Source organism: Notolepis coatsorum, assembly GCF_963971535.1.
Source record: "Notolepis coatsorum genome assembly, chromosome: 2".
NCBI classification, from domain to species: Eukaryota; Metazoa; Chordata; class Actinopteri; order Aulopiformes; family Paralepididae; genus Notolepis; species Notolepis coatsorum.
Window position 1 is genome coordinate 106,867,788 of NC_140166.1, and position 72,089 is coordinate 106,939,876.

Genomic DNA, 72,089 nt, shown 5'->3' on the forward strand with positions numbered 1-72,089 from the left:
AAGGTGCAGTATGCATAAGGTAGTGTTATTGTCCTACTTGGGTTCCTATTAGTTCTAGGTCGATGTCTGGCAGCAGTCGCTGCCCACTGTTGTGGAGCCTGATGGCCACTGGTATGAAGGACTGTCCGAGGCGGTTAGTTGAGTGTCGGGGGGGTATGAGTCTGTGGCTTCCTTGTCACCTTCACCTAATATGTTTTGATCTGGTCAGGTGCGCTGTCACCTAAAATGTTTTGATCTGATCAGGTGCGCTGTCACCTAATATGATTTCATCTGGTCAGGTGCGCTGTCACCTAATATGTTTTCATCTGGTCAGGTCCGCTGTCACCTAATGTTAATATGTTTTCATCTGTGTCCACTGACCACTGACACACAGTGGGGGATGTTTTAAAAATATTATTTAATATATAATATAATATAATAATTTGTGCTTCACCTAAAAATTTGGTCAGCAGCCTCCACTGATGTGGCATCATGTAAATGTAGCCTATTGGCTGTCAACAAAGTACATAGCAAACCAAATCGCTGGTTTTCCTTTGACGGGAAGATTTGTACCGGAAGAGTACACTCCCTTTTGAACTAAGGGGACTCCGCGCGTAGGACATACAGTACACACATGATCTACTCTGCAGGTCACCCAAAGTAGCTTTCAGCATTTCCTTCAGGGCTTGGAGCGTGGCCCCATTGACTTTGCATTAGTTTGGTGTCTAACTAGCCGGAGATGCAGAGAAAGGACTCTACTGATCGACAACATTGTTGTTAAGTAGGAAATAGAGTTAGAGGTCCAAATTCTGAACTTGAGACTGTATTTTGGAATCATCCACCACCAGCGTCCTGTGTCCAGTGAATGTAAAGGTTTCTGCTGCGATACAGTACATACCTAGATTAGATTACACTGAATTGTGCAGTCACAGCATACCCACATGCTGCTAACCACCTTCTCAACTAGCGCTACACTACTGGTGTAACACAAGTAGCCATGTTGGCAGCCCGGAGCATCCACAGGGTTAAATTAAGACCAGCAACACTTGGGCTGCGTATGAAGACCTGCCTGGTTGTATTGAGACAAATGGCTTTTTAATGGCCTTCAGGGATCGCTGCTATCTCCTGCTCCATCTACAGGGGGCTGGTCCTGGCTATTTGTCTCCGACTGGACTGAACGCCACACTGGGTGGCAACTGGGTTAGGCGGCCTACCGCTGCTGCTGGGACTACCGACTTGGTGCCTCGCTAAGGGGTAATTCCACCCAAAAATGGAATTCACATTTAGAATCATATAGCTATAGCAAACAAATGGTGGGTTGGCACTCATAATGATGACTGGAACACAAGTTTGTTTTAAAGGAACAATCAGAATAAATTCGATTCGATTAAAATATATTGTCATTATACAGCACAAGTACAGTACAACAAAATATATTTTGGCATCCAACCAGAGGGCAAATGTAGCAGTAAAGTGCAACAGCAATATACAATGTACAGTTGGTTAAACTGGGTACAACATATACAAATTAGCAATAAAAAATCACAACCAGAACCAAATTATACTATAATAACCAAAATGATCCTTTAACATGTTGCAGAATATTAAGACATCCAATATTGTGACTTAAGTAAGTAAAATATTGTATCACCATCACTACAGCATGCACATCAAACAATATAAAGTAGAATATACTGTACATACCACACTCCATACATTTAGTACCACAATAGCCATGATATAGCATGACCTCACATATGTTATTACTTAAAGGTAGATGCTGTAATACCGTCAAACAGCGACCTCCGGCAAAAGAGCCCTGTCTGGTATTGCACTTTATTTACATACTTCGTTTTGGTCTGATGTAGGGTTGGAGTTGAGTGGGGATAGAGGATGGGCTGCTATGGCTGGCCACACCTCAGCTCACAAAAAAAGGTCTGGAGAGATTCATAGTGAAATACATTACTAAACTTTTCTTACTAAAAGTGTACTATCACATCAAAAGTACAATTTCAATATACTGTATTTAAGTACATCATAAGTACAACTTTCAATACACTAAGTACAATGTAAGTGGCTTAAATGTAATACAACTTTAGTATACCTTCTGAATACATAAAAGGTATACTTAAGTATACAAAGTATTTGTCACAATCCGCCTGTTCAGCCTGTCCACGTCCCCCCGCCAATTCAGAGACCCTTCCCTGCACCCCCCTTTCCCTCAGCCTCTCTTGGACAGCTCCCTACTCATCCTGCTCCCATCCCTAAGCCTGTGCCGCCATCTAGTGGACTTCTCCCGCTACTGCCGCTGTTGGTGGCTATTTATGTTTGTATTCTCAATATGTCCTTAATGTGTAATGTATTCTCCGTCATGTTGTTCATGTTACTGACTCTGTTTCCTGGTCTGGTCTAGTGTGTTGTCTCTTGTATGTGTATGTATTGTTATTCAATCCTGTCATGTAATTGGTGTCACTTTGTTTGTCAGCTTGTGTCTCTGCCCATGTGTGTCTCGTTGTTAATTAGTCCCCCTATATATGCTGTGCTTCCCTGTCACTCCCCTGTCGGTTCGTTATCAATGTTGACATTGTTTCCTGTATCCTGTATCCTGTAAACCTGTCTTTGTGTACCTGATTGCTGCCTTGTAACTTACAAGTAAAGCCTTTTCGTTGAACTACACCCCGTCGTGTCCTGCCTGTCTCTCTCTCTCGTCCTGTCCTGCATTTTGGGTCCACACCGCCAGCGAACCGTAACAGTATTACTTTCAGAAAATGTACTTAAAGGTCTTGACCACTAGTTGCTGAAATTGGCGCTGTAGAGCAGAGTAGGGGGAAAGCCCCCCCCCCCCGAAAAATTTGTATCACGTGTTTTTACAGCATGTGCACGAGGACACACAAGCACGCCATGAGCACGAGTGTGATGTAGAACACAAAAGGAGTGCTTGAAATTGATTGGTCTGTACGCTCTTCCTTCTATATAACAAGCTAACTGCCTGTCAATCAATGGAGTCAATGGAGAGACTCATTATTACTGTGCCAAAACCGAAAGTAAAATTTAACACAGATGGATCTATGACTGTCTATGTGGGTGTAAATGTGAATATAAACAACAGGGTGCTGTTTACAAGAAAACTCTTGTTGGGCACCTTTAATAAAAAAAATATTTTTAATAATTTTTTACTTTGGCCTTTTAGCCTTTCTACTGTCTCACCACAGAGAAAAAACAGCCTTCTCACCTTAAAACAACCTTCTCACCTTACCACTATTTCGTTTTAGGGTGGATTGTCCCTTTATGGTACCAACATAGTGTTGAAGGAGTCCACTCTTTAGTTTTCCTCATTAGGAAGAAAGACTGGGAGGGCTGTTGTTAGCCCACTTTCATCCGACGATGGGTGTTTGGTGTTGTCATGGGGAAAACTCCAAGGTCGTCTGTCAGCGCGAGGACAGGGATTTCATACAGCAAACAGACAGCATTCAGGCACTTGACCTTTAAACTTGGCTTAATCAGTGCATGATTGGTGGAATGTTATGTATGGCAACTATTAGTTTTGGATCAAAACTATACTAGTAAAATCAATACTTACATAATAGATTAAATCACAGATTGATCGTCAGAAACATCTGCTTTTGTTTAATTTAGCTTTTAGCTGATGTAAGTTATTGTTGTTGTTGTTGTTGTTGTTGTTGTTGTTGTTGTTGTAATAGCGAAGTAGCAGTAGTAATAGTAATAGTAATAATAGAAGTAGTAGTACTAATAGTAGTGGTAATAATAGTATTAGTAGTAGCAGTAGTAATAGTAGTAGTACTAGTAGTAGTAATCAGGGGTGCAGTCGTAATATGGGCGGAGGCCAAACGGTATCCTATTATTATGCAAAGTCTAGGCACTTATCACCTAGACTTTGCATAATAATAGGATGCGCGCACTTCGAAGCCCAAACGCCGTTTGACCGCAGTTGCCCAGCACTGCACCACTGGTAGTAGTAGTAGTAGTAGTAGTAGTAGTAGTAGTAGTAGTAGTAGTAGTAGTAGTAGTAGTAGTAGTAGTAGTAGTAGTAGTAGTAATAATAATAATACTAGTAATAGTAGCAGTAGTAGTAGCAGCAGTAGTAGTTGTAGTAGTAGTAGTAATAGTAGTAGTAGCAGTAGTAGTAGTAATAGTAATAGTAGTAGTAGTAGTAATAATAATAATACTAGTAATAGTAGCAGTAGTAGCAGCAGCAGTAGTAATAGTAGTAGTAATAATAGTAATAGTAATAGTAGTAGTATTAGTAGTAGTAGTAGTAGTAGTATGAATGAATGAATGAATGAAAACTTTATTTAACAGATTGCAGAATGGGTACAATACAGTACGGCTCAATACATACAATTGTTAAGGGGATGCAGACCTGAGAAAGACGTTTGTCTTGTTTCCATCAGGGTCCCCCATTTAGTAGTAGTAGTAATAGTAGTAGTAATAATAGTAGTAGTAATAGTAGTAGTAGCAGTAGTAGTAGTAGTAGTTGTGGTAGTAGTAGTAGTAGTTGTGGTAGTAGTAGTAGCAGTAAATAGTAGTAGTAGTAGTAGTAGTAGTAGTAGTAGTAGTAGTAGTAGTAGTAGTAGTAGTAGTAGTAGTTGTTGTGGTAGTAGTAGTAGCAGTAAATAGTAGTAGTAGTAGCAGTAGTAGTAGTAATAGTAGTAGTAGCAGCAGCATTACTACTAGTAATAGTAGTCAGGGCCGCCTCAGGGGGTGTGCGAGCAGTGCGGTCGCACAGGGCCTCGCGGGAAGGGGGGCCTCGCAAAAAAAAAAAAAAAAAAAAAATTATTAATTTTTTTTATTATTATTATTTTTTTTTTTTTTTTTTTTTTTGCGAGGCCCCCCTTCCCGCGAGGCCCTTTTTCATCACAGATGTGTCTGACTTGTTCCTGGGTCTGCAGTCCTGCAGCTGCAGACATACTCACTATTGGAGCTCAGCCTCTGGGGTTCTGCAGCAGCATTGGTTTCAACGAAGGGAGTGGTTTTACTTACATCATGTGTAGACAGTGTAGTACGCCGGCAGCGTGAGTCGGCTGCGTTTGACATTTTCGCCCGTGCAGCTTTTGACTATGCTTAGTTATGCCCAATAGCCAAGACGAAGAAAGAGGTCGGTCATTATCAGTCGGTCGGTCAGCAAGGAACGTTGACGAAAGGCCTCTCGCTAACGGGACAAATGGCCAGAGCCTTTCATGGTATAGCCATGTCGGCTAGTAGCTAGCTTAGCTAAATGCTAACTAGCGTTAGCTAACCTAGCGAGGCGAGGCGAGTGGATGTCTTTTCAAAAGAAGGAGAAAAGAACTTGTGAGCAGATAAATCTGTTAGGCAGCAATACGCCGAAATTACACCGTGGGGCCAAGAAAGTCTCCTTCCACGTTGATACTGCGTTATGGTGAGTCAACTTATGATTATATACCCGCCGTGGACCTGAGTCACCTGACCCTATCTCTCTTTCTCTCTCTGGAGCCAAACTGGTCGACTAGCTAATACTACTAGTAGCTAACTGTGTGAGCTAACTGTTAGCCAGTTAGCTGTTTAGCGTCAGCTGGGAACGTTCGTTTGATGCTATCAGTTAGCCTTGAGAATAGCAGGCCCTTTGACAGAAGATGTAGTCGGGCCTGCACCATGACAAGGCTCTGGCCATAGCTTCTTTTTGTCCCGCCAGCGAGAGGCCTTTCGTCAACGTGGAGACCTGTGCGGCCTTTCGCCCTGCGTTCATCGTGCAGGTAACTTGGATTAATGAAAATGTCATGATGACATTACCCCACTCTTCCTTCCTTCCCCTCCCGAATGTTTTGTTAATAACGATGTTTTTTTCCAGGCAAAACATATGCTACTTCACAACATTTGGAGATACGACATGTGCTGTGTGTGAATGGTCGTTTGTGTAGCTTGGGTAGCGTTGGGCCGTTGGCCAAAGCTGTGTGTCACGTGGCCTGGTGTCACAGTACCTGGCTAGCCTATTTAGCTGATGTCGGCCATTGGCTCCTTGCTGCTTTGGTTTCTCTGTTGACCCTCTTCTTGTTGGATTTAAGTGTTGATCTTTGTCCTTTTGAATCTCTCATACATGCTATAGTCTCTCTCTAACACACACACACACATGACAAACACACATGTTCTCTCTCTCTCTCTCTCTCTCTTTCTAACACACACAGTCTGCCTATGGCGGCCTTTCTCGATGGCTAGGCTGTGCTCAAGGATCTTCAGTCACAGTGCTCAGGTATTCTGCCACTGTGTACTCTCTGTTTAGGGCCAAATAGCATTTCAATTTCTTTCCAATGTGTCTCTCTCTCTCTCTCTCTCTGTACACTGTATATTGACTGTAGAACGGGAGCTCTCTCTCGCTCTCTCTTTTGCTATATGTTGACTGTATCATGCCCCGCCTCGGGCAGCGCTATTATTGAAGAATATGTTGACTATATAAAAAAAAAAAAAAAAAAAAATATATATATATATATAATTTTTTTTTTTTTTTTTACCTTGGGGGGGGGGGGGGGGGGGGGGGGGGCCTCGCGTTAAATCTCGCACAGGGCCTCGCATTTCTCCCAGGCGGCCCTGATAGTAGTAGTAGTAGTAGTAGTAGTAGTAGTAGTAGTAGTAGTAGTAGTAGTAATAGTAGCAGCAGCAGCAGTAGCAGCAGTAGTAGTAGTAGTAGTAGTAGTAGTAGTAGTAGTAGTAGTAGTAGTAGTAGTAGTAGTAGTAGTAGTAGTAGTAGTAGTAGTAGTAGTAGTAATAGTAGTAGTAGCAATAGTAATAGTAGTAGTAGTATTAGTATTAGTAGTAGTCATAGTAATATAGTAGTATTACATATTATGTTCAGTTTAAAAAAAAAACTATGAGAAAATGTTGTCATTTCTCGCACTGGTAGATAGCTGTACAATACAGGGACAGGAGGTACTGTAAGCATGACCAACAAAACAACAACAGTGTCTCCTCACCTCATGTGATCTTTAAGGATGTGGTCCAGTAAGGACTAAACAAATATGTCAGACCAAGCGGATGATGATTATTACCCTCCATGATCTGCGGTTTCTATGCTGCACTATCTGAAAGACGAGCCTTGTTTGCTCTGGCAGAACACTGACGTTACTGCTTGATGTTTGCATTAGTCTGACAGGTCCAATGCATCCTCCCCAGGCAGCGCTGATCTGAGGCCAACACAACTGTATGGCTGCTGCTGTTAGTGTGAAAACCTTGTAACTTGTATACTACACAAAAAAATTACACAATCCGGCTTGTTAAAGGGCAAGTTCAGAATTTTAGACCCCTATGCATAGTACTACATTCCTACATATGCATTAAAGTTGGGGTAGGCAATTTCAGAGAAATTGGTTTATAAATCCAGAGTGAGCTCATGTAGTCAGCCAGACAAGAGCAAGATCAGTATCACTTTTCAAGCCAATTACCTGTATGCATGCTCAACAAATGTTTTCCACAGACTCCCAGAAATGAATAAACAATATCTCCCAGTCTATGATCGGCAGGCGTTTTTGCACAGTGTCTTTCTAGTTTTCAATGAGGAATAATATTATAAAATATATAATAATAATAATAATAATAATAATAATAATAATAATAATAATAATAATAATATAGGAATATAGGAATATAGGAATAATATAAAATATTATGATGGTGGCGACCCCGCCACTTAGTAGGCCAAAAGGCTGGAATTGATCGATCACAGACAGTCACAGAACTGGATTCTTTTCTCGGAGCATTTGATTTATTGGTTGTTGGAATGTGAATAGAATTTCACCAATTATGAGCAAAATGCCTCTAAATAAATGGCCTACCCCACCTTTAATTCAAACGTGATGTTGTCGATAGGTAGAGTCCTATCTCACCACAATCCATGCTGTTCTTCATACTGGATAAAGCAGCTGGTTCAGCATGTCCTCCAGGGCTTGTACAGACTGGAGCGTGGCCTCATTACCTTACATGTGTTTTGTGGTCAGCTAGCCAGAGCTGTGGGTGTCCAGTATGAAAAGGACCGATCGACACTATCATTGGTAAGGAGGAAATAGGACTAGCAGTCCAGAATTCAGAATTCTTACCCTTTAAAGAAACACGCCAACATTTTGGGAAATTAGCTTATCATCTTCTCCAGAGAGAGACAAGAAGATAGATACCAGTTTCCTCTCTGTGCGTTCAGTAGAAAGCTACAGTATCTGGCTGCACGTTAGCCTAGCTTAGCACAATGAATGGAAGCGGACAGTGCCGGTTAGCCTTCGGGAGAGGTGCAATGCCTAGGCTAACCGGCACTGGTCGCTTCCATTCATGGATCATGGATTGTTTGGATCCATGATGTTATACTTTAAGTAAAGATACAGAATAAGTCCCAGACCTAAATCGCTTTAACTCTCAAATAAAACTCACTCGCTTACTCACACTCATTCAAGTTGAATGTTTTTGTTTAGTTTCTTGAATTGGAAGTATACATGGCTATCAACACATTGACTATGACTGAAAGCCACACATAACACATTACACCATAAATAAAAAAAATAAAAATATTTGAATCATTTATGTTTTGGGGAGACACAAGGTTTTCCATCGCCGGGTAGCATAAGTGATGATGATAGGTGGCAGACTCCTGCACAGTGAGACGGCCCTATCTCTTACCGTTTGTCTGTGTGTGTGTGTGTGTGTGTGTGTGTGTGTGTGTGTGTGTGTGTGTGTGTGTGTGTGTGTGTGTGTGTGTGTGTGTGTGTGTGTGTGTGTGTGTGTGTGTGTGTGTGTGTGTGTGTGTGTGTGTGTGTGTGTGTGTGTGTGTGTGTGTGTGTGTGTGTGTGTGTGTGTGTGTGTGTGTGTGTGTGTGTGTGTGTGTGTGTGCGCGCGCGCGCGCGTGTGTGTGTGAGAGAGAGAACGAGTGAGGGCTTCTCGCGGCGTCCTGATCTAAGACGATCTGACATGTGACATAACCGTAACAGACACACCACAGGGGTGGATAGTGCATGAGAACAGCCGGAAGCCATCGAGCAGAGCCACCGTACCCGCCTCACCCACCACCCCCTCCTCTGTTTGCGGTCTGCCTTCCTCCCCACAAAGCAACGTGGTGATTCACCCACCCAACAGCCCCGGCCACATCAATATTTCACCTGACCGACACCGAGATGACAAAGACGAGGCGAGATGAGAGGTGGCCTTGTCCTGACGGCCTCCTCCATTGGCCAGTATGAGGGCTGAGGTTAAACTGCAGTTTCATGTTACCATGCTCACCGTGACAACCTATTAGGACATTTTCTGTGTCAGAATTAATAAATTATAATAAGTTACCTGCTGCGGGTTTAAGGAGAAGGGGAATTGGAAGAGGTGAGTAGGGGGATGGTATACCAGAGGCTTATATCATGGTGTGTATGTGTGTGTATATTGCCGTGTGCGCACGAGTGTATATTGTGGTGTGCGTGTGTATATCATGGTGTGTGTGTGTATTGTGGTGTGTGTGTGTGTGTATATATCGTGGTATGTGTGTGTGTGTGTACAGTATATCTTAGTGTGCATGTGTGTGTGTGTGTGTGTATCGTGATGTGCGTGTGTATCGTGGTGTGTGTGTGTGTGTGTGTGAACAGTATATATCGTGGTGTGTGTGTGTGTGTGAACAGTATATGATGGTGTGCGTGTGTGTGTGTGTGTGTATCGTGATGTGTGTGTGCGTGTGTATCATGATGTGTGTGTGTGTGTATCATGGTGTGTGTAATATGTATCGTGATGTGTGTGTGCGTGTGTATCATGATGTGTGTGTGTGTGTATCATGGTGTGTGTAATATGTATCGTGGTGTGTGTGTGTGCGTGTGTATCATGATGTGTGTGTGTGTATCATGGTGTGTGTAATATGTATCGTGGTGTGTGTAATATGTATCGTGGTGTGTGTGTGCGTGTGTATCATGATGTGTGTGTGTGTGTATCATGGTGTGTGTAATATGTATCATGGTGTGTGTAATATGTATCGTGATGTGTGTGTGCGTGTGTATCATGATGTGTGTGTGTGTGTATCATGGTGTGTGTAATATGTATCGTGGTGTGTGGTGCGTGTGTATCATGATGTGTGTGTGTGTGTATCATGGTGTGTGTAATATGTATCGTGGGTGTGTGCGCATGTGTGTGTGTGTTAGTGTGTATATCGAGTGTCTGAGTATTGTGGTGTGTGTATATATCGTGGTGTGTGTGTATATCGTGGTGTGTGTGTATTGTGGTGTGTGTGTGTGGGTATTGTGGTGTGTGTGTATAATATCGTGGTGTGTATTATAGTGTATGTGTGTATCGTGGTGTGTACGTGTATATCGTGGTGTGTGTATATTGTGGTGTGTGTGTATATTGTGGTGTGTGTGTGTGGTGTGTGTGTATATTGTGGTGTGTGTGTGGTGTGTGTGTATATCGTGGTGTGTGTATATTGTGGTGTGTGTTTGTGTGTGTATATTGTGGTGTGTGTGTGGTGTGTGTGTATATTTGTGGTGTGTGAGTATATTGTAGTGTGTGTGTGTATATTGTGGTGTGTATTATAGTGTATGTGTGTATCGTGGTGTGTACGTGTATATCGTGGTGTGTGTATATTGTGGTGTGTGTGTATATTGTAGTGTGTGTGTGTATATTGTGGTGTGTGAGTATATTGTAGTGTGTGTGTGTATATCGTGGTGTGTATTATAGTGTATGTGTGTATCGTGGTGTGTACGTGTATATCGTGGTGTGTGTATATTGTGGTGTGTGTGTATATTGTGGTGTGTGTGTGGTGTGTGTGTATATTGTGGTGTGTGTGTGGTGTGTGTGTATATCGTGGTGTGTGTATATTGTGGTGTGTGTCTGTGTGTGTGTGGTGTGTGTGTATATTGTGGTGTGTGTGTATATTGTGGTGTGTGAGTATATTGTAGTGTGCGTATGTGTGTGGTGTGTGTGTATATTGTGGTGTGTGTGTATATTGTGGTGTGTGTGTGTGTGTGCCAGATCCTCTTATATTGCAGTACAGTTGTAGCTACGGCCGATTTACCACTGCCAAGATGTTGTGCAGGAGGGGACTGTGCGGGAGAGAGAGAGAGAGAGAGAGAGAGAGAGAGAGAGAGAGAGAGAGAGAGAGAGAGAGAGAGAGAGAGAGAGAGAGAGAGAGAGAGAGAGAGAGAGAGAGAGAGGGGTAAAACGAAAGAGAGAGCTCGGAGGGAGAGCTACAGCAGAGAGAGAGAGCGACTCAGAGAGAGAGCGGCTCAGAGAGAGAGCGACTCAGAGAGAGAGAGCGGCTCAGAGAGAGAGAGCGACTCAGAGAGAGAGAGCGGCTCAGAGAGAGAGAGCGGCTCAGAGAGAGAGAGAGCGACTCAGAGAGAGAGAGCAACTCAGAGAGAGAGAGCGACTCAGAGAGAGAGAGCGACTCAGAGAGAGAGAGCAACTCAGAGAGAGAGAGCGACTCAGAGAGAGAGAGCGGCTCAGAGAGAGAGCGACTCAGAGAGAGAGAGCGGCTCAGAGAGAGAGAGCGACTCAGAGAGAGAGAGCGACTCAGAGAGAGAGAGCGACTCAGAGAGAGAGAGCGACTCAGAGAGAGAGAGCGACTCAGAGAGAGAGAGCGACTCAGAGAGAGAGAGAGGCTCAGAGAGAGAGAGCGACTCAGAGAGAGAGAGCGACTCAGAGAGAGAGAGCGGCTCAGAGAGAGAGAGCGACTCAGAGAGAGAGCGACTCAGAGAGAGAGAGAGGCTCAGAGAGAGAGAGCGACTCAGAGGGAGAGCAGCTCAGAGAGAGAGAGCGGCTCAGATAGAGAGAGCGACTCAGAGGGAGAGCAGCTCAGAGAGAGAGAGCGGCTCAGATAGAGAGAGCAACTCAGAGAGAGAGAGCGGCTCAGAGAGAGAGAGAGCGACTCAGAGAGAGAGAGCGACTCAGAGAGAGAGAGCGACTCAGAGAGAGAGAGCGACTCAGAGAGAGAGAGCTACAGCAGAGAGAGAGAGCGACTCAGAGAGAGAGAGCGACTCAGAGAGAGAGAGCTACAGCAGAGAGAGAGAGCGACTCAGAGAGAGAGAGCGACTCAGAGAGAGAGAGCTACAGCAGAGAGAGAGAGCGACTCAGGCTACGTTTAGACGGAGAGAGTCTGAACAGAAACCGCAAAAGTCGTCTTACGGTCTCACTTTTAATGTTGCGTTTAGACTAGCGTTTTGGGATGGAATTCTGCGTGCAGACGACGCTGTAACGACTCGAGACGACGGAGCCCCACTGTCACACGATTGGCGCATATGTCACATGACGTGCTGTGAAGACCCGCCCTACTCTGCCTCTGATTCGCAGACTGTGGGTGGGGAATGTGATTGGACCAAAGCAGAGTCACTCACAGACAGTGGGTCCAGTACTAATAGTTGTGATAGCCGCGGGACAGATTCTTGTGTATTTAAAAGTACTGCCAATGTAGCCTTCAGGTGATCGCCATGGATAGAATCAGACATGCTTTGTTTACGCTTCTAGGCTACTGGCGCATGCCTGTGATGTAAGCAGTACGCGCGACGAGAGCCTTGACAACCCTTTCGTCATAGTTTTATGCGGTTTGACAGTTTAGATGATAGCGCAAAGGTTTATCGTTTCTAGGAATTCCCCCTTGGAAGGTGGTGTAACTTTTTTACGGTTTCACCCCGTAAAAACGCTGTTTCCGTATAAACGAAAGGCACATCCGAAAAAATATTTTTGCGGATTCACCTGCTAGCGTTTCCGTCTAAACAGGGCCTCAGAGAGAGAGAGCGACTCAGAGGGAGAGCTACAGCAGAGAGAGAGAGCGACTCAGAGAGAGAGAGCGACTCAGAGAGAGAGATCGACTCAGAGGGAGAGAGCGACTCAGAGAGAGAGAGCGACTCAGAGGGAGAGATAGACTCAGAGAGAGAGATAGACTCAGAGAGAGAGAGCGACTCAGAGGGAGAGATAGACTCAGAGAGAGAGATAGACTCAGAGAGAGAGAGCGACTCAGAGAGAGAGAGCGACTCAGAGGGAGAGCTACAGCAGAGAGAGAGAGCGACTCAGAGAGAGAGATAGACTCAGAGAGAGAGCGACTCAGAGAGAGAGAGCGGCTCAGAGAGAGAGAGCGACTCAGAGAGAGAGAGCGACTCAGAGGGAGAGAGCGACTCAGAGAGAGAGAGCGACTCAGAGAGAGAGATAGACTCAGAGAGAGAGAGCGGCTCAGAGAGAGAGAGCGACTCAGAGAGAGAGAGCGACTCAGAGAGAGAGAGCGACTCAGAGAGAGAGATAGACTCAGAGAGAGAGAGCGACTCAGAGAGAGAGAGCGACTCAGAGAGAGAGATAGACTCAGAGAGAGAGAGCGACTCAGAGAGAGAGCGATTCAGAGAGAGAGAGCGACTCAGAGAGAGAGAGCGACTCAGAGGGAGAGAGCGACTCAGAGAGAGAGAGCGACTCAGAGAGAGAGCGACTTAGAGAGAGAGCGACTTAGAGAGAGAGCGACTCAGAGAGAGAGAGCGACTCAGAGAGAGAGAGAGCGACTCAGAGAGAGAGAGCGACTCAGAGAGAGAGAGCGACTCAGAGAGAGAGAGCGACTCAGAGAGAGAGAGCGACTCAGAGAGAGAGCTACAGCAGAGAGAGAGCGACTCAGAGAGAGAGAGCGACTCAGAGAGAGAGAGCGACTCAGAGAGAGAGAGAGACTCAGAGAGAGAGACTCAGAGAGAGAGAGCGACTCAGAGAGAGAGAGCGACTCAGAGGGAGAGAGTGACTCAGAGAGAGAGAGCGACTCAGAGAGAGAGCGACTCAGAGAGAGAGAGCGACTCAGAGAGAGAGAGCGACTCAGAGGGAGAGCAGCTCAGAGAGAGAGAGCGGCTCAGATAGAGAGAGCAACTCAGAGAGAGAGAGAGCGGCTCAGAAAGAGAGAGAGCGACTCAGAGAGAGAGAGAGCGACTCAGAGAGAGAGAGCGACTCAGGGAGAGCTTGCTGAGTTTAGTGGTTAAAGGGGCCTATGCCTTGTAGAGCAGGTGGAGGGAAAGTACTGTAGATTACTGTGACGCCTCCGTTGGCGCCTGTGGCAGGGCGAAAGGCAGGCATGCTAAGAGGCGTGAAAAGGCATTACGTTGAAGATAGGACCTGCCCAAGGGCTGTTGACTGCTGGATAATTGGCTGGAGAGGTGAAACACAGCTCTCTTTCACAGCTGGGTTGGCCGAAGTTTTCCTTCTCACTCACTCACTCACTCACTCACTCACTCACTCACTCACTCACTCACTCACTCACTCACTCACTCACTCACTCACTCACTCACTCACTCACTCACTCACTCACTCACTCACTCACTCACTCACTCACTCACTCACTCACTCATTCTGTTTTCCCTTTTTTTTCCCTCAATATTTGTTTATTACTTCTCACTATGTCTCTTTCTCAGTTTTCTCTCTTTCTGCCACTCACTCGCTCTGTCTCTCTGTCACTGTGTCCACTGTGATTAAAATGTATTGTCACCATACAGCACCTTTAGCTATATAGTGGAATAGACTGTATTCATATTCCATATTTATATTATACCATCTAGTTGCACGCTTCTGGCCACCTCCCGCAACGTGCGCGTGCACACACACACACACACACACACACACACACACACACACACACACACACACACACACACACACACACACACACACACACACACACACACACACACACACACACACACACACACACACACACACACACACACACACACACACATTTACATTTACATTTAGTCATTTAGCTGATGCTTTTATCCAAAGCGACTTACAAGTTCTGTACGACAGTTCTGTACGACAGAGGAAGGATACAACTCTATCAGCTGAGTAACAATATTCATCAAAGTGTTGCGTGTTACAGTGTAGGTTAGTGTATTAGGGCAAGTGCATGACAGTAAGGTTAGTTAGGGTTAGATTATTATTATTATTATTATTATTATTATTATTATTATTATTATTATTATTATTATTATTATTATTATTATTATTATTATTATTATTTTTTTTTTTTTTTTTTTTTTTTTTTTTTTTTTTTTTTTATTATTATTATTTTTTTCAGATAATGGTTGAAGAAGTGCGTCTTTAGTCGACGGCGAAAGATTGGACGGGATTCGGCTATCCTAACTGGGGTGGGTAGTTCATTCCACCATTGTGGGGCAAGGACTGAGAATAGGCGGCTTCTCTTTGATGACCCTCCCGGAGCTTGGATAGGTCTAAGGCGGCCAGAAGATGCAGAGCGTAGGGGTCTTGAGGGTGTGTATTTAGAGACCATTGACCGGCGGGAGCGGTTCCTTTTGCCGCACGGTATGCTAGGTCGAGGGCCTTGAAGCGGATACGTGCAGCAATGGGGAGCCAGTCCAGCAGGTCCCTAAGAAGTGGGGTGACATGGGCCGACTTCGGTAGGTTTGAGATCAGGCGGGCCGCTGCGTTCTGAATGAGTTGAAGAGGCTTGGTGGCAGTGGCCGGGAGGCCAGCTAGCAGTGCGTTGCAGTAGTCGAGGCGGGAGATGACTGTTGATTGGACGAGGAGTTGGGTGGCTTCTTTTGTCAGGAAGGGGCGGATCCTTCTGACGTTGCTCAGGAGGAATCGGCAGGTTCTGGTTGTCGCTGCGATGTGAGCAGAGAAGTTCAACTGGTCGTCGAGGACAACACCAAGGTTCTTGGCGGTCGGGGATGCAGTCACAGCTGCATTCTCGACTGTGATGGAGAGGTCGGTCAGGGGGGAGGATTTGGCCGGCAGCTGGAGCAATTCTGTTTTGCTTAGGTTCAGTTTGAGGTGGTTGGTCGTCATCCAGGCAGAGAGGAAGAGTTGAGTATCATCGGCATAACAATGATATGAGAAGCCATGAGATGTGATAATGTTACCCAGTGATTTAGTGTAGAGGGAGAAGAGAAGGGGTCCTAGGACAGAGCCCTGGGGGACACCCGTGTGCAGCGGGCGGGTGGCCGACAGAGTCCCTCTCCATGACCAGGGGCGTAATTTGCGGGGGGGTCCCCGGAAAATGTCCGCCGCATGATTTCAGAATCCAGTATTTGTCCCCCCCATGTTTTTACCCCCAAACCGCTGCAAGTGCGCGGCCTGGCGGCCAGCACTGTGACTCGCTAGTCGCTACTACACAGTGCCGGGACTGCAGATTTACCCTACTCTTGGAATTCATTGCCAGCTCCTCAAAGTCATACATAGGGGCGCTGTCTCGATAATGCAGTGTTATTAAAGCAGCGTGTAGCCGACGCATGAACCAGTTGGAAGCGTCAACGCGGAACTGGAAATCCGTTGGTAAAGAAATAGCGGCCTGGAATAATTTTTGGGAATATATCTGCGGTTTCCCTGGCGGAATGGCGAACAAGCCATCCTGGACCCCCGACAGGTAAGGTAAGCGATTTTAGATGTATCACTTTAAGTGTGCGGCTGTTGTCCGAATACTAGTGAATATTGAAAAATAAAGGCATGACATTTAGAGACGTCCCCATCGTAGCATTCTGGTGCTGAGATATGGGTCTATCTGTGCGGGGGGCGCAACAGCAACAGGTGGGGTAGGCTGGGCAGAGATGTATGCATCAAAACGATTACATTGTTTGTCTCGCATACATTCGATTTATAATGCGAGCACCTGCATTACAATCAAATGACTGATCTGTTATGTGTTATGGACCCGAGTCTCGAGAGGCACTTTATAATAGAAAAAAGACAGTGCAAACATGTATATGTCGCTTACAGTTTATTATGCCTATGCAGCTCGTTTATTTTGACAGAGTTAAAAAAAATTCACTAGTATCATTATATTAAATTAGCGAACGTGCAGCTGGACAAGCCCTGGCTCCACGATGACCACTTCTTACAAGAGGCGCCACCGCCTGGGAAAATGCGTATTGCACACCTGGTATTAGAAAAAAAACATTTGGAAGGGGGGGCGCCCCCCCTACCCCCCCCCCCTGCGACGTCACTGACCATGCCCCCTAATATGTCCCCCCCACCGCTAGGAACAAAGTTCCGCGCCTGTCCATGACACTTGGTAGGATCGGTCATTGAGGTATGATGTCAGCCATGTCAGCGCATATCCAGCCACTCCCATTCCTGCGAGGGCCACGAGGAGGATCTGATGGTTGACTGTGTCGAAGGCTGCAGATAGATCTAGGAGAATCAGGACAGAGGAGAGGCCTTTCGCTTTTGCTAAGTGAAGTGCCTCTTTGACCGCAATGAGGGCCGTTTCTGTGGAGTGGCCAGTCCGGAAGCCAGACTGATTAGGGTCTAGGAGGTCATTCTGTAAGAGATAAGCAGTAACACACACACACACACACACACACACACACACACACACACACACACACACACACACACACACACACACACACACACACACACACACACACACACACACACACACACACACACACACACACACACACACACACACACACACACACACACACACATGTATACAGTACGTGCAACAAAGTGAATCGTTCCAGCAAAGTAAGCTTTGTCAAGACTGAACGACGCTTGTCAAGAGCCAATCGCGCAATAGGTTGGGAAATACTGGTTGACTCTGCAAATAGATCTGGAGTCTGAATATCTCCGCATTAAAGCCTGGCTGGCAGTGTGCATAGTACAGTGCATGCTCTAAGTCAGACTGGATGGCACATCTCTCCGCATAGTACAGTGCGTGCTCCAAGTCAGACTTGGTGACTCTCTCTCTCTCTCTCTCTCTCTCTCTCTCTCTCTCTCTCTCTCTCTCTCTCTCTCTCTCTCTCTCTCTCTCTCTCTCTCTCTACCAAATCCATTCTGAGGCAACGGACACAGTGCGCGCGACGCGGGTCAAAGTCAGTTGTTTATTTATTTATTTTTACTGTTTGCATACGAGTTGGTCCGCACATTTTCTTGATAACAATCTAGTGGTCCGCATAAACAAGAACCACTGTTCTAACAGCAATATATCATCAATTTCAGAAGCAGAACGCACGCAATACGTTATAATTAGGGATGTCCGATATTATCGGCCTACCGATATTATCGGCCTACCAATATTATCGGCCTACCAATATTATCGGCCGATATCGGCATTCAAATGTGATATCGGAAAATATCGGTATCGGTTTAAAAAATATATATATATTTTTTTTTACATTTCTATAACCTTTATTTACCCAGGCAGGCAAGTAAGAACAAATTCTGATTTTATTTATTGTCAAAGGTATGCATAATGTTGTGTTAATTCCACAACAAGAGATATGTAATGTTAATTACCTGAAATTATTCCATTTTTTGGGGGGGCGAGGAGAGGCGAGCAGGGTATGTGATTCGACACAAACCACCATTGACCTCATTTTGACCTCTGACAAATCCATGATCTCCAATAAAGGGGTGATAGCATGCGGGTTAAGTGATCATTATATGATTTTCTGTACCCGCAAAAAGCTAAAACAGAAGGCCGGCTGTCACAAAACAGTCACATCTAGAGACCTCAAAACTTACTCTAGAGAGGCCTTTAACCTAGAACTGGGGAGCTTGGACTGGTCAGATGAACTCAGTGGTACACAGGTTGAAGAAACATGGCTTGGATTCAAAACCAAATTCACAACAATACTCAACAACATGGCACCACTAAGAACCACCAGGGTTAAAAATCGCGCTGAGCCATGGATGCACACTGAAATACTGGCCGCTATGAAAACCAGAGACAAAAAATGCTCTGAACTTCATAAAAGTCAGACAAAGCTTTCCAAAAGCTCAAACAGTGAACTCCAAGCTCACGTGGTTGAACTAAAAATTCAAAGAAACAGACTAAGAAAGGACGTAAACACCATGATCAAAACCGCAAAAAAAGATTTCATCAATGACAAAACTGAGGAAAACAAAAACAAACCATGTGAACTTTGGAAATTACTCAATAATCAACTAGGCTGCAGTAAAAAACTTAAAACCAGATTCTCAAACATAAACATAAAGACGGACAACACGCTCATCACAGACAAGCTGGATGTAGCCAATTACTTAAACATCTTCTTCACAAACATAGCCACAACACTGGTAAACAAACTACCCTCCCACTCAGGGCATTATGGGGTAGAACACATAGTAGCATACTACAAAAACGTAGGGGTCCACAAAGACGACTTCAAACTTGAAATGGTAACAACCGATGAGGTATTCAAAAGATTTAGCGCCCTCCAACCTAAGAAGGCCACTGGCCATGACAACATCCCCTCCAAATTCCTCAGAGACTCAGCAGCTGCATCACCCCAGTCATCACACACATAATAAACCTCTCTATAAAACAGAGACACGTCCCCAAGGACTTCAAAATTGCGAGAGTGACCCCTCTGCACAAAAAGGGCAGCAAATTAGACCTTGGCAACTACCGCCCTGTTTCTAATCTTACCTCCATCTCGAAAGTCATGGAGAAAATAGTCTACGAACAGGTCGAAAAGTACCTGGCGGAAAAAAATCTAATCTACGAATTCCAATCTGGCTTCAGAACGTCCCACTCCACTGACACATGCCTCCTCTATTTGAACGACCACATCAAACAAGAGGTGGACGCGGGCAAATACTGTGGCATGGTCATGCTGGACCTACAAAAGGCCTTCGACACTGTCAATCACTCCATTCTGATTGACAAGCTAAAAGCAATTGGTTTTGATAGTTTATCAGTGAGCTGGATGCAATCCTACCTGGAGGGGAGAGAACAGATGGTAGAGGTAAACGGTACTCTATCCCCCCCCCCTCACAGTGAGCTGTGGTGTTCCACAAGGAAGCATACTAGGACCGCTACTGTTCCTAATTTATGCAAATGACATGTCGTCAGCCTGTGACTGCAACTTGCTCCTGTTTGCGGACGACTCAGCCCTGCTGGTCTCTGACAAGAACAAGTTGCAGGTTGAAAAAACCCTCAGCTTGGAACTAGACAAAATCTGCATATGGCTCGCTGATAACAAACTATCATTACACATGGGCAAAACAGAGTCCATTCTCTTCGGTTCAAATAACAAACTCAGCAAGACCGACGGCTTCTCAGTTACAGAGGGTGACAATATTGTCACAAGGAAAGACTAAATGACCTACCTGGGTTCCATCCTAGAGGCAAATCTTTCCTGTGACAAAATGGCATCCAATGCAATAAAAAAAGTCAACCAACAAACTAGATTCTTGTACCGGATCTCCTCTCTGGTAAACAAGAATACCCTGAAGACTCTGGCAGGAGCACTCATTCAAGGGTACTACGACTATGCTTGCACCTCATGGTACCAAAGCACCTCAAAGGCGCTAAAAACAAGATTACAAACATCACAAAACAAACTGGTCAGACTACTACTTGACCTTACCCCCAGAACCCACCTCACCCCTGCCCACTTTGACAACCTAGGATGGCTTAGAGTAGAAGACAGAGTACAGCAAGTTGCAATGGGCCTGGTCTACAAGATACACTATACAACTAAGGTACCCATGTACATGTCGAAATACTTCCCAAATGTCAGTGAATACCACAACCACTACACCAGAGGAAGCTCAACAAATCATGTTAAACCCAGATTCGGCTCAAACAAGGGACTAAACACGTTTCGCAATAATGCCACATCAATGTGGAACGCCCTACCCAAAGCTGTAAAGGAATGTGAATCCCTACCCACATTCAAAACCGCTCTTAAAGAGCACCTACGGGAGGCTGCAATTCGAAACTGGCCACCGTAAATGCCCAAACTCCCCACCACCTGCTAATAGACACTCTCCTCCCCACCGCATGTACAGTCTCCTCCCCACCGTATGTATATTTCTCCCCCACCCACCCACCCCCTTCTAATGTACATTCCCCTCCCCATCATATGTATATACTCTGTCAGGATCTATGGGTAACAGTGCTGTATATTTGAATACCGTTTATGTCACAAATGTATCAGTACTAAATACCTGTATGTCCCTATGCCATAAATGTCATGTATGTTGTGTATGTCATAAATGTCGATATGAATTGAAAATGGGGGACCCTGATGTAAACAAGACGAAAGTCTTTCTCTGGTCTGCATCCCCTTAACAATTGTATGTATTGAGCTGTACTGTACTGTACCCATTCTGCAATCTGTTAATAAAGTTTTCATTCATTCATTCATTCATACACTGGTGTCAACCGTGTCACAGCAGCTGCAACACGTATCACTTTGATTGGGGCCGCACCCCTCGGCTCCTCTGTTTGGGAGGGGCTGGTGGTTGAGTACACAGCGCTCGTCTCTTCAGAATATACCCGGAAAAAGGTGTACTGTATCCCCGCTGGAAATATTACCAATAACTAGTGCTTACTAACATTAGCGTCTCGGCTATTTCTGACCAAATGAGTCAATTATTTGTCTACACCAGGACATTAGCTTATTCACAAGGACTTTGCGCTGGTTTCCCACGCTGGACTATGGGGTCGAAAACGTATATAAATATAAAAAATATGCCGTTTTGTGAATTTTTTTGTCATAAAAAGGCAGTTACTATCAAACAAACAGGAATATAAGTGGTTAAAATTCGGAAATATTTGTAATCTTTTATAGATATCTTGAGGTTAGGCTCTTAGTGGTAATCGTGGATTTTAAAAATATTATATGACCTTGAACTTGATGCACACTTTCGTGCTCTAAGCACTATGAGCTCATCATGTAGTAAGAAGGCACAGCTGAATGAAGAATGCCACTGATTCTTAAATTGAAGGCAAGTTCTCGTAAACCTGAATTTGCATAACACCCTGCCAGCTCCTTATAAGAGCATGCAACCACAGGACCAGGCAACGTGAAAGCTATTTGTGACTGATCAAAATGAGATTAGATTAGATTAAAATGTATTGTCATTAAACAGCACAAGTACAGTACAATGAAAATACGTTTGGCATCTAACCAGAATACAAATGTAACAGTAAAGTGCAATAGTAACATACAATGCACAGGTGCTTAAACTGGGTATAAAATATATAAATACTTATGAGTAATAGTGCTCATCAGATGTATGGAATATTAATATGTACAGTGATACACGTATAAAGACCCTATAGTAGTAAGTAGTATAACAGTTTTTGATGGGTATAAAACATAGTTTTTGATGGGTATAACACAGTTTTTGATGGGTATACCACCGTTTTTGATGGGTATAACACACAGTTTTTGATGGGTATAACAGACCGTTTTTGATGGGTATAACAGACAGTTTTTGATGGGTATAACACAGTTTTTGATGGGTATAACACAGTTTTTGATGGGTATTGAAAGATTACAGTGTTCTTCAGACTCTAATCAGCTCGTCACCTGCTCCTCCGTGACTTTCCTCTGCGTTGTGTTTGTCATCAATACTTGGTTATCTCCCATTGGCTGTCACACACTGTATCAACCCTGTCCATGCAATCCGTCTCATAAAGAATTCAACACTGGCAATGTGATCTACTTCCTTAGATTGTGATGTTTATTTTCATAAACATAGCCTCGTACAAGATGTAAACAATTCTGAAATGTCCTTGAACAGTCTTTGAAGAAAAACTAAATTGATTATTCTACCGTCTCTTCTGCTTTTAGTCCAATGGTGGTTGAGGCCTTGTCGTTAGCCAAAAACCCTTCCCTGTTAGCCGAAGCTAGCCACGAGGGGAGGAGGGATCGTTTCAAAGTCTCTGTTAACGCGTCTGCTCGTCTCCGCCTTGTGTCTTAGTCTAAACTTACACCGGAAGAAACTCACAGCTCATAGCGTCTTTTCCCTAGCAACGGGGGCCCGCCCCCTTTTCTCGTTACTAAGTGACACGATACCATGGCAACGGCAGTCTGGTCATCTTTGATCCAAATCACTATAGTAACGGTGATTACCGCACCTCTTACCCAAAACAAACTGTGGCTTGGTAATGCACTTTCTCAAGATCGAGTAACCTTGACGCTGTGGCTATCAGCTGTTGATGTCACCAGCACAGCCCAAATCCTCATCTGCTGCTATTTGTCTGCTGCTAACACACACAACTGATACTGTCCTCTTAAAACTAATATTTATATAGGTTATAAACCAAATGCAAATCATCTATTTCCTTCAGTATAATGCACAGTTTTTGATGGGTATAACACAATTTTTTGATGGGTATAACACACAGTTTTTGATGGGTATAACACACAGTTTTTGTTGCCAATATTCCATAGTGCATCGTTAAGTCAGATGAAGATACAGAATTCAGACTTATATGAAGCTGGCAGGTGTGTAAAAGGTTGTTTGTACAGGAGACCTATAGGTACCCTTGCTTCTGGATGATAAGCAGCTCTCTGTTCTTAGACCCTCCTCTCAGGGTGAGTGTATTGGCAGAGCTGCTATATCCATACAAGGACTCACATGCCATACAGTACCCTGGTATAGTTCAGCCATGCTACAGTAGCATCACTTTATTTTTATTTTTTTACATGAGATATCGATGTAGACAGGGCCGGACTGGGGAAATAATTCATACCGGGAGATATAGTGCGAAATATAGCCCCAGTCAGGCCACTTTTTAAGCGGGGGGTCTGGGGGTCCCCCACCAGGAATTTTTTTGTTACAAAGACTTAATTTCCTGCATTCTGGTGAATTTTAGTGCATGTGAATCACAAACTAATGAGCCAACAATTGCTTAGTACAATGTACTGTTATGAACCTCAAATAAAACTGTTGTGGCACTAGCAATGCTACTCTCTCCACCTTCAAAAAGAAAAAAGCAAGAGCACAACATATTTGTCTATTTACTATTATAATACAGTTAACCACTCTCTCCACCTATTCAAACAGAGCAAGAGCACAATACCATATTCACTTTACTGATGCACTACCCATCAACAGTTAAAATAGCCCTTACACAAACATTAAATAACAGACCTTTCATTATTACAAAACTACCTGGCTCACTGCCTGGCTGTTACAGTATTCTGCAGAGTGCCATCTGCCATTCCATTCGCCGCCTCCACTGTCAATCAGTTGTATCGCCTGGTCCCGCCTCCACCAATCACAAGCGGCAGCACGGCTCCATTGTGTGTGTGTGATCCGAGGGAGAGAGTCAGATAGTTCTCCAACTCTGTCGCAGACAGTGAAATCCTGGTTGTTCCCCACCCACCTAGGTTATCTAACTATCGCGCCGCGCCGCTGCCACAACTAGAAACAATGGCCTGGCAAAAAAAAAAAAAAATTATATTTTTTTTTTTTTTTTTTTTTTATCTGTGCAGGCCAGGCCACCGGGAAAACTCCCGGTGCTCCCGATGGCCAGTCCGGGCCTGGATGTAGATATCGATATTGAGTGTTTTTAGAAATAACTGGTTGATTTCCGCATGTTATTTATTTATTGTCATTTTGCAATGCTTTGTCAATAGTTTGGCTTTATCCTGAAGAGTTATGCTTTATATGAATGCTGATGAAAGGGTAGTAGAGGAGAGAAATAGCATTTTTTTCTTTTGGAGAGTTAGCCTTGTTAACATTAACAAGATGTCCTGTATGTGGCCTGCTCTATCACTTTCAGTCACATTGATATCCAGAATCAATGTAATTTTGTCCACAATTGAGAATGAGAGTTTTACAGTATGGTACCTTTATTGTTTCTATGACATCAAGACCCCCTAAATACCCTTTTATCAAATATGTAACTTTGAAGATGTAAAACTCTGCTCCCGTTTCCAAACTTTCTATTCTATTAAGTTGAAATCCTGTCAAAGCTCTCAAAACAATAAAGGGGTTAGTCATTTAGTGGTGTCTCCACAATTCTCATTCTCTGCTGCAGGGAGGTGGATCAGGAGAGACTCAAGGGACATTCTGCAGGTGAAAGTACTTGACTAGGTGAAGGTAACTGAATGCAACGACAGGTCGCCAAACTTGCAGCCAAAATGGCATCATTGTAAAAGGGCCTATTATGAACTTTGAATACAGGTGTCAAGTCAGGGGGGGGGGGGGTACATTGCTTTCTGGGTAACATAGTCATTATGCATAGCAAGAGAAATGGCTACGGTTTCTTTGAAGCCCCGTATAGCTCAGGAATGATTTGTAGAAGTGATGGCTTATTTTAAATGTGTCAACTTTCATAGGTGTACTGGCGTGCCAGCTTTGCCACCTTTGCCAGCCTGGCTTATTTTATTTTAGATTTACAATACACATGAGCTAAATGTTACACACACGCAGGGCGAGATACAGTATGCTGCATTGCATAAAGCTTTGTGTCGCAATTATGGGAAGTCAATTAATTAACTATGGTCAATAAAACATTTGAAACGTATTGAAGGCTACATGGAATCTTCTTTGATGCACACACACGACACAATAGCCTCAGTCACTATACAAACAAACAGAAAACAGAAATCAGATTTCGAGCAGAGCAACATTTATATGAAAGCACAACAGAACAGGACAGCGTGACCCCACACCAGCAAATAATAATAAATCAGAACATAATAACTTATAATAATAAATCAGAAAATAATAATACATTATTTGGCTTATGGCATTAAGTCCAGCTGTCCAAAATCCAATAACAAAGAACTTTAACGTATAGGCTAATAATAAATTATAATCGACCTTTCAGGGCATAATGCCTATTTGGCCAACGTTGCCTCTCTCTCTTGAACTATTTACATTAGTCATTTAATTCCTTTAGAATTGAAATGCGTCGTGGAGGAGAAGAATGGAGTCCACCGTAGATAATAATAATAATAATAACTTTATTTGTATAGCACTTTTCATACAGAGGTTGCAGTTCAAAGTGCTTCACAACAGTAAAAAATACAGGCATAAGCGAGCATAAAAAGATAGACGGGTAGAATCACAGTGTTTCACATTAGGATCTAGCATCCCAATAGGCTCTCCGCTTACAGTTTTCAGTAACACAAATAGTAAAAATAGTTTAAAATGATTCAGTTTAAAAATAGTCAAAAAATTATAAAATAGAACGGACATAAAAAATACAGGCATGAGCGAGCATAGCAAGATATGGCAAATCACAGTGTTTCACATTAGGATCTAGCATCCTAATAGGCTCTCTATTCAGTAATACTCCTGTAGTTCATGAACAAATAATCACAGTGTTTCACATTTGGATCTAGCAAATAATAAGAATAAAATGATTCAGTTTAAAAATAGTCATAAATAATCAGTGTTTCACATTTGGATCTAGCAAATAATAAGAATAGTTTAAAATGATTCAGTTTAAAAATAGTCATCAGTAAGAAGTAAAAAGTGCAATAACCGACACATGAATTTGATAGGCAGTGTAAAAGAGTAGGCAGGGTAAGAATAAATACAAGTTGTGTCAGGATATCCCTGATGTTTCCTCTTGCCACTAGGTGGTAGCAGATATCTATCAGTGAAATGCCTGAGCAAAGAGATAGGTTTTAAGCTGTCTTTTAAAGATGTCTAGCGAGTTGGCTTCCCTGATGTTTTGGGGTAGTTTGTTCCATAGTTTTGGGGCATAGTTGATAAAGGCTGCATTACCGATCCTCTTTTGACTGCTTCTGGGAGCCTCTAGTAGTCCAGCAGCTGATGATCGCAGTGTTCTTGCTGGTGTGTAATTTATTAGAGTGTTGGCGATGTAGCTAGGTCCCTGTCCATTTAGAGCTTTGTATGTAAGGAGAAGGACCTTAAAGTCAATTCTAAATGTTACAGGAAGCCAGTGTAAAGCGGCTAGGACTGGACTAATGTGCTCTCTCCTTTTGGTTCTAGTTAGCAGTCGGGCTGCAGAGTTTTGGATTAGCTGAAGCCTCTCTGTGGTTTTCTTAGGGAGACCTGTGAAAAGTGCATTACAGTAGTCTAACCGGCTAGATATGAATGCATGAATTAGCTTCTCAGCATCGTTCTGATTAATAAATGGTCGTACTTTTGCTATATTTCTGAGATGGAAGAACGATGTTTTCGTCACTTTGCTAATATGAGAATTGAAGTTCAGTTCTGAATCTATGATAACCCCAAGACTAGTGACCTCAGATTTGATCCAAGGGGTTAGTCCCCCCAGGTTCTTTATTAATGTTTCTTTTTTAGTTTTGGAGCCGATAATTAGAATTTCAGTTTTGTTCTCGTTTAGTTTCAGGAAGTTCTTACTCATCCATTTATTTATTGCCAGTAAGCAGTCTGTAATGGAGCTAATCGCTGTATCATTTGGTTCAGCAGATATGTACAGTTGTGTATCATCCGCATAGCTATGGAAATCTACATTATGTTCTCTGATGATATCACCCAGCGGTAACATGTAAAGGGAGAAGAGTAAAGGACCTAAGCAACTCCCTTGTGCAACTCCATAGTTGTTGTCGTATATATCAGACATGTGATCTCCTAGTTTAACATAGAATTTCCTCCCTCTGATGTATGTTTTAAACCAGCCCAGCACATGGTCTGAGAAACCGACATGGTTTTCAAGACGATCGATTAGAATATCGTGATCGATTGTATCAAATGCTGCACTGAGATCTAACAGGATAAGGATGGAGATCTTATTCTCGTCAGAGTTTAGTCTGAGGTCACTGATTATTTTGGTGAGGGCAGTTTCAGTGCTGTGATATTTTCTGAATCCTGACTGAAATTCTTCTAAGATGTTGTTTTCTTCAAGAAAGGAATTTATTTGAACTGAAACTATCTTTTCAAGTACTTTACTAATGAATGGTAGGTTGGATATTGGACGATAATTTGCCATTTCATTACTATCCAAGTTTTTTTAGTAATGGCTTTACAACTGCTGTTTTAAAGGCATCTGGGAAAATACCAGTCCTAAGGGAAGTGTTTATGATATCTAGCACAGGGCTTGAAACACTATTAAATACCCGTTTGAAGAAAGCTGTAGGTATAGGGTCAATGTCTGAGGTGGAGGAGTTACATTCTGAGACAGTTTTGCAGAGTACATCTAATGTGATGCATGTGAAACTTCTCATGGTTACATTGCACGGTTTGCCGCAATCAACTTTATTTCCATCATGAGTAATGCTGGCCCTGATCAAGGTTATTTTGTTGTTAAAGAATAGTGCAAGTTCTTCACACTTAACCGTTGATGACTGAGGAGGTGTAGGGGCAGTGTTGAGTAGTACATTAATAGTGGAAAAGAGGATTCTGGAGTTTCCAGCATTTTCTGTAATGATTTTAGAGAAGTAATCTTTCCTTGCTAAGCGGATGGTTTTATTATAAGCAGTTAAAGCATCTTTGTATATATCACAGCATATGGTGGTTTTTATTTTTCTCCATTTTCGCTCCGCTGCACGACATTTCCTTTTTTCTTTGTTGACCGTATTATAGTTTAACCAGGGCGAGGCTCTAGTTTTCTTCTTTTTCGTTTTTAATGGGGCGACAGAATTTAATATAGATGATGAGATTTTCTACCATTTCATTTAGAGAGCTGTCATGATTGTGTGGTTCATGTAGTCTGATAAGATCAATGAACTTTGATTCAGCTTTGTCGTTTAGGAGCCTCTTTTTAACTATGATTTATTTTTTTGTTTTAGTAAGGGTTATTTGAGTATCAAAAAATATACAGTGATGGTCGGAGAGAGGTAATTCAGTTATTGAGATATTTGTTATGCTTAGCCCAGTTGTTGTTATAACTAAGTCTAGTGTATTCCCAAGCCGGTGAGTTGCATTTGTTATATGCTGTATTAGGTCAAAGCTATCCAGTAGATTTTTTAGTTCCATAGTTTTGGAGTCTGTTTTCTTATTAAAATGGATGTTCAGGTCTCCATTTAGGATCACCTTATCATATCCGGTAACACATAGTGAGATCAGTTCAGAGAGCTCCTGTATAAATATTGGTGAGTGTCTAGGCAGGCGGTATATTGTGACAATAATAGTTGATTCTGTTTTTAGTTCAATGGCAAGATATTCCATTGACATGAACTCGCCTAGTTCTGTGATTCTAAACAAGAGTTTTGAGGAGAAGATTGCTGCAACTCCTCCGCCCCTTTTATTTTTTCTGGGTATTTGAAAAAAGTTATAGTCTGGTGGACAAGCTTCTATCATTATTGATGTAGCTGTGTCATTATTTAGCCATGTCTCTACTAGGCAGATGCAATCTAAGTTATTTTCTTTAATCAGATCATTTACTAAGAATGTTTTATTATTCAGTGATCTGACATTTAGGAAAGCTAATTTTATTTGTTGGACTTCTTTAGAGGAGGTCTGCTTTGGTTTGACCGTGATGGCCCTGAGGTTAATAGCAGGTAAACGCATTGGTGGCGTATATTTTTCACCATGCCATTGGCTAGTTATGATTACTTGTATGTTTTTAGAGATGGCATGGTAATTGTGCTATACTGTACCGTACTGACTGCACTGTGCTTTCGGGGACATTTGATCAGACGAGATGGCCTTGTGTGATATGGGGGGGGGGGGACGGGACGGGACGTCTTGTGCTGTACTTCGTGGTGAGATTGTGTCCTTCATGACTATCTCTCGTGCTGGTGTGAGCTTAATATTCTTGGAGGCCATCAAGGCATGACGCATGTTTGCTGATAGGAGCTTTGAACCTAAGCGATTTGGGAAGAAGCCATTTCTTTGAAAACGTTCTGGGTTATTCCAGAAAACATTGAAGTTGTCAATGAATTTCAGGCCGTGTACGAGACATGCAGCCCCTAACCATGAATTAAAATTTAGGAGTCGACTGAATGCTTCCTGTCCTCTGCGAAAGCATGCAATTGGTCCACTGATGGACACATCAGTGTTTGTGTACACAGACTGATGTTTGTCTAGTGTGTTCATTAAACGTGTGAAATCGTCTTTCAAAGTCTCTGTGCCAGTCTTCTTTCGCAGGATGTCAAACGATCCAGAGTGAATGACAATTTTTGTTATTCCTGGTCTGATTAGTGTTGGAAGTTTTTCGGCTAGCTCTTTCACAGTTGTATTGTCTAGACAGATATTTTCTGTGTTTGCCATCTCCACATACCTTGTTATGGAATCTCCAATCAGTATGCAGTCTATTTTCTGTGTGAGGTTAGCATTTTTCTTTCCAACAGTTTTGGGGCCGTTTGTTTTTGGGCTAGGCCTAGTCTGCCGGTTCTTTCCACAGTCCTGTGGCCTTGGTGAAGCCTCGTTAGCCTTCATGTTAACGCTGGTCCCGTACCTTCGGCGTTGGCTACCGCGACGTTCTCGGCGCATGATAGTCTCTTCGCTGTTAGCCGTTCGCTCGGTCTGGGTCGTGTTTGCCAGCCGTGTCGCTAGTGGCTCTGTTTTCCTCGTCGTCTCGTCGTTAGCGTGTGCTTCGCTAGCATTAGCGTGAGCTCCGGCATGCCAGCTGTTTGCTTCGCTAGTGTTAGCGTGAGCTCCGGTATTCTTGCTATTAGCGGCGTTAGCGTGAGCTCCGTTACGCTCGCTGTTTTCTTCGTTAGCGTTGTTAGCTACGCTTCTATGTCTCTTTGCCTTGGGTGTTGATATGCGTGTTTCCGAGAGTAGGTTGAAACTATTTCCTGGCGGTACCGGGGGTGAGGTCCTGGATCGTTTATTTCTCCTTTTATCCTTGTCGGTGATCCACTGCTTTGGTCTAGCTCCTTGGTTGTGCCAAGGACCGTCTTTTGGGTGGTGCTGTTCTGTAGTTACTAGCATAGGCCAGTTCTCAATCATGGTATTGTTGGCTATATTTGTAGTAGCTTCATAAATAGAGTCAATGAGTTGCTCATCCTGCTGTATTTGGTACAGGGTAGAAACCCGAGCCTCCAGCTCTACAATCCTCTTTCTCATCTCCAAGCAATTAGTACATTCTGTGGGAGAGCCGAGTCCCGGCATCTTCCTTTATTTCTTTTCAGGTTAGGCTAAGCTGAAGCTAAGCTAGGTACTTAGCTGGTGGTGGTGGTGGTGATGATGATGATGATGGTGGTGGTGGTGGTGATGGTGGTGGTGGTGGTGGTGATGGTGGCACGGGGCAGTTCCGTTGCCCTGGAGCTGTGCTATTACTCACACTGTCGTCTTCCGTCTCGTTAAAACTCAAAATAACAAGGAAAACCTTCCTCGTCTTTCATAAATATCCTTGCCTTCCGACATAGTCCTTTGTGTGTAGCTGATAAGACGGCTCGCTATTCCTCCCACGGAGAATCTTGCTACTCCTTTCGACTGTGGTAAAAAATCTGAATAGATAAGAAGATTCACAGTTCTGGAGAAGTACCATAGGAATTGGGAGTTAACGTACAGAGTAATTAAAGTTGAAAGGGCTGTAATAAATCATTATAATAGCGATAGGCAAAAGCAGCGGAGCGGAGCGACAGTAAAAGCAGCTTGCTTTGCTGAAGCAGGAAGACGGAAGAATGGCTTCAGCGTGGTTCTCCTTTTATCCACTACTCTCCCCGCGGCACTGAAGTTTCTCTCGACACAAAGCCCTCTCCGGCAACTGATTGAAAGGGCCTGATATCCCGACAACAGAATTTAACACATTTATCCAATACAGCAGGTTTAACTTTTATTGGCACTGCTGCTGGAAGGAAGGAAGGCTGTCAGTGGCAACTGTTGTGACTGGCTAGCATTCAAACGGCTGCAGCCACCGCGGTCAACGTGTCGCAAGAGGGAGGATGTGCCCGTCTTTTTGCTGTAAAATTGCGCTGCACTCCCTACACTGCACACTTCCAATAGGCTCCTTAGTTGTACTACTTACAATCAGGTCGAAGTTCTTCCACAAACTAGACTTCCCAGTCACATTAGCGACTTTTAGAAGCTCCCCCTTAGCTAGTTTCTGCTTCAATTCTTCCATGGCTACGTCCTTCAGCAGCCAGCACTGTTCTACTCTCCTCGAGTTCATTATTACATCGTCACGGCGCAAAATAGAAACTGAAACAAAAAAAAAAAAAAAAGGAGGGGGCTTCCCGGCCCGGCAGAGCCCGAATTATTTATTTAAAAAAAAAAACCTACCCAGCTCGAACCCGTCGGGCCGGGTAGGGCCCCGTCGGGCTAGGGCAGGGTTGCAGTGCACAGAGTCCACAGGCAACGTGAAAGCTATTTGTGACTGATCAAAATGAGATTAGATTAAAATGTATTGTCATTAAACAGCACAAGTACAGTACAATGAAAATACGTTTGGCATCTAACCAGAATACAAATGTAACAGTAAAGTGCAATAGTAACATACAATGCACAGGTGCTTAAACTGGGTATAAAATATATAAAAACTACAAAGTAATAGTACTCATCAGATGTATGTAATATTAATATGTACAGTGATACATATATAAAGACCCTATAGTAGTAATTAGTATAACAGTTTTTGATGGGTATAACACACAGTTTTTGATGGGTATAACACACATATTTTGATGGAAATAACACAGTTTTTGATGGGTATAACACCGTTTTTGATGGGTATAACACACAGTTCTTGATGGTTATAACACCGTTGTTGATCGGTATAACACACAGTTTTTGATGGGTATAACAGACCGTTTTTGATGGGTATAACAGACCGTTTTTGATGGGTATAACACAGTTTTTGATGGGTATAACACAGTTTTTGATGGGTATTGAAAGATTACAGTGTTCTTCAGCCTCTAATCAGCTCGTCACCTGCTCCTCCGTGACTTTCCTCTGCGTTGTGTTTGTCATCAATACTTGGTTATCTCCCATTGGCTGTCACACACTGTATCAACCCCGTCCATGCAATCATCTCATAAAGAATTCGACACTGGGACCGTGATCTACTTCCTTAGATTGTGATGTTTATTTTCATAAACATAGCCTCGTACTAGATGTAAACAATTCTGAAATGTCCTTGAACAGCCTTTGAAGAAAAACTTAATTGATTATTCTACCGTCTCTTCTGCTTTTAGTCCAATGGTGGTTGAGGCCTCGTCGTTAGCCAAAAACCCTTCCCTGTTAGCCGAACCTAGCGATGTCGTGGCATTCCCTTCCTCCCCCCCCCCCCCCCCCACGAGGGGAGGAGGGATCGTTTCAAAGTCTCTGTCAACTCGTCTGCTCGTCTCCGCCTCGTGTCTTAGTCTAAACTTACACCGGAAGAAACTCACAGCTCATAGCGTCTTTTCCCTAGCAACGGGGGCCCGCCCCCTTTTCTCATTACTAAGTGACACGATACCATGGCAATGGCAGTCTGGTCATCTTTGACCCAAATCACTATAGCAACGGTGATTACCGCACCTCTTACCCAAAACAAACTGTGGCTTGGTAATGCACTTTCTCAAGATCGAGTAACCTTGACGCTGTGGCTATCAGCTGTTGATGTCACCAGCACAGCCCAAATCCTCATCTGCTGCTATTTGTCTGCTGCTAACACACACGACTGATACTGTCCTCTTAAAACTAATATCTATATAGGTTATAAACCAAATTCAAATCATCGATTTCCTTCTGTGAGGTTTCTGTCCTTGCTCTCTCACTCGTTCTGTTCCTTTAACCACCCTTGCTCTGTTTTCATTTGTTTTTCTGTTAATTATTTCAATTCCCTCATTCACACGCTTCTCCCCAGTGACGTCATCAGAGACGTCGCTGATTGGTTCCCTCAGGACCGCACGCTTTTCAATCACATTCCCCAGCTGTCACTGCCTTTCAATCAATCGATCCCTTATTATTTATACCCCGTTTCTCCACTCTAAGTTTGTTGGATCGTCTTGATTTTTCTCTGGTTGCATTTCCCCGTGTTGCTGCTGCTGCTGCTTTTTGCTCCTTGTGCTATCTCCAGGAATTTCCAAGAAGCCTTCCCTTGGACACCTGTTCCCGTGGCGCGCCCTCGCTCCGCTGTTTGTTCCAGCACCATTACGCATTACGTCTGGGTGAGTTTTTATTGACTGTCTTGATCTATTCCGTTTTTCGTGTGTAACTATTACACTGAAGACTACCACCTTTGTCAGACAGTCACTCACCCAGCTTTTCTATTTTTGCTTGTTCCCTTATGGGATAATATTTTTGGGACCTTCCATCTCCCTCTGTGTGTTGCTCACACCGAAGATATTATTTCACTATTGGATTGTTTTGGACTTCACTAACTGTGTGTATATTACACGAAGATATTCACTGGGACTGTGTTTGGATTTTTGCTAACGGTGTGTACATTACACAAAGATATTCACTGGGACTGTGTTTGGAGTTTTGCTCACTGTGTGTATTACACGAAGAGATTCACTTGGGCTGTTTTGGAATTGTGCTCACTGTGTTTAAATTACACGAAGAATTGTTCACCCTGTTCTCCTGCTCGTTCAAACTGCACTGTGTTGACTCGTTCCCTCTCTCCCTCTCTCGGTCTCGCAACACATCTGAGATTCTGCCGAGAGAATTCTGCAGAGCGGTTCAGACGTCAACACCTGCTATCCCCAAGACTACCATCACGGGAGAAGCTGCAGAGCAGCAGAACTTTGCCCCTTGTCCTATGTACCTGTCTTGTTGACTTGCCTTTCCTGTACTCTTTATATTTAGTATCAAATAAACAAGCCCTCGTATTTGGCAACTCTGAATTCCTACTCTCTTGTGTCGTGCGTTTGGGGTCGGTATCAAACCATAACATTACGATCCAACCAATATGACGACCCCAGCCGACACAGAGAGGGTCAGAACCGCACTTGCAATTCAAGTCGAGTTGACCAGGGATCACGGTCTCCAATTAGAGCGGGCTGCGGCTGCGGTGCAGAACCTCAGGGATCAGGTCCTGCCTATGCAGGGTTCAATGGCCGCTATGGCGGGACAACAGTCCGAGATTCTCGCTCAGCTTCACTCGCTGGGCGACACCGTTAATACCTTTAATCTCTCACACCCTTCAGGAACATTCCCCGCAGCCCCAGCAGATCTCGCATCTCGGGAACCCCGTCTCTCCGTCCCACGGCTGTTCGACGGTAATCCCGAGGAGTGTGCCACATTCATCATGCAATGTGAGTTGGTTTTCCGTCATCAACCAAGCCGTTTTTCTGCTCATGGGTCCCAAGTGGCTTATATAACAAACCTACTTTCAGGCCATGCTGCCCAGTGGGTCACTTCCTCCTGGGCAATGGAAGCAGATTTTTTGTTTTCCTACCCAGACTTCGTGGCGGAGCTCCGCAGAGTGTTCCACCATCCAGCCCGAGGTCTGGACCCTGGAGCCCGGTTGGGGACCTTCCGACAGGGGAGCGGCAGGGTGACGGACTATGTCATGGAGTTTCGACTGGCGGCGGTGGAGAGTGGATGGAACGAACCTGCTCTTCGCCTAACCTTCTTGAGGGGGCTCAGTGACGCAGTCCAGGACCAGCTCGCTACCCGGGAGTTGCCCGACTCCCTCGAGGAGCTGTTTAGCCTTGTCATCCGTATTGACGGACGCCTCCTGGAGAGAAGGCGCGAGAGGACCCGACTGTTACCTCCTGAAGCACCCCGGACTCCTGGACGCCCCGTCCCCAACACTACTGGTGGTAACAGGCTTCCCCGTCCGGTTCGCGAGGAGGAACCCATGCAGCTGGGACGCTCTCATCTGAGCCAGGCGGAGCGTGAGGCAAGGCTCAGGTCCGGTCTCTGCCTCTACTGCGGAGGTGCGGGACACCGTATCGCCGACTGCCCTACCCGGCCAAAAGATCAGGCTCACCGAGACCCCGGGAGATCCTGGTGAGCCGTTTTTCCCATTCCCAGCGCCGCGCACCACCTGACCATCTGATGAGCGTCACCCTGGCCTGGGGGGACCAACGTGCCACGGTGGAGGCCCTCATCGACTCTGGGGCAGACGAGAACTTCCTCGACTTCGAGTTTGCCACCCGAGCCAACATACCTCTTGAGGACCTTGTGAGGCCCTTGGAGATCTTTTCGTTGGACCAACACCGCCTGGCCGACATCTCTCAACGCACCGGCCCAGTCGTGCTGACCATCGCTGGGAACCACGTCGAGAGAATCCAGTTCCTCATTACCCAATCCCCCCTTGTCCCGGTGGTCCTGGGTAGGCCCTGGCTCGCGCTGCACGAGCCCCACATCGCCTGGTCCTCCGGTACCATCAGGGGCTGGAGCTCCTCCTGTCACGCCCGCTGTCTGCAGGCGGCGTCCTGTCCCCCGCCCCGGAGGCCGGCTGGTGAGTTGCCCCCGGACCCCTCGTCCATTCCTCCCGAGTACCACGACCTCATGGAGGTATTCAGTAAGACCAGGGCTCAGGCCCTTCCACCTCACCGCCCCTATGACTGCGCCATCGACCTCCGCCAAGGGGCTCCCCTTCCCGGCAGCCGCCTCTACAGTCTGACTGTCCCGGAGAAGAAGGCGATGGATCTCTACATCTCTGAGTCATTGGAAGCAAGACTCATTCGGCCTTCCTCCTCCCCGGTGGCGGCCGGGTTCTTCTTTGTTGGTAAGAAGGATGGGGACCTGCGACCCTGCATCGACTATCGTCAGCTCAACGAGATCACCATCAAGAACAAATACCCCCTACCTCTCATGAGCTCCACCTTCGAGCCACTGACCCAGGCCTCGTTCTTCACCAAGCTGGACCTCAGAAGTGCCTACCATCTTGTCCGTATCCGTGAGGGCGATGAATGGAAGACCGCCTTCAAGACCCCCAGGGGCCACTACGAGTACCTTGTAATGCCGTTCGGCCTCACCAACGCCCCGGCGGTATTCCAGGCACTCATGAACGACGTCCTCCGTGACATGCTGGAGGTGTTCGTGGTGGTGTACCTGGACGACATTCTCATCTTTTCCAGGACCCTCGAGGAACACATCCTGCATGTCCGCCGTGTGCTGGAGCGCCTCCTCCACAATCGGCTCTTCGTCAAGGCGGAGAAGTGCCGTTTTCACTCCAACTCCGTCGACTACCTGGGCTTCATCGTTGAGAAGGGCTTGACCCGAGCGGATCCTCGCAAGATCCAGGCTGTGGAGGATTGGCCAGAACCCACCACTCGGAAGGAGTTACAGAGTTTCCTCGGGTTCGCCAACTTCTACCGAAGGTTCATCCGGAACTACAGTCAAGTGGCGGAGCCACTTACCAAGCTGACCTCCCCCGCTCTGCCGTTCGACTGGTCCCCAGCGGCATGCGCTGTGTAACTGAGGGGTACAATTCCCTGACTGTATTAATCAAGTACTGATATCATTGAATCACTACCGACTTGTACATTGCTGGCCAACACCGTACAAAGGTATTCTAGATGACGACACTCGCACAATAACAGGTTTTCCACTCAAAATACTCGGTTAGAATATTTATTACATAAAAGGGATTGTTTACAGTACTTAGATTGCGCTTATAAGGCAAAGAATGTGCAGTCAAATCAATAATGGATATTAAGTGAGTAGATCTGGTTATTCTGGGAAAGGGTGTACTACCGGTTGTAAGCCAGCAGAGGGGGGCAAAGCTCTAGGCAAGTCAATGGTTCACGGGGCGATGTCCCCTGGAGCAGCGGGGAGAACAGTGGTGATCCCAGGGTGCGCTCCGCGCAGATGAGAGCCGTCGAGCCTCTGTTACGACAGAGACAGGCTTGAGTGATGGTCTCACGGGCAGGTGTAAATCCCACAGTAGCAGTGGGGTAGGCGGTTCTCTGTTCCAGCAGCTTGGTCAAAGCAATGAAGAAGAATAATCCTTGCCCGGAGAGTGGCACTGCCGGTGGGGTGTAAGTCCTCCGTGGTGCTGCTGCTGCTCCGGTGTCAATCCTCCGGTGCGGTAATGCACGGCTGAGCTTGACGTTAATATACTATTAGCACGCGGCAATAAGTGCTCTATTATAGACACACAATTACCCACTCCACGTGGTCTTCGACTCGTAATGAAGGTTTACTAATATATAGAGAACGATACGACAAACAGACGTATTTAGGATAACACGAGGCTCTATCTTGGGGCATGCGAGCCCTGTTATACCGCACGTTGCGTAGTGGGTAAGGCTTTACTCGGTAACTGAACCAGACTGAACTGAAGGCGAACTGAAGAGGAACTGCAAGGGGGAACTGCAAGCGGGGTTCTGTATTCTTGCGCCATATTTATATCCACGGTGGACAAATAGTGCCTATCTCATTTCTGTCGCCTCTAGGTCTCGTAGCCGTGGGCGAAAGCGGGCATGTTTGGGCGAGTCCCGGCGGCAGCTTTCAAGTCAGCTCGAGTGGGTAAGGCTTTACTCGGTGCCTGGCGCCATGGGATCGCTTCCAATAGAGGAATGAATATTATGGTCTGTCCTGCTAGACTAAAGGGATATTCCGTGCATATTGTACAAGGAATATACAGGGGATATCAAACGACATGCAGATATTATACATGGGATCTCAGGCAATAAATATATATATTCGGTTTAATCTGACCCTTTGTAACAGCCGCCCCCTAATTAGTCCCACCTAATTAGCTAAGCAGGGACAGATTAACCGCACTGTCCACCACTCAATGTCTGTGAGGGGTCGGTCAGTTCACAAAGTCAGGGGTCATGGTCGTCATTAGGCAAGTCGGGGAGCCTTGGCGACTCGATCAGCCTCGCCACGGGTCGGTTGTAGATCCGCCCTTGGCCGAGCACTTCTGCCACTCTGACCTTTCCGTCGGCACCAGTGGTCACTTTGCTTACGCGGCCGGCCGGCCACGCAGCTCGGGGTAGTGACTGGTCTATGGTCATGACGGCTAGACGGGATGAAGGGGGGCTTAGGAGGAAGCGGACCTGAGACTGCTTTGATCTGGGCTTGGCTGTGCTTTCTCCTCCTCCGTCTGTTTCTCTTGTTCGCTCTGTACCCCGTGTGAGGAGGGGCCGGTCCCGGCCGCCCCGTCAAGGAGTCGCTTGGGGTGCTGGGTTCGAGGTCAGCTACGTCTGAAGCGCAGCTGAGGGGGGTGGAGTTCCGAACTCCCTCTGGTACCCACGGTTCTCTCACGGGCCTCTCGCTTAATGTCAATAGCCTCTGCTGTATGGGGAGAGGCCGGTGTCTTCTTCTGTGTGTAGGCAGCTAGTGGCTGCTGTTCGGCTGAGAGATTTAGCGAGGGGGCCTTGGAGGGTCCACCCTAGGCGGGTCTCGACTGCTGCAGGACAGCCTCGGGTTCCGGTATGGACCCGGTCTATCGGGACGATGAGGTCTGCATGGTCGGAGCCTATCAACAGGGTCGGGGTCGCGCCGTCTATGAGCGGGATAGGTAGTTGACGCAGGTGCGCACACTTATCCATCAGCTGTGGGATGGGGTAGGTGTACTGTGATAGTCCTATTTCTTGGCTGGTGAAAGCATTTGTGATCTTGTACCGTCGCTCTGGCTGCCCGCTTGCTGCGATAGTGAAGGAGACATTCTCGCCCTTTATCGTCTTTAAATCTTTAAATTATTGTCCGAATCGTCATTTGGTTCTCGCTCCCCCGCAGTCCCAGCTGGGCCGCAGCGGACGCGAGCAGAAGGGTCTTCTCTGACCCGTCATCAAGGACGGCGTAAGTGTCCATGACTTTGTCCCCGTGGCTCAGGAGCACCCTGACCACTTTGAGGAGCACTCGGGGGGTCTCGCTGTGCTGGTCAATGTGGAGCACTCCTGTGGGTGGTGACGTAGACTCTATGTGGTACGAGTCGCACCTTGTCCGCCAGTGTCTGCCGTAGCAGTCGGGACAGAAGGGAGCGGTCTGGTGGAACTTTGGTTCTGGTGCCACCGCCTCGGCGTGGTACATGACCGCGACGGGCCCACTCTGTTGTCCTGGGTGACGCTTGTTGATGTCGTGAAGGACCTCCAGGTGGGTGCCACCGCACCTGCTGCACTTTTTCTTCAGGTGGCACTCAGCTGCTAGGTGGCTGCGCGCGCAGCGGAAGCAGCGGCGGTGGTCCTTGACCCACTGGCTCACATCATCCGTGGTCAGCTTCTTGAAATCCTCGCACTGGTGGAGCCGATGTTCTCCCCCACAGTACTGGCACTCAATCTTCCACTGGTCCTCTTTCGTCGAGGGGGTGTTGTGGTTGGAGTGCTGCGGTACTGACTCTGATTGGTGCATGACAGTCACCGATCTTCTTCCATCATTTATTCTCCTGGTTCCTTCTCTGGAGCCAGGGGTGCTCCGTCCGAATGTATCTAGCCGTAAGCTGCTGACTTCTCTCGCCAGGAAGTCGGCTAGATCGAGGAGGTTCGGTTCGGGGCCATTAGGGTCTCGGTGGTCTCTCTGCCGCCTAAAGCGCTCCTGTCGGGCGGGTGGCAGCTTCTCCAAGATCCTCTCTACATTTGAGTTGGCGTATAGTTCATGCCTACCCTTTTCCCTCTGCGCTCCCAGCATCCCTACCAGGGACTGCACTCTGATGGACAGGTCGTCCAGTGCTCGATTGTCTGTGGCTGGGGGTAGGCGGTCAATATGCCTTATCTCTTCTATCACGTAATCCCATATACGTCCATATCTCTGGTCCAGCGCTGCAAGGGCCGCTGTGTATGGTGTCGAAGAGGAGGCGTAGGCCAGCGCTATATTGTGCGCTCGCGGTACTTTCAGGTGCTTCAGTAATATTGCATACTTGTGGCGTTCATCAGCGACATCCACCATCATTGTCTCTAGGCACATCCGGAGCTCCGTGTACTGTGCTCGATTCTCATAGACGAAGTCTGGGATTGACGGCGTGGCAATGTATGACGCTGTGGGTGACTGATACATCGGTGAGCGTTGGGGGAGAGGCCTCCTAGGCGAGTCTCCTCTTGCGTGTCGTCTTGGGCTGGTACTTGGTGGGTACCGAAGGTCGGGTACCCAGGTGCTGTTCCTCGGGGCTGGCGGTGCGTCAAACTCACCCGTGAGTTGAGTCGGGGGTTTGTAGCGCAGGGCCTCGGGGCTGACTTCTGGGCTGTACTGGACCTCCTGGTCCTGAGTACGTGGCTGCGGGTCGGGGCTGTACTGGGCCTCCTGGGCCAGAGCACGTTGCTGCTGGTCGGCTTGACACCCCTCCTCTTCCTCCTCCTCTTCCTCTGCTAGGACCTGGAGTCGTCTGTTCAGTCTCTCGGCGTGGTCCGGTTCTGTACCTCGGTTGCTAGGTCTCGTATGGACCGGCTGGGGAGGGGGTTCAGAGACGTGAACAGGATCCTCCTGTAGGCGGGGTGAAGGGGGGCTTCGTCGGGTAGGGGAATGTGTCCTAGACCCGTGTCTGGACGACCTCTGAGAGCTCCGTGCGGAGTGAGGGGGTGTCGCCATGGCAACCAGTTTGTCCATCAGCTCCGCCTGCATCCGGTCGCGCTCTGCCTCGCGCCGGGCATGGGCTGCGTCGCGCGCTGCTTCGCGCTGGGCATTGGCGGCGTCGCGCTGCGCATTGGCGCTGGTCTGGGCAGCGTCGCGCTGTGCGTTGGCGACGTCGCGCTGGGCATTGGCGCTGGCATGGGCGGCGTGGAGCTGTGCATTTGCGACGTCGGCGCGGCTTCGCTCGATGTTCTCTTCTGTCTGGAGGCGTCTGGTCTCCAGCCTTATTCGGTCGTCCTCGCTCCTTTGTTGCGCCTGGAAGCGCTCTCGCTCACCTGCGTAATGTTCGCGCTCGCACGTCTGTTGCGCTTGAAGTCGATCGCGTTCGGTGGAGGCTGCCAGGGTGGCGATGAGTGCCTGCGCCAGCATCTTGTCCGCCTCGCTGGGGGAAGACGCCGTTCGGGGCGATCGGCTCCCGGCAGTACTGGTTGGAGATCCGTTCTCCGGTTGCGTACCGCGGAGATCCGTCTCCTGGGTGCGCGTCTCTTTAGGGTTGTCTTCCTCCCGGGGCTGGTCGGGGACTACTTCTTGGGTAGTGTCTGGGGGTAAAGTCGTGTCAGTTCCCTCCTGGTCCCCACCGTGAGCTTGGTCAGTTACATTAGAACCCACTAGGGCCTCTGTTGGCGGGGTAGCCTGGTTGTTAGGGTCGGACATAATTTTACTTTCTACTTTTTCCGCGTTTAACTTCCCTTTAAAGCTAGGTATTGGACTGACAGAGTATGCCTCTAGGTAGGGAGGTGGCTGTCATCTGCGCTGCGGGCGATCTAGCTTAGGAGAAACGTTTGTGGAGTGTTCGTCATCGGCCAATTCCATATTAATATTATATTAATATTACGCTAATTATTATCCGGCTCGAAGGACCAATTGTAACTGAGGGGTACAATTCCCTGACTGTATTAATCAAGTACTGATATCATTGAATCACTACCGACTTGTACATTGCTGGCCAACACCGTACAAAGGTATTCTAGATGACGACACTCGCACAATAACAGGTTTTCCACTCAAAATACTCGGTTAGAATATTTATTACATAAAAGGGATTGTTTACAGTACTTAGATTGCGCTTATAAGGCAAAGAATGTGCAGTCAAATCAATAATGGATATTAAGTGAGTAGATCTGGTTATTCTGGGAAAGGGTGTACTACCGGTTGTAAGCCAGCAGAGGGGGGCAAAGCTCTAGGCAAGTCAATGGTTCACGGGGCGATGTCCCCTGGAGCAGCGGGGAGAACAGTGGTGATCCCAGGGTGCGCTCCGCGCAGATGAGAGCCGTCGAGCCTCTGTTACGACAGAGACAGGCTTGAGTGATGGTCTCACGGGCAGGTGTAAATCCCACAGTAGCAGTGGGGTAGGCGGTTCTCTGTTCCAGCAGCTTGGTCAAAGCAATGAAGAAGAAGAATCCTTGCCCGGAGAGTGGCACTGCCGGTGGGGTGTAAGTCCTCCGTGGTGCTGCTGCTGCTCCGGTGTCAATCCTCCGGTGCGGTAATGCACGGCTGAGCTTGACGTTAATATACTATTAGCACGCGGCAATAAGTGCTCTATTATAGACACACAATTACCCACTCCACGTGGTCTTCGACTCGTAATGAAGGTTTACTAATATATAGAGAACGATACGACAAACAGACGTATTTAGGATAACACGAGGCTCTATCTTGGGGCATGCGAGCCCTGTTATACCGCACGTTGCGTAGTGGGTAAGGCTTTACTCGGTAACTGAACCAGACTGAACTGAAGGCGAACTGAAGAGGAACTGCAAGGGGGAACTGCAAGCGGGGTTCTGTATTCTTGCGCCATATTTATATCCACGGTGGACAAATAGTGCCTATCTCATTTCTGTCGCCTCTAGGTCTCGTAGCCGTGGGCGAAAGCGGGCATGTTTGGGCGAGTCCCGGCGGCAGCTTTCAAGTCAGCTCGAGTGGGTAAGGCTTTACTCGGTGCCTGGCGCCATGGGATCGCTTCCAATAGAGGAATGAATATTATGGTCTGTCCTGCTAGACTAAAGGGATATTCCGTGCATATTGTACAAGGAATATACAGGGGATATCAAACGACATGCAGATATTATACATGGGATCTCAGGCAATAAATATATATATTCGGTTTAATCTGACCCTTTGTAACACGCTGCGTTCCGCTCCCTCAAGAGAAGGTTCACTTCCGCCCCTATCCTGCTCCACCCTGACCCCAAGAGACAGTTCATCGTGGAGGTGGACGCCTCGGATTCTGGCCTGGGCGCTGTCCTATCCCAACGTTCTCTTTCAGACCAGAAGGTGCATCCTTGCGCCTTCTACTCGCGTCGCTTACTCCCCGCCGAGAGGAACTACGACACCGGCAATCGGGAGCTGCTGGCGGTCGTGGCTGCGCTGGAAGAGTGGCGTCATTGGCTAGAGGGTGCCGAGGAGCCTTTTACCATCTGGACGGACCACAAGAACCTGACGTTCATCCGCGCTTCCCGGCGCCTCAACGGTCGGCAGGCGAGATGGGCCAGTTTCCTCAGTCGGTTCGACTTCTCGCTGACCTTCCGCCCCGGTTCCCGCAACACGAAGGCCGACTCCCTGTCCCGGATGCACTCCAAGGGGGCTCCACCCTCTGAGGACCCTTCTCCCATCCTCCCGGAGGCCCGAGTGGTTGGAGCCATCACCTTGGGCATCGAGGGTGTGGTGAGGCGTGCCCTGCGCTTCCATCGTGCTCCAAGCAACGTCCCTAGGAATCGTCTCTTCGTCCCCGACTCTGTCCGGTCCCAGGTACTGCTGTGGGGCCATACCAGCCGGTTCGCCTGCCACCCAGGCGTCCATCGCACGTTCTCCTTCCTGGCTCGTCGTTTCTGGTGGCCCACCATGCGGAACGACGTCAAGGAGTTCGTATTGGCCTGCGCGGTCTGTGCCCGCAGCAAGGCCTCTCACCAGGCACCCTCCGGGCTCTTGCAGCCACTTCCCATTCCGAGCCGTCCATGGTCACATGTGGCGCTCGACTTCGTCACTGGTCTACCCTCCTCCCAGGGGAACACCTGCCTTCTGACCGTGGTGGATCGATTCAGCAAGGGGGTCCATCTCGTGGCCCTCTCCAAGCTTCCCTCAGCGGCCGAGACGGCGGACCTCCTGACGCACCACGTGTTTCGCCTTCATGGCTTTCCCCAGGACATCGTCTCTGACCGGGGGCCCCAGTTCACCTCCCAGGTATGGCGGGCTTTTTGCAAAGGGTTGGGGGCAACGGTCAGTCTCTCCTCTGGCTATCATCCCCAGACAAACGGGCAGACGGAGAGGATGAACCAGAGCGTAGAGTCAGCTCTTCGGTGTGTGGCAGCCGAGAGACCGGCATCCTGGAGCCGTTTCCTTCCCTGGGTTGAATACTCCATCAATTCAATGGTCAGTTCCGCCACCGGCCTCTCCCCTTTTGAGGTCTCCCTGGGCTACCAGCCCCCTCTTTTCCCCGCACAGGAGACGGAAGTGGCAGTTCCCTCCGTGCAGGTCCACCTCGACCGCTGCCAACGAGTTTGGGAGATCATCAGGACCGCGCTGCTCCGAACATCTGAGCGCGCCTGTCGTGGTGCCGACCGGCGCCGGGTTCCTGCGCCGACTTACCGCCCTGGGCAGAGGGTGTGGCTCTCCGCGAAGGACCTCCCGTTACGGTCCTCGGCCAAGAAGCTCAACCCCCGCTTCGTCGGGCCTTTCGAGGTCCTAAAGGTACTCAGTCCGGCGGCCCTGCGCCTGAAGCTTCCTGCATCCATGCACATCCACCCCGTGTTCCATGTCTCCCGGGTTAAGCCCGTCTCCCTCAGTCCCCTTATGCCTCCAGCTCCTGATTCGCCGCCTCCCGTGTTGGTGGATGGTCACCCCCAGTGGCAGGTCCGCCGGTTGATGGGCGTTCGTCGGCGGGGCCGGGGGTTCCAATACCTGGTGGACTGGGAGGGTTACGGCCCTGAGGAGCGTAGCTGGGTCTCCCGGCAGCTCATCGTGGATCCCGGCTTGATCACCGACTTCCATCGAGCCCATCCTGACGAACCGGGTCGGCCTGGTCGCCGGGTGGCTCCCGTGGAGGGGGGGGTACTGTGAGGTTTCTGTCCTTGCTCTCTGACTCGTTCTGTTCCTTTAACCACCCTCGCTCTGTTTTCATTTGTTTTTCTGTTAATTATTTCAATTCCCTCATTCACACGCTTCTCCCCAGTGACATCATCAGAGACGTCGCTGATTGGTTCCCTCAGGACCGCACGCTTTTCAATCACATTCCCCAGCTGTCACTGCCTTTCAATCAATCGATCCCTTATTATTTATACCCCGTTTCTCCACTCTAAGTTTGTTGGATCGTCTTGATTTTTCTCTGGTTGCATTTCCCCGTGTTGCTGCTGCTGCTGCTTTTTGCTCCTTGTGCTATCTCCAGGAATTTCCAAGAAGCCTTCCCTTGGACACCTGTTCCCGTGGCGCGCCCTCGCTCCGCTGTTTGTTCCAGCACCATTACGCATTACGTCTGGGTGAGTTTTTATTGACTGTCTTGATCTATTCCGTTTTTCGTGTGTAACTATTACACTGAAGACTACCACCTTTGTCAGACAGTCACTCACCCAGCTTTTCTATTTTTGCTTGTTCCCTTATGGGATAATATTTTTGGGACCTTCCATCTCCCTCTGTGTGTTGCTCACACCGAAGATATTATTTCACTATTGGATTGTTTTGGACTTCACTAACTGTGTGTATATTACACGAAGATATTCACTGGGACTGTGTTTGGATTTTTGCTAACGGTGTGTACATTACACGAAGATATTCACTGGGACTGTGTTTGGAGTTTTGCTCACTGTGTGTATTACACGAAGAGATTCACTTGGGCTGTTTTGGAATTGTGCTCACTGTGTTTAAATTACACGAAGAATTGTTCACCCTGTTCTCCTGCTCGTTCAAACTGCACTGTGTTGACTCGTTCCCTCTCTCCCTCTCTCGGTCTCGCAACACATCTGAGATTCTGCCGAGAGAATTCTGCAGAGCGGTTCAGACGTCAACACCTGCTATCCCCAAGACTACCATCACGGGAGAAGCTGCAGAGCAGCAGAACTTTGCCCCTTGTCCTATGTACCTGTCTTGTTGACTTGCCTTTCCTGTACTCTTTATATTTAGTATCAAATAAACAAGCCCTCGTATTTGGCAACTCTGAATTCCTACTCTCTTGTGTCGTGCGTTTGGGGTCGGTATCAAACCATAACACCTTCAGTATAATGCACAGTTTTTGATGGGTATAACACCATTTTTTGATGGGTATAACACACAGTTTTTGTTTTGCCAATATTCCATAGTGCATCGTTAAGTCAGATGAAGATACAGAATTCAGACTTATATGAAGCTGGCAGGTGTGTAAAAGGTTGTTTGTACAGGAGACCTATAGGTACCCTTGCTTCTGGATGATAAGCAGCTCTCTGTTCTTAGACCCTTCTCTCAGGGTGAGTGTATTGGCAGAGCTGCTATATCCATATGTAATGGAGGTACCCCAGTCTATCCACAGTCACGAGGTACAAGTAGTGAAGTGGCCTTGGACGTTAAGCGGTACTGCAAGTAAACTCACTCCCCAGAGGCAACAGTGGTCTGTGATGTCGCCCCTGGTGAGCGAGACCGGGGTTCAACTCCCACTCAGGGCAATCCCTTAACAGGGGTTGAATCGAAACAAACACAACGCAGTAAGATCACACTGGCTACACATACAAGGACTCACATGCCATACAGTATATACCCTGGTATACTATAGTTCAGACCATCGGACCCTTGGTTCTACAGTATGTCATACTTACCAATGATGTTGTCGATCAGTCCTCTCTGAGCACCATGATGTTCTTCATACTGGATACCCACTGCTCCAGCTAGTTAGCCACACAACTAATGGAAAGTAAATGGAGCCCTAACCCTAACTTCAAACAACCCACCAACTAACCAACCACCCACCGAACCAGTCAACCAACCAACCCATCAACCAACCAGTTAACCAAACAACCAACCAACCAACCCATCAACCAACCAGTCAACCAAACAACCAACGAACTAATCCACCAACCCATCAACCAACCCACCAACCCACCAACCCACCAACCAGCCAATCAGCTCCTCTCATCCTCATGTGCATACAGCCTTCATGTCGGTGTGTGTTTCTGTGTGTGTGTGTGTGTGTGTGTGTGTGTGTGTGTGTGTGTGTGTGTGTGTGTGTGTGTGTGTGTGTGTGTGTGTGTGTACACGTATGTGTGTGTGTGAGTGTAAGTCTGCATGTCTGAATGGTTCCAGTCCCGTCTAGTCTTCACTCTATACAGTATGTCTTTGAGTGATTGCAGGTTTATTGGGAAAAGCTCTAATTCAAGGTCTGTTTCATATGTCTCATATGATTATAAAGATGTTTTTTTTAGAGTGATCACTCTATTGAAGCGGGAGTCATGATATAAGTCAGGGAGGGGCAACTGGCGGCCGACACTCCATGCGGCCCCAGGCCAATATTTATAATTTTTTTTTAAATGTAATATATATATATATTTTTTTTCGTCTAAGAGGTTGGCAGTCGACTATGGCTCCTTTCGATCGATTAGTCGACTATTCGACTAATAGGGGTCAGCCCTAGTGTGGACATATTCAACACTCAGGGTGAGTGTATTGGCAGAGCTGCTATATCCATATGTAACGGAGGTACCCCAGTCTATCCACAGTCACGAGGTACAAGTAGTGAAGTGGCCTTGGACGTTAAGCGGTACTGCAAGTAAACTCACTCCCCAGAGGCATCCAGACCAAGTAGCAAGAGGTGAGTTCACAGTGGTCTAATAGGGGTACCTAATATGGGTCAGCCCTAGTGTGGACATATTCAACACTGTTGAAAGTGCCGTGCAGCAATATGGGGGTTTGATAAACTGTCCGCTGTTGTTACCGATGGAGCACCCACAATGAAAGGAAAACACACAGGATTCTCCGGGCTTCTAAGGCAGAGTGGCGTTGAGTGTCCAATGCTACATCAGGTAAGTTCGCTAACATAATTTCCATCTATTGTGGGTCACTAATAATCAGGGGTGATGCCACGCGGTACCACGCCGTCCCAGCACTTTTCTGAGCAGAAGTACGTGCACGGATGTGCACACGCGCACACAAAAATGAAATGTTATTTCATCTGATGCAGATTGCATGCACAAACATTGAAGTTGACATTCCTTCTATTGTGCGCCAACAGGAGAGACAAGTGTCTCATTAAAGACAGAACCATTATTGACCCACTGTGGGGGAGGGTGAATGTCATGCCAGTATGATAAAGGGTCAATGGGAGGATAAAAGTTTATACATTTAACAAAATCATTTATTATTGCACTTTTGATTTACTGTTGTAGTGAAATGCAGCAGGAATGCTGCTTTGTGTTTGTTGAGCAGTGGGCTTTAAGTTCATACATTTATTTTAATAGAAGCCTTAATTATAATTGGTCACTTTTGTATATATTGGGTTACACAGCAATACTTTCAAATTCAGCTGTATTTATAAATTCATAAAGTTGAAATTAAGCATTACTAAATGCGTTTTAAATGGAATAAAAACAAAGTTACAACCAATTATAATAGTTTATATGCCTTATTTATCACATCTGTGACTATTATGGGCTATTTGAGTGATGGGGTACTACTGGCGGGACTGCTGATAAACAATGCGGCCCCCCAGATTGATTGTGGAAATTTAGAAGCCCTCACCATATACAAAGTTGCCCACCCCTGATATAAGTCATCATGTATGGTCGTTTGTACGGAGACGTGATGAAAAAAAAAAAAACTTGCTTCTGAGTTCACAGTTGACATCTGACACTATAGCTGCAATCAGATGAAGACCTTGTAATGCCACAAAGTTCAGCCTTTCAGGAGTCAGGAAAAGTAATATGTTCAGATTAACGATTCCATTTGACCCATGCAATTTAGAAATAAAAGGACCATACCGGTGCTTTTGACATGTGGGTTCCAATTCATTCTTTTATTCATACAAAAACCGAGGCACCAAGGCGGTCGGGTGGCGTAGCGGAGATTGCACTCGTCACCAATGCAAGAGGCTGCGGTCTCGGCTCCCGGAGTCAGCATTGCCCTGCGGCTTGGGCCGGTTGTCATACTAACTTGTTTGGCTGAGTTAGGGGGGAGGGAAGTCGTGGGTGGTAATCTGGCGTTGTGGACAGCGACGCCTACATGTCAGGTCTGGGCGCCTGCTCAGCGAAAGGCAGGAAATGGTGAAGGCAGCGTGACCTCCCACACGTTACACTTCACCAATGAGAGTCCTCGCTGCCAGGTGAAAAAAGAGCCACTGGCTGTCTCCACATGTGTTGGAGGAAGCATGTGGTGGACTTCAGGGTTCCCTTGTCCCGACCAGTAGGAGGAACATGCGCACAACAACCAGGTAGGGGAGGGGGGGAATTGGCATAACAAAAAAAAATTGGGATGGGGAGAACATTTTAAAAAATCAGGCGGAGAAAACGAGGATAAAAAAAACTAGGCACCTTTTTCCCCCGTAATCTTTTAAATTATTTGATAGATATATTTGTTTCCATTACTTGCCATGCTAGGATCACTTGTTTTCATCACTTGCCATGCTACAGTAGCATCACTTGTTTTCATCACTTGTCATGCTAGCATCACTTGTTTTCATCACTTGCCATGCTACAGTAGCATGGGATCATCCATATGTCCCCCGGGTCCTATGTTCCCCGGGTCCTATGTTCCCCGATTGATTGATTAATTGATTGAACATTTTATAAATTTTTATTATTTTATTAATTATTAATGTCCATCTTGTTTCGAACTGGTTAAGCTTAGGCCCTCTTTCGAAGTTGGTTAAGGTTAAAGTTTGGAATCAGGGCTGGTGGTCTACAATTTTCAATCAATCAATCAATCAATCTGGGAACATAGGACCCGAGGAACATAGGACCGGGGAACATAGACATGCTCCCCAGTAGCATCACTTGTTTTCATCACTTGTGTTAAAGTTATGTGTTGTATACGATTGCATGTAACTGTCTAACTGTTTCCACAAGAGGGCGCTATAGGCGGAGCTATTAATGCTGGCGCCAGGTAAGAGGTATAAAAGGAGATGTTAACTCCCCCTCTGTCTCTTCCTCCGTCGCTCTCAGAAAGAGAAGGACTCTTTCCCATCTACCTCTCACTGAGAGAAGGTCTCATGTACTGCTAGTATGCAATGTGATAATAAACCACGCAGTTAATGGCTAAGTGAGAAGACCTTGTCGTCATGACCAACTTATTGTCGCCCCATACGTGACTCTGTCAACAGGTTATGGGCCCAGATCACGCAGGGGCGAAATAATAAGGGTAGCAAGTTTAGCTGAAGTATAGGCTAGGTTAGCACCGGGAGCACTGCGTGGCTAAAGGCTAGGCCAACAGGAGCTAAAGCTACGCCTACCGTCAAAAAGAGGATGGCGACTAAAGGAAAGAGCAAATGGCCCTTGTTAAACGGAAGAGCAGAGGACTATGAGCTCTGGGAAGAGCGCATGTTGTGCTGCATGCACTGTGTTGGACTGAAGACAACGATCTTGACGGCCCCCACGGGAGAAGTAACGGCGGCCGTGCAAGCCCTGGACAACAAGCATAATGCTGACGCATAGTGTGAGTTAGCACCACTGCTAGATGACACAAGCTTGGGGCTGATATTCCGCGACACTAAGGACAAAGGCAGAGAAAGCCTGAAAGTGTTGAGAACATTATATCGGACAGGGAGGACCCCGAATCGTATCCCTCTACATAACACTAACAGCGCTGAAGAAGGGGCACACAGAGACTGTGACCGAATACGTCATCAGAGCTGAGCAGATCATTACGGCGCTTAAGAGTGCAGGAGAAGCACCAAGCAATGGACTAATGATGGCTATGGTTATGAGAGGACTACCGGAGCTGTACAAACCGTTCACACTATTGGTAACACACGGTTCAGCGGACATGACGCTGGGAGAGTTCAAGGCCAAGTTGTGAAATTTTGAGGCCTCAGAAGATACCCACCCAGCCGCCGCGGAGGCGGGAGAGAGGGTGCTGTAGGCCCGGGCGACGCCGAGAGAGAAGACCAGGCCCACGACGGATCTGGCGTGTTGGCGATGCGGAGAAAAAGGGCATCGGAAAGATAACTGCACAAAGACTGTTTGGTGTAGCCTCTGCAAATCCACGGGGCACACAGACAAAGTGTGCAGAAAGAAACGCGACCAGAGCGCACGGTACGCGCATGGACAAGATGGCGGCTGTGGACAAGATGGCGACAACGGTGGACGTGAGACAAGTCGAGATGACGCCCGGAGAGTACCGGGACAAGCGTACAGACAGCGTACGTCACCGAGCCAACGCAGCTGCAGCAGGCCCAAAGGAAGGGACTGATCGTGGACACAGGTGCGTCGTCCCACGTCATCAACGACAGGAATCGATTCAAGAACTTTGACAACACCTTCGACGCGGAGAGACACAGCATGGAGCTGGCAGACGGGAAGCGCACCTACGGGTTGGCGCAAGGGAGGGGAGACGCACAGGTATGCCTCATAGACAGTGAGGGGCGCCGGTGTACAGTGACGTTAAAGAATGCTCTCTACATACCCTTGTTCCCACAAGAACTATTCTCTGTCAAATCTGCTACTGCGAACAGTGCCAAAGTGTTCTTCAATGAAGGTAAAAATGTTCTTGTAGAGCCTGACAGTACGCTATTTAACATAGAGGTGTACAAGAGAATGTATTATCTACAAACAGTGTGTAATGACAACGACAAGTGTAATAATAATGATATGTGTAATGTGACTGTCAGTCACGATATTCAGACATGGCATGAGATCATGGGTCATTGTAATTACAAGGATTTACTGAAACTGCAAGCAGTGACAGAAGGCATGCACATTGAAGGTGAAAAGCGTAGACCTGACAAAGAATGTGTAGTGTGCATAAAGGGGAAGTTCACTCAATCGAGAAACAGAAATCCCACAGAAAAAGTTAAGGTACCACTCGCACTAGTTAACACAGATCTAGCCGGTCCAGTAAGCAACAAGTCCATATGAGGCTTTAGATATGTACAGTCTTTTACAGATGTGTGTACAGGGGCAGTGTTTGTTTACTTTCTCAAAGCAAAGAGTGACACACTCCAGGCCACGGAGAAATTCCTGGCAGACGTAGCCCCTTATGGCAACATAAGATGCTTGAGGTCCGACAACGGAACCGAGTTCACAAATAGAGAGTTCCAATCACTGTTGAGAAGGAACAAGATAAGACACGAGACGTCATGTCCGTACTCCCCACACCAGAACGGAGTGGCAGAGAGGGAAGGACGTACTCTTTTCGAAATGGCTAGGTGTAAGCTAATAGCTGGTAACTTACCTAAGAGCCTATGGCATTATGCGGTACAAGAACCAGAAACAGAAACAGGTGCTTTAATAAGCACACGGGCACCACCCCGTATACAGCACTGACAGGAAAGAAATGTAATCTAGCTAGAATGCGCAAATTTGGATCAGTGTGTTATGCTTACCAGCAGGACAGAGGAAAGCTTGAGTCCAGATGTGAAAAAGGACTCTTTGTAGGGCACGACAAAGGAAGCCCCGCTTTCCTAGTCTATTATCCTGGTAAAGGGAAAGTGCAGTAACACAGGCTAGTCAAATTTGTCACAAAGACAACATGTGAGAACGAGACACAGACAGAGGAGCCAGAGCTGGACTCCAGAGTAAGGTGTGAAGAAACAGAGACACCTCTGCCTAGTGTACTGAGCACAGTCGTGCAGACAGACAGTCAGCAACCCCCAGGGGATGATGACAAGGAGCACCCGAGGGTGACATCACGTGCCCCAAGCAGTGGGAGGTATCCCTCACGGGAACACAAACCCCCAAAGTATCTTACAGACTATGCCCGGAGAGAAAATGACCAGGATGACAGTACACTTACCAGCATTGATTACTGCTACAGAGTAGTGAGTGGAGTACCTCAGACCTTTAAAGAGGCGATGGTGTCCCCTGAATCAAGAAAATGGGAGAGAGCAATGGATGAGGAGATGAGGTCCCTAGAGGACAACCACACCTTTACTCTAACCAAGTTACCAGAGGGCAGACAGACAGTGGGAGGAAAATGGGTGTACTCAATCAAGGAGGGTATTGAAGGCCACGACAAGTACAAAGCCAGGTTCGTAGCTAAATGTTTAAATACAGAAGGAGGGTACTCCATGTTTAAATACAGAAGGAGGGTAGCTACATGTTTAAATACAGAAGGAGGATACTCCATGTTTAAATACAGAAGGAGTGGATTCCATGTTTAAATACAGGAGTGGATTCCATGTTTAAATACAGAAGTGGATTATATGTTTAAATACAGAAGTGGATGATTTAATCACCGAAGGAGAAAACACTAGAAACCTAGAACAGGTGAAAAGTATGCTCTCCACCAGATTCAAAATGAAAGACCTTGGTAGGTTAAAACATTTTCTAGGCATGGACTTCGAACAGTCTGCCAGTTGTATAAAAATATCCCAGAAGAGATATGTGGAAAAGATCCTGAAACGTTTTGACATGCAGAAATGTGGAGCAGGGGAAACACCATGTGGTCAAGGACTACCAAGAGGATGTGAAGTGGATTCCCAAGCTATTCCGGTTCTGCTCTGTATCAGAACCGGGTGCTTAGTACTCTGCGTTGTTTCAATAGCTCTAAAGCTCTGGGAATTACTTATATCTTCTCAGCGGTGCAGGCAGAAGGAATTAGGAGGAAAAGGTTATATAACAGCTGTTTAATCAAAGTTAAGAGTGTATACAAATTACAATAAAGAATGCTATAGTTGTGATCAAAGACACTATGCCGTAAATTAAAACAACCAGACTAATATTACAGTAAAGAGAATGATAGTTGATAAGTTGTTGATGGTCTTTGTTGTCTGGCTGACAACAAAGCATAGTTTTTCCCTCCAAAAACGATGTCCTTTGTTCTTCTGTCGACCTGCCTGCCTTGACTGTGGATGAGATGGTTCGAGGTGTTGTTCTGTCAGTTGGGTTTTCAGAGTGTCTCTCCCCCTCACACCATCCCATTTTATCTCAAGGCCCAGAGTCTCTGGGTGATGACATCATCAGCTGTGGTTTGTCCAATCACCACCTCTCTATGTTTGTATGCAAACGGAGGCGGTCCTTACACAGTCAAATAAGTTTCATTTAATCTAACTATCTACTTTAATACATTGCATTTATTTATTTCATAACATATATATTTTGAATTGTATTTGATCACCTAAACACAGAGATATTATACTTGAACACAGTTCTTATCATAGTGACTTATTTTCACTTTAAGTGAAAACTAACTACCTAGTGACTTCTTACCCTAATATAAACAAGCCTATTCTATTTATATTTTAACTTACAGCATCTGATTTTACACAGTTTAATATGGCTTCAGAATTCAAGATTACAAGTACAATATACCAGGAAATAGCTACAGCTTGTTTGGAGCTTAAATTAAGGATTTAAACATACATTTAGTTACAGCAATAGTGAAGCTTAAATTTTCCTCCTCAGACTTCTGTCTCTAAGTGTGTGTCATGCATGTCTCCTCTGTGTGTGTGTGTGTGTGTGTGTGTGTGTGTGTGTGTGTGTGTGTGTGTGTGTGTGTGTGTGTGTGTGTGTGTGTGTGTGTATGTGTGAATGTGTATGTGTGTGTGTGTGTGTGAATGGGTAACTAAGGCTTATCTGAACTTCTTCCTGTCCCCCACCCTGACGAACCCAGGTGGCTCTTTTGTTCTATAACCCCCGAAGAGCTTATTCAAACAGTTATTTACAGTTTACAGCCGGCTGTTGAGTGGCCCGACACCCAACCTTTTGTGAGGGGTCTTGCGTTAGTAAATAACCCTATCTATTTTAGTGAGACAGGCAAAAGGGCAGAGTAATCTAATCACCAGAAGCATGTATTTGGTTGACTTAACTATTGCAGCTGTTTTCTCTAAATATAACACATTAGTTTGATTTAATGTCTAAAATCTACCACATTTCCACACTCGGATAGTTTATCTATCCTTAACATGTCAAACATAGATATCATATTAGGATAAAATACATATGGGTTGCCACACTCAGATCCTAAAATTCAACCTAACATTCGTTTTCTATATCTCTTTCTTATGTATAATTATAAATTCAATATAACACCGTTATTAGCAGTTTCAGTTTTTGTGATCCCGTGTACAGTCTTTAACAACCTGTTTTCGTATCAAGATCAATTTCCATTGGTTTCAACTGTGAGTTGTCAAATTCTGACTTGGAGCAGTGTGCAGTTCACGACTGCTGGATGCGACCCCCCATTCTGGGAGGTGGAATTTAGAAAGCAAATTGCCTTTCTTATCACACCCCATCTTCTGTCGAGAACATCTTGACTCGTGTTGACCTCTATTAGGGGGTAGAACCCCCTGCTGTATTTTTCTATTGCTGTCACAGCGGTGGGGAGGTCGTCGCTGGCTGCTCAACCCCCGTTGACCCTTGGATTAGTGGAAGAGGTTCGCTTCTCTCCCCCTCCGCCTGGTCGTTGATAGGGGCGATAGCAGCTCCACCCTTTCGCTTGTTGACCCCCTGGTCAATGGTTGAGGCCTTGCGTCTGTTGACAGCCGGAGTTGTTGCTGAGGCCTAGCCGCCTGTCTCCTCGTTGGTTGCCTGTCGTTTCCCTCTGAAGCCTCAAGACCCGGTCACTGCGTTGGCCGGAACTCTCCCGGCCTGAGAGGTAGGCTTCTCCTGGTTCTCTTGGTACCCGCAGTGTTGTGGTTCCCCATGGAACCGCTGGGTAGACACTAGCCAGTGTCCTGGATCAACAGTACCGATGGAGTCCTTGGTCTTCCTCGTACCACACTCTGATGACTGCTGACTCCCCAATCTCCCATCCGTATCCTGCAGTGAGTATAGATTTAGCTTCGGGACAGTGCAGGTCACTTCTACCACAACAATTGATTGAGAATCCTTACTTTTCCTCCCTCAGACTCTCTTTACTGGTCTGAGTTTTGACAACTTTCTTTTCCAAATCATTTATCTATATATTTCATGGCTTCTAGATCATTAATTTTCAAAATTCTGAAAAATTCACATGGCTCTCATTATATTATGCTGTCAAAACAGTATACTCCCACCACCCTTCGATGTGGAATACACATTCAAACATCGTTACCTTCGTCCTTTGGACAGCTGCACCCCGGCCCGGACGGTCAGCACTGACACATCTACTCTCCCAGTAATCCTGTGTGTATGGCAACAAATCACAGTCCGCCTTAAACACACATCTTCCACACTCTCCGCCAGCCTTCATCAAGCCCACGGAGTCCCCCACAAGCCAATCATCAATTGCACATGTTCACACCCTACACAAAGACTAACTTGGCCAATAGCGACCAAACCTATTGAGCTTTATTAATGTACAGAGAAACATGCTTCCCAACACTTTCACCAATCACGACACACCCCCAGCCCCTAAAACCGGGTGTTCAATGGGCGGAGAACAAAAATCCACGAACTAGCTCATGTCCATTCACTTTGTTCCCAGTCCATTTTACAGACACATACTACCCAGTCCTGATGTGTCGAGATCACTCCCAGCTCGCCAGGTACCCTAAGAAAAAAGATATATAGAAAGAAAGGAAACAGAAAACAAAACAAACAAAGAAAAACCATGCCAAACCAAATAAATGAAAAAATAATCCAAACTTGTGAGCTTTTTCTTTTTTCTTTTCAACAAATTTTTAACCTATCATCTAGAGGCTTATGCACCCCTGTATTAACTAAGAAACAAAAAGGGAAATCAAATGAATAAACAAAATGAACGCTCCCGGCCTAAGTCAGGAATTAAAAAACTAGAAACAACTATGGGTCTTTTTAATCTCCTATTCATGCACTCCACCCTTTGACCAATCTGAATATTGACCAAGCATGGATAATTTACTGACCACTAGCTTCCGCAGTGTCAATATTAACTGTTTAACATAATTAGATGTTCTTGTTAGTCTGATTAGTTCATGCATTTGTCAGTCCCTCATACATCCGTTTTAGTAACTTCCATTCATAATCTAATCACCTAGCCCCTCTATTTATTTTTTATTCTATTTTTGTTTCTAATCTAATTAGGAGCATTTTCTATTATTCAATATATCCCACCTTTACCCTAGTCAGTTGCATACATTCTTATTCTGCCGGTGGCCTCTGCAGACATGACCTTTGAAAATGACCCTTCACTCCACAGATCCAACAACACTGGCGGTCTCCCCCGGGTTGTGGGACCCGGTGGGTCAGCCGCCTGTGACCGGATGACCCTGGGGTCATCGGGCCCAGAACATGTCCTGGCTGTATGCCATCATCGCCATGGTTCCCTGGAGCCTGTTCAGAGGAGAAAGCCACGTACCTATTTGGTTCAGTCACAGTTCCTTGAGCCCGTTGTTGAGAGGGGCCAGCTACCAGTCCAGACGACGAAGCACACGGCATTGCTCGGTCACGGTTGCCTAACACCGACGCCCGAAACATGATCTCAATAGCTGTCGCTTCTAGTAGCGCAGTCTTTCTTGCCAGTTTTTGTTCCAATCTCTGAGTCTCGTGTGCGGCTAATTCCGACGCCCGAAGCAAGACCCCAATCGCTGTATTATCTATCAGTACATACTTTCTCGCCCATTCTTGCTCCACTCTCCGCGTCTCGTGTGCGGCTTGACCGATCTCCAGCTGTGTCTTCATCAGATCTCGATGAACTGCCTCGTGTTGTTCGAACGCTGTCACAAACGCTCTCTTTTGTCTATAGGACAACGCCTCTTCCCCCATCTCAGCGCTGGCGGATTGACTTCCCATCGCTGGGCCCCGCCTCTCATCTTGGCTCTGGTGCTGAGGGGGTCCTAGACAGAGGGAGCTTGCTGGCTGTGGACACCGTACTTGATACCGACCTTGGTCCTGATCACAGTCCCTCGAGATATGTCAGAGAATCCCGCACCGGGCCACGCCTCCCAGTTTGGGGCTGATGTTGGGGGTGGGGAAAACCTGGGCAAGGGACACTGGTGGGCTGTAGAAACTGTTCACGTATTATTCCATACCTGTTGTCGGTCTCTATTCTCGCCGCACGCCCAGCATCAACTCCCTGGGACTGCTGTAACAACATCGCTCTCCTCTGTTGCTTTCTTTGTCTCTTGGTTAACTGGCAGTCACCTGCAACGGACACTTCAGCGTGGATCGGCTCGGGTAATACAGTTGTCTCTGGGTCGCTCGCTGCAACGACTCCCTGTGGCGGGGTTAAAGACATTATTTCCAGTCCCTCCGTCACACTGGACACTAGAGGGGAGTCGATCACATTCCAGTCAATCAGGTTAACGTCACTGTTCAATTCGGTCAATGTAATGTCTGCAGAGGTCATCGGCATTACCCCACTATCGACATTATTTCTTTTTATCACCTTTCGTAATCTCTTTTTCTGTTTCTTAATTTGGGTACGCATTCTATACCGGCTTCCTTTAACTACAAGGTTCTGTAATGGCCTGAATATCTTTGGGCATTTTTTCGTCACTTTTATTGTGACATCTCCAGTCGTTGAAACAGACAGATTGTCTACCCTTTCTATGGTTAGTGCATCTAACCCTCCAGTTGCTCCTATCCGTGTATTTTCCATTCTCACCTTTCTTCAAACACTCGTAATGTCACCGTTTGGAAAGCAAGTTTCTCTGTATTCAAACTATTTTTACCAAACTTGAGTTAATTTCACTCACACTTATATATTGGTGCAAACAGGAATTGATACTTCGCTGTGTGATACTATACCCCCCGACTTTCAACAGTCTCTTTGATTTCCCTGTTGGGGTTCGGAATTGTCAGTGCTGGCCATCCGTCCTGGAGCAGCTGTGAAGAGAGAAGAAAAAAATACACTTAATTATCAGTGACATTTCCCGTTCACAATCCATCATTTATCTTTAAGCATGGAATGTCGGGCATCTCCTATACTAAAATCACTTGAGAGCATTTGTGCAATTTTCGTTTTTGATTTATCAATGATACAGCCTTAATCTTTTTTCAGTTGTCTCCATTGGAAAACCAGAACTCTCAATCCTGTTGTCATGATCCTCCTTAACACAACTCCGGGGAACTTATTTTGCATCAGCCTTCTCCTTCTGTTGGTCAATCAGAAATTTGTTATTTACAGCCTATCATTTCTAAACATCTGTATTGGACATGGTAATTTAGGTGAATAATCTCACTTTTACTCTAATTGTTCTTTGCAAATGACTATGTGTATGTGTAACTATATTTATTTCTGTCCGTGAAAGCCTAGTATGTATTCCGCTCATATTACATTATACATATCAGTAACATACATATTTCGCCACACAATTTCTCACACAGTTACTATATTTCCCCCGTAACACCTAACCATCTAGGTGTTAAAAACGCGCTTCTCACGAGAACAGAAATCAATTTTCAGTGTCTTATGTCACTGAAGTCCCCGTGCATTTAGAACAGTGTCACACAACCCGTTCATAACCACAGGTGCCGACACCATCCCCACATTGAAATCCCTGCCGACCAATGACATCCCACTGGTCAACCTAACTTGTAGCCCACGGCGTCCCCCTCCAGCTTGCAATCCTGGAGCGTGACACCCCGGGCTTCCTACTCAAGGATATCCAAAACTCATTCCACTCACAACCACTGCCACACACATACAGCACCTCCGACACCATTCAACCACCGTAACCACAGTCACCCAAATACACACAACATAACCCAATGCGCGTAGTGTGGCAGCGAGCCTTTGACGAGTGCACGCATAGCGCATCCCCGTTAATGCGCGGTGGCAGACAGCGAGCCCACCCCCGCCACGACGTCCAGCAGTCCCCGTACCCCCGTTAAAATGAAAAATGTGCGCAGTGTGGCAGCGAGCATCGACGAGTCGCACACATAGCGCATCCCCGTCAAAGCGTGGAGGCAGACAGTGAGCTACGACGAACTGTCTACCCACACCCCCATCGCAGGTGCAGCCGAGCAGAGTAAATATGCTCCGACTTACGGCCCACCAACATGAACGCCACACAAAAAATACTGACACGGAGCCCCCGCCTTACCAGCCGGAGCTCGTCCAAACGCAAGGAAAGAAGTACGAGCGCCTTGTCGACCAAAGCGTAGCGCCACTGGTTCAACACGACCGGCCGCCACCCAGGGACCACATCATATGGTCCATATGCAGCTTCGTCAACCTGAACCCGCGTTGCCCCGGGTCAGCAGCGCTACATTTCTCCGTTAAGTCAAGAGACCGGAAGGTGGCCGGAGACCTGGAGAGAGCCAGAGAGCACGGCCCCATCGCCGGTTGAGTACGACATCATTGCCCTAACGCCAGCCAATACCACTACCAGCACTAGAAATTCCCTAAAAATAACAATAAAACTGAATATGGAACAACAACATACACTAAATAAGTCCCAAACTCAACCAACTGCCTTTGAACTCCACAGTAAACAGCAATAAACAATAAACCTAGCACTACACCGCGTTTGAAACCCATAAAGAAAACAACATATCTATATACAGGCCCAAACTAGGAGAGAAAGAGAGAGCGTTTCGGGGGGGCCGAGGGGGGGAAAAAAATTTATTGAAGAGAGGCGGTGTGGGAACGAGAGCCCTCGTCCATACCACACCACATCACAACATAGTCTGTGCCCATACCCATGAGGGGAGTGAGGGGGAGGGAGTGAGCGAGAGGGAGAGAGCGAGAGGGGGGGGGGGGGATAAGAGAGAGAGAGAGGGGGGGAGGTGAGAGGGAGAGGGAGAGAGGGGGGAGGCGAGAGGGAGAGGGGGGGAGGAGAGAGAGAGAGAGGGGGGAGGTGAGAGGGAGAGAGGGGGGAGGCGAGAGGGAGAGGGGGGGAGGAGAGAGAGAGAGAGGGGGGGGGGGGGTGAGAGAAGGAAAGAAAGAGGGGGGGGGGTGAGAGAAGGAAAGAGAGAGAGGGAGAGGGGGGGGGTGAGAGAAGGAAAGAGAGAGAGAGGGGGGGGGGGGTGAGAGAAGGAAAGAAAGAGAGGGGGGGGGTGAGAGAGAGTGTACGAGGGGGAGGGGGGGCCAAGGCCCCACAATCCACCACCAGATTAAAGCACAACAATCCAATCTCACCTTACCAGCACACTAACCCCCAAATGAAAACGTTCTGTGAGCAGAACCCAAAAATACTCATCCTGTCCTCTTCCGCCCCCTACCGTTTTCCTAAATAAACTCCACCTTCCCCTTAACAATGGACGCCTGGTGCCCCTCCCAAGATGGACGCCGGCGCCCCACTAAGATGGACGCCCCCTCGCGAGACATCCCGAGAGCCCCGTCATGCCATGACGTCAGCACAGTTAGCTTAGCTTCGTTAGCCACGTCGCAGGCCGCCAGACCGTGCACCCTTATGACGTCACAACCGGCGACCGCTTTAGCCGTTAGCGCGGCTAGGTAGCATTAGCTTAGCTTCACCCATGATCCCATAAAAACGTTCCCCAACGACCCATCGACCCGTTTCGCCGCGCGGGCCGTCTCCTCGCAATGTTAATATAACACCACATTCCCCACAACAGAACCACAATCCCCTCAAAACGCCAGTGTAGTGATCTAAACAGAAATATAAAAAAAATAACAGCCTTTAGGCCGCCGCAAAACACTAGTTTGACCCCTCTGTCGTCACCACCGGCGAGCTCAGAACGACTTCCGGGTCCCCGCAACATACTATCCCCTTCACCTAAAACATTATACAACTATATTATCCACCACGAATATGAAAATCTTTAAGTGCCTATCACATCCCCGTAATCCCAAGACACTATCGATCGACCTTATACATCTGAACCTACGCCTATTTGTCCGCCGCATCCTCCGGTCGCCTCAGAGGCTAATACAGTAGCTAACCGCCGCTGCGTTCCACGGGCCCCGAAAAACCGGCGTTATCATTACATTACCCCACGGCTAACCGGCGACTTAAATTACATAATAATACAACAATATTCTCATACGTACCAACAATCATTCCTAACCATAGCCATTCGCCAACCATTCATTCATACACGCTTCCTAACTACAAATAAAAATACATAATCAGCATTCACGCACATTATCGTCTCTCGAACGTCGCACAGCAGCGCGACTAGTAAACACGAGACCAAACGTAATCGCACACACTTTCATATTATAAATTTAAGCTTACCATAGCTTTTGTTGAATTCCCACTAAGTACTTATCAGTCATCTCGACCGAATTGTTTTATCAAGTACTTATTTATTGTTACAGCGTAACGCAGTTAACTAACATGCCTGTTCTGCTCGAAGTCAAATAAGACCTCCGGGTCTGCTCGGAACGGCCCTAAAATCGAACTCGCACCTTCATTTAATTCGGCCGAATGGTCCCTGCAGACACGTCCAGACTATCACGCGATCAGTCAGTAAACCATTCTATTATCGGGCCCCTCAAGCATGAACACGACCCCGCTTCTATCAAAAACCACGTATTTATACCCATAACCTCACACACCATTTCCCCGATTCACGAAGGTTCCAATTCATCTTTACCACACCTGATTTGCATGTTCCCAATAGCAACAGAGCCCATTTTATACACAGCTCTCTTTCCATTCAGAACAATCAAATTATCAATCATTACCGCGCTCCTTTTCCCGAGAATACGTTTCTAGGGTTCTCGTATTACTCAGGAAGCGCCCCCTATCGCACGCCAAAGACCACCGTGTTCCCTGGCCAGGAAAACCTGTAGTCAGTCGCCATACGACGCTTATAACCTGTCCCGTAACCAGATAGGCTGTGAATCGCTACATGTCATCATATCACAACAATATGAGGTCTTGTAATTACTTCACATAATTCTACATGAAGCAATAGCTTATCCCAACCCCTTGTAGTTCGAACAGAACAGCCCATTTTCCTCCAACACTCACCTCTGTCCCAAGGAACGAAGCTCCCGCCGCTGTGCTCCCGTCGTCCGCTGATGAGGTCGATGAGTGAAGGAAAAAAAAATGTTTCTCGTCCTGGGCCGCCGCTGTTCACGGGTCGCGACACCAAATGAAGTGGATTCCCAAGCTATTCCGGTTCTGCTCTGTATCAGAACCGGGTGCTTAGTACTCTGCGTTGTTTCAATAGCTCTAAAGCTCTGGGAATTACTTATATCTTCTCAGCGGTGCAGGCAGAAGGAATTAGGAGGAAAAGGTTATATAACAGCTGTTTAATCAAAGTTAAGAGTGTATACAAATTACAATAAAGAATGCTATAGTTGTGATCAAAGACACTATGCCGTAAATGAAAACAACCAGACTAATATTACAGTAAAGAGAATGATAGTTGATAAGTTGTTGATGGTCTTTGTTGTCTGGCTGACAACAAAGCATAGTTTTTCCCTCCAAAAGCGATGTCCTTTGTTCTTCTGTCGACCTGCCTGCCTTGACTGTGGATGAGATGGTTCGAGGTGTTGTTCTGTCAGTTGGGTTTTCAGAGTGTCTCTCCCCCTCACACCATCCCATTTTATCTCAAGGCCCAGAGTCTCTGGGTGATGACATCATCAGCTGTGGTTTGTCCAATCACCACCTCTCTATGTTTGTATGCAAACGGAGGCGGTCCTTACACAGTCAAATAAGTTTCATTTAATCTAACTATCTACTTTAATACATTGCATTTATTTATTTCATAACATATATATTTTGAATTGTATTTGATCACCTAAACACAGAGATATTATACTTGAACACAGTTCTTATCATAGTGACTTATTTTCACTTTAAGTGAAAACTAACTACCTAGTGACTTCTTACCCTAATATAAACAAGCCTATTCTATTTATATTTTAACTTACAGCATCTGATTTTACACAGTTTAATATGGCTTCAGAATTCAAGATTACAAGTACAATATACCAGGAAATAGCTACAGCTTGTTTGGAGCTTAAATTAAGGATTTAAACATACATTTAGTTACAGCAATAGTGAAGCTTAAACTTTCCTCCTCAGACTTCTGTCTCTAAGTGTGTGTCATGCATGTCTCCTCTGTGTGTGTGTGTGTGTGTGTGTGTGTGTGTGTGTGTGTGTGTGTGTATATGTGTGAATGTGTATGTGTGTGTGTGTGTGTGAATGGGTAACTAAGGCTTATCTGAACTTCTTCCTGTCCGCCACCCTGACGAACCCAGGTGGCTCTTTTGTTCTATAACCCCCGAAGAGCTTATTCAAACAGTTATTTACAGTTTACAGCCGGCTGTTGAGTGGCCCGACACCCAACCTTTTGTGAGGGGTCTTGCGTTAGTAAATAACCCTATCTATTTTAGTGAGACAGGCAAAAGGGCAGAGTAATCTAATCACCAGAAGCATGTATTTGGTTGACTTGACTATTGTAGCTGTTTTCTCTAAATATAACACATTAGTTTGATTTAATGATGATCTATGTCTAAAATCTACCACAGATGCTCAGAAATTGACAAATGTAAAAATGTACAGAGAAGCTGTAGGTAGCCTCATTTATTTGACAACATATACTCGCCCTGACCTATGTTTTGTAGTGAGTAAATTGTCACAGCATCTTGCTGACCCCACAGAGGAGCACTGGATTACAGCAAAACATGTTTTTCGTTATCTCAAAGGTACAGCAGATAAACAGCTTTGTTTCAGAAAGAGCAGCGAGGGCTTAGGGCTTAAAGCCTACAGTGATGCAGACTGGGCGGCAGATACCACAGACAGAAGAAGTACCACAGGGTATTGTGTGAGTTTGAACACAAACAGCTCACTGGTTTCATGGAAAACAAAGAAGCAGCCCACAGTGGCACTATCAACTTGTGAAGCCGAATACATGGCTCTAGCTATGACAATACAGGAATGTATTTATCTAGAACAACTGTTCTTAGAAATGGATACCTATGTATATAATAAAACTGTTGTTTATGAAGACAACCAGGGAACCATTGCAATTGCGAGAAACCCTGTGTGCCGACAGAGGTGTAAACATGTGGATATAAAATATCATTTCATCAGTCATCAGGGAAGAAAGGATGACACTTGTGTGCACTTGCACTTTGAAACATTTCTAAAACAAATGTTAAAGTTCACAGTCTAATAGTCAAATTCACAATTCTAGTGTAGCAAACTGGTTTTATGGTTTGAACCATCTACAGTTGGGCCTGGTGTTGGAAACATTTTGGAAACCAGTAGAGGTTTTGAGCTGTTGTCAAGACGTTTTCCTATCCATTGCATTGTAGGGAAGCACACATTGAAAATAATTACAAACGTTATTTGTAACTTAAAGTTTCAACTTGGTAGTCAATGAGGAACATTTATTTTTAATAACAACCAATTCTCACATTGTCATGCCGGTCCCACAACCTCCGCATGTGTTCTTCTCAGACACTCTTAGGCGTGTGTTCTTCACAAACTGTGTTTGGGCCTCTGTGCTATCCGTAGCCTCTATGGTTAACTGTAGCGTGCAAGTGAGTTGATTATTATTATTAGTATATATATATATTTATTTTTTTCCCATTTTTTTTCATGATATATAGATGTAGATATCGATATTGAGTGTTTTTAGAAATAACTGGTTGATTTTCGCATGTTATTTATTTATTGTCATTTTGCAATGCTTTGTCAATAGTTTGGCTTTATCCTGAAGAGTTATGCTTTATATGAATGCTGATGAAAGGGTAGTAGAGGAGAGAAATAGCCTTTTTTCTTTTGGAGAGTTAGCCTTGTTAACATTAACAAGATGTCCTGTATGTGGCCTGCTCTATCACTTTCAGTCACATTGATATCCAGAATCTGTTATGGTTTGTAACCGACCCCAATCGCACAACACAAGACAGGTATGATGGTTTGCCAAGAAACAGATATTTATTTAGAACAGGGAAAAAGGGCACTGTCCCTTTAAGGGAGAAAACACAAAACACTGGAATAACACAAGAGGGGAAGGTAAAGTGCCTTTAAGAGGCGGGCAGGAAAAGGGAACACTATGGGAAGGTAAGGGAACGCCTAAGGGAAGGTTAAGGGAACGCCTAGGGAACAGAGGAACTAGAGACTAGGAGAACTAGGGAAAGAGGACTAGGGACTAGGAGAACTAGGGATAGAGGACTAGGGACTAGGTGGAACTAGAAGGGGAGAACTTGGGACAGAGGGGACTGAGGCCCGCGGAGGCGGGCTGGGGAACAGGGAGGAACTGGGGACTGAGAACCGCGGAGGCGGGCTGGGGACAGGGAGGAACTGGGGACTGGTGGGAAAACATCTGGGCCGCTCTGCAGAACAGAGGAGAGGGTTAATATTCAAAGGGAACAAACAGAGCAGATGCAGAACAGTCCAAATAACAAAGTAACAAAGTAAATACTATCTTCGTGTGAACAAACACACAGTGGGAGATGAAATGTCCAAAATAATATCCACGAGAGAACAAAACAGAGTGGGAGATGAAATGTCCAAACTAATAACTAAGTGAGAACTAAAGGAGGCAATACGCTGGGTGAGTGACATCACAATCAAAACTCACCCAGGCGTATGCGTAATGGTACAGGAACAGCAGCGGGAAACGGGGGCAAGAGGCATTACGCTGAGTGAGTGACATCACAATCAAAACTCACCCAGGCGTATGCGTAAAGGTACAGGGACAGCAGCGGGAACGGGGGCAAAAAGCATTACGCTGAGTGAGTGACATCACAATCAAAACTCACCCAGGCGTATGCGTAAAGGTACAGGGACAGCAGCGGGAACGGGGGCAAGGGCACTACGCTGAGTGAGTGACATCACAATCAAAACTCACCCAGGCGTATGCGTAAAGGTACAGGGACAGCAGCAGGACGAGGGCATCGCCACCGGGTGGCTGGCTGTCCGAGCCGAGGAATAGAGTGCTGGAACAGTGGCGGTGGCGAGGGTGTCGTCCACCGGGTAGCCGACTGTCGGAGCCGAGGAACAGAGTGCGCGCCACACCTTGGTGTGCGCGTCGGAACAGTGGCGGTGGCGAGGGTGTCGTCCACCGGGTAGCCGCTGTCGGAGCCGAGGAACAGAGTGCGCGCCACACCTTGGTGTGCGCGTCGGAACAGTGGCGGTGGCGAGGGTGTCGTCCACCGGGTAGCCGCTGTCGGAGCCGAGGAACAGAGTGCGCGCCACACCTTGGTGTGCGCGTCGGAACAGTGGCGGTGGCGAGGGTGTCGTCCACCGGGTAGCCGCTGTCGGAGCCGAGGAACAGAGTGCGCGCCACACCTTGGTGTGCGCGTCGGAACAGTGGCGGTGGCGAGGGTGTCGTCCACCGGGTAGCCGCTGTCGGAGCCGAGGAACGGAGTGCGCGCCACACCTTGGTGTGCGCGTCGGAACCGAGAGACGCATCTGGTGCGTCTGCGTGGAGGAGTGTGCCAAGCAGGAAGGTCTGGAAGATGCGCGTCTGTGCGCTGGTACGGAGGAGCGTGCCAAGCTCGAAGGTCTGGAAGATGCGCGTCTGTGCGCTGGTACGGAGGAGCGTGCCAAGCTCGAAGGTCTGGAAGATGCGCGTCTGTGCGCTGGTACGGAGGAGCGTGCCAAGCTCGAAGGTCTGAAGTGGAACACTGGAATACCTCCCGTAGAGGATTAGAGAGCGCAGTACAGTGTCTCCCTCCAGGCAAACGGCGGCAGGTGGCGAAGGCTTGAGCGCATCTGGCGCGCTGGTCTGGAGTGGAACACTGGAATACCTCCCGTAGAGAATTAGAGAGCGCAGTACAATGTCTCCCTCCAGGCAAACGGCGACAGGTGGCCAAGGCCCTTGAAGATGCGCGTTGCGCGCTGGTGACTGGAGAGCGTGCCAAGCCCTTGCAGATGCGCGTTGCGCGCTGGTGACTGGAGAGCGTGCCAAGCCCGAGGGTCCGGGAGATGCGCGTTGGTCTAGATGTGCGTCAGGACGAACAGCTGCGCTGGGGTCTGCAGTGGAACGCTGGGGTGCCTCCCGTGGAAGTTACAGGGAGCGCAGAACAGTCTCCTCCACAGGCTACGGCGACAGCAGACGAAGGCTGGAGCAAAACATCTCAAGGCTGGAGAAATCCATATACAGCATTGGTAGACCAGAGGATCTCCCGAAAGAGTCTAGATGTTAGAGAATATGACTCAGCATGAATACAACACGACCCCACGCCGAAACGAGGGGAAGAGCCCTGGTATTTAAAGCCCACAGGGGAACTAATTAGCCTGCCACCACAGGTGCGAGAGGTAATTGATAATAGTCCAGGTGTGGCCACTGAGAGTAAACGAGAGTAAAGAACGAGAGGGTGGGGGCTAGAGAGAGTGAGTGAGAAGGGAATTTCTAACAGTAGGCTTTAAAGAAACAGAGAAAAGGTGGTGAGCAGCGGGCAAAACCTCACAGAATCAATGTAATTTTGTCCACAATTGAGAATGAGAATTGAGAATGAGAGTTTTACATTATGGTACCTTTATTGTTTCTATGACATCAAGACCCCCTAATATACCCTTTTATTACATGGCGTTTTCACATTCGCCGAAATGCTTGCTTGTGATTGGTCAATAGCGCGCGTCAGAGGTCCGATATTACCCGATAACGGACCTCTGTGGAACAATAATGATCGCTGTGCGCAGCTGTTCGCAATCAAGCCCACTGACATCAGTGCAATCAGACACTGCCGGCTGCTGGGGAAGCTGCCAGTGATGACAGGGCGGAGCAACGAGCGGAGCCAGAACCAGTGTTGCGAGTCGATGTAAAATGAATTAGGTATATTGTTAGTAAGTTAGCCATGTAATAAGCCGGATAATGTATAGCTATACTCGATCATTGTCGCAAAATAATTGACCTTCACTGACGTTTAGAACACCTCGCAGAGGCGGCTCGGTATTTTAAACTCTGTGTCGGTCAATTATTTTGCGACAATGACCTCGTAGCTATACATTATCCCTTACTTATCAAAGATGTAACTTTGAAGATGTAAAACTCTGCTCCCGTTTCCAAACTTTCTATTCTATTAAGTTGAAATCCTGTCAAAGCTCTCAAAACAATAAAGGGGCTGGTGTCTCCACAATTCTCATTCTCTGCTGCAGGGAGGTGGATCAGGAGAGACTCAAGGGACATTCTGCAGGTGAAAGTACTTGACTAGGTGAAGGTAACTGAATGCAACGACAGGTCGCCAAACTTTCAGCCAAAATGGCATCATTGTAAAAGGGCCTATTATGAACTTTGAATACAGGTGTCAAGTCAGGGGGGGGGGGTACATTGCTTTCTGGGTAAAGTAGTCATTATGCATAGCAAGAGAAATGGCTACGGTTTTTTTGAAGCCCCGTATAGCTCAGGAATGATTTGTACAAGTGATGGCTTATTTTAAAGGTGTCAACTTTCATAGGTGTACTTTCACATCATGTAAAAAAAAAAAAAAAAAAAAAAAAAAGTGAAGTGAAGTCCCTTCTAAAGGAAGAGATAGTCTGTGCCTGATCACATTATGTTAGAGTAATGCCACTGCAAAGTAGATAATAAGACCGACTGTTAGGGTAGCGTTTAGCTTGAGCCCAAGAGCAGCACACAGGGGAGAGGAGAATGAGGCGGTTTAGGTTGTTTAATGAAGGTACCATGCAGACAGGTTATTGAATGTGCCTGAATGTTCGACAGGTGAGAGCAGGAGCACTCCTCGCGAAGTACAGGAGCGTCCTGGCGGGTGGTGTCCATGAGAGACAGCGTAGACTGGGCGGCAGATTATCCGGGGCACAGGGAGACAGGGTTAGGATAAGGCAGGGAACACAGATAGCTCAGCAGGCAGGTTTACGTCCTCGTACCTGGGTCGGTGTAGCAACATTCGGACAGTGAGTGGCAGGAAATGTAGGGCTCATATCAGAGCCGGTGATGAGCAGACGAGTCTCAGGTGCGCCGATTAGCGTGTGGAAGCTGGAGTAGGAAGCTGCCCATATAAGGGCGTGGAAGTAACAGGAGAGAGAGAGGCCCTGGCCGTGGTTGTAACACCTATACCATTATGAAAGTCCAGCCAGTGTTTTTGTAAAAGATGATAAAACAGCCAAATTAAAAGATTTGTACACAAAAAGCCATAAGAAACATACATTTTTTTAAATTTCCAACTAGAAATTATGTCATATTGGTCTTTTACTTTGTCCTCTCTACAGATACTGACTTGAGAGAGTGGGTCCCAGGACACTGGTTGCGCTGCAGAAGAAGACATGTAAACTAGTATGAACTGGGCAGGGTTGATATTGAGATATTTGCATTCATGCGCATGAAAGAAACACAACCAGGGCTACAAATAAACCGGTAGGTTGGGAACGTTTAACTTGACCACAGTAGACCTGGTGAGACGAGGAGCATCACAAGGCATCTGACCTGGTTGATAAAAAATATGGAGAAGTGAGAGAAAGAGAGAGATAGAGAGAGAGAGATGATGATGATGATGATCAATGAACCAAAACTTGACAGTGAAAGACAGAGGAGAGAAAGGGTAAAGAAAGAAAGGAGAGAGAGAGGATGAAATATGGAAAGGGCAGCAGCAAGACAATCAAATCTGGTTAAAATGGTGGCGTGCCCTTGGCCAGTGGCAGCTGACACAACGCTCATCCAGAGGCCAGAGTCACATAGCCACTCTGCTTAATGATATTATACATGACCGTACGGCACGACCCTTTGACTATAGGTGCAGGGGGGGGGGGGGGTGCGAAGACGACGACGACACTATTCATTCTATTCCAATATGACTTTGTAAGCCATCTCTCTACCAATACGGTGCATTGCTAAACATTATCAGATGAGATTGAATGTTTACTTTCAACAAGGACAATGGCAGGCAGGTTGTTGTTATTTGACCTTACTTTGTTCCCTGTTTCAGGTGTAAAGCTTTTTGGAATGTTGTCTCAGAATTATATCTGAGAATTCCAAAACTATAGCTTCCTATAGCCAGTAGCCATGGCAACATCATCATTAGAATGTTCATTTCAGGAGTTTTGCTGATTTCTTTTGTATTTTCTTACTTTCAAAGTTTATTGAGAAATTAATCATGGTAACCTGTGAAAGCATTGTATGTATTTGTCATTTCAGCTACCCTTATATTTGTAGTATATTAAAGGACCATACCAGTCTAATGTTGACTTCTCACCATTAACAGAGATCGCCCTTGTCTTTAATACATTTTGTGTTCATATATGTTCATAAATACTCCATGAGAGTTGTTTAAAAGTTGCTAGGCATAGTTAACTCAGCCTTCTGAAAACCACTGTACCTTTACTGTACTGCTACACTCCCCCACACGTCAAACTATAGTTGGGTGCTGAACCGGGTGCTCCCAGTTGCTTCAATTTTTTTTTATTGTAATAGCCTGTAGTACTGTAATACAGAAACATTAGCGAAAATAAACGGTACAGTGATTTTCACAAAGGTAAAATACCTATACCTAATGATACGAACAAGCATAGTCTAGGGCAGCGGTTCCCAAACTTTTTTGGCCGTGCACCCCCTGTCACCTCCCGACCTAGCTGACGCACCCTCCAATGGGTTTCTGTTAGAACAAATTGTTGCTGGTCTCCGTGCACAGATTTAATTTTTTATTTTATCTCTTCCCACGGCGACTATGGATAGGGAATTTCTTTATTTAATTAAAATGTTCACGACAAGATGGATGCATGTACTCTGCCAGCATGTTTAATATCCATAATACTAAGATTTTTATGAAATTTTATTGTAAAAAAAAAAAAAAATAAAGAAAAATAAAATGTATTGACCACCATTAGCCTTTTCATGTCACGCACCACCTAGAGGGCGCTCGCGCACCACAAGGGCTGCGAGCACCACAGTTTGGGAACCACTGGTCTAGGGGTTAGTTATTCTGGCGGTCCAAACACTATAATCTGGAGTGCAGTATAGGAGAAAACAAGGTTTCAAGTTTCAAGTTCAAGTTTCTTTAATAGTTGTCATACAGAAGTACAGAATACTTTCATACAAAATGCTTCTTACTGTTACGCTCCAGAGACTGTGCTAGACAAGATAGTATCAAATAACATAGTATAGCATGTAATTTAGAAGAAGAAAATGAGGTCACAGTGTTCGGTATAGACATATGTACAATGTTCTGAGTTACCATATAATATACAATACTATGCAGTGTACTAATGTACAGTACTATATAGTGCAAAGCAGAAATGGGATGAGGTACAATTTAGGTACAATTTACAGTAAGGTGTACGAGTTGTAGTGCAATCCTTCATCAATAAATATAAAGTGTGGGGAGTGGGTGCTACAGTGTGTTTGTTTAAA